Genomic DNA, 61,639 nt, shown 5'->3' with positions numbered 1-61,639 from the left:
CCAGAAGCTCAAAATAAGAGTCAAGAATAGACTAAGATGTTTGGCACTGGCAGAGAAGATCTGGCAAGTTTTTCATAGGTACAACTCGCACACTAAACTCTGCTGCTCAACCCACAAATGTATTTTCTTTATAAATCTGACACCATTTAAGGGGAAATAAAAAGGATTTCCAACTGTGTAAGATTTATTGCCAAGAAGCATTGCTGCAACAAAGGAATAATCGACCAAACACAAATGTCTTTACTGTACTGTAATCAAGGTAGGGATATATGCAACTTCGATCTGTTTGAACTGAACACAGCCTTGAGTGCATGCCAGACTGACATCGTTGAAGTGGCTGAGACTTTGCATGTTCAGCACACACTTATTTAGTGACACTTGGATGCCCATCTATTACATTCCTTCAAAGTCCTCACAATAAATAATTTTGATATAATACACATGGCTGTTTTGGGTATTTTAGGTTAACCAGATAATGGAAGCAAATATAAGCTTGGAGTTTAAAGCAACAACTTCGATCAAATAAGAATATTATATGTTTCTTATGAATCATTTTTAAATCCAATTGCCATTCTATTGTATATATTAATCGGCATCTGTGGGTGGACAGCAAAGAAAGAATTTTATTGCACAGAGAAATACCTTTTTCTCTTGTGACACATGACAAACACTTTGAATCTTGAATCTGTTCCTATATTATTCTTTAATCTAATCTATAATATAAAGTAATGAGGGTGTGAACAGTGTCTGGCTATACATCGAAAGTTTTTATAGGCAAGGTTCAACTCTTTACCCCTTGAAAGCTGACCAAGAGTCACCACTGCAGCTCTTTTCTCTGCAGATTGTGTCATATTTCAGGCCTGCTTATTAAATAAAATGACTGGATGTGCATCAGTTAGCGAGGGTGGTCTGTGCCTCTCTAAACTATTCTAATTGTCATCAAAAAAGAGGTTTATTGATATTGATATAGGTGTCAAAATTAATATTTAAATGTTAGTGGCCAGTTCATCAAATGCAGTCTTTATGTAGAAAGAGTTCAGGAATTTTAAAGATCCACATAGCAGAGTAGTCAAGCTGGGCTGAACTTCCTCTGACATGCTCGTGCTGGTATAGGAAAAACACAGAGTAGCCCAGCTTCCCAGTAGCTTCCACAAAAACAGTCATTAGCCTTACCTTGGAGCAAGCAGCTGGCCTTTGACCCTCAAACACAATTCTGAACATCTATTCACACAATACCGGTGGAAAATCAACCACGAACACATTCATATTCCTACTAATTCCACCCGTCCCCTAGAACAACCTCTTGTTATTTCATTCGGCTCTCCCTTTTCTTTGTCCTCGTACACCAAGGCAACGCGCCGTGCATGCAGACCGTACAAAAGCAGCCCAACAGCCAGGTGTGTGACTCTGTGGGGGTTAGCTCTACAAATCAGTAAACCAGTTGCATGACATCACATCTCCTGCGGTGCCCCAACCATTTCCTGTTTCTCCTGTCCTTCATCTGCCAGCAGGTGATCCCAATCTGCTTCATTTGTATTGTTTTTTTTTCCCTATGCAGTATGTAAAGAACACACAACAATAAAACCAACTCAATCTGAGCCAGTGTTTCCTTAGAAATGTACAGTGGCACCGAGGGGTATCTAATCCATCTTTATTTTTTTGACATGTTAGCATCCACTCATACAACATCCAAAGTCAAATTCTCTTTTTCTTCTCACAATTCACAAGTTTAAGCCTTGACTCATAAGGTGTCGTAGAAAGTAGAGTGCGGCTGGTTAACCTTATGACGCGATGCTCCTTTCCAGGCTGTCTCTCACTTGTTCTTTTATTTTTTAAATCTTGTGTTTCTCTCCACCAAAGTATTTAATATGTGCCTTGGGGGAGGGTGGTAGCCAATATGTTTACCTTGGCTCTCGCAGCCACTGACACACAACAGCGTACTCATGGGTTTGTCATCGTGTAGACACTCAAGAGGATTATACAAAGACAGAAACAAGCTAGGTTTATCAGCTTCAGCCCGACAAGAGAGCATGAGTACACACACACACACACTAAAAAAAACTAATCTTACAGCAAGAAAACACGCACACACAAATTTGAGCTCTTTTCCTCTATCTCCCACTCCCCTCCAAGCTGCTTCAATTCACTGCACTTATATCTGAAGGCATTAGCTCCCTGCGTGTTGTCTTTCATGCTGTGTAAGGTACACAAAATGCTTTTCTCTTCAAAGAGAAAGTTTCTTTACTTCCTAATTGATAATCCTGCTCTTGACATGTTGGTTTTCCAGGCTGGGTTTTGTTCCCAGGACAACAAAAGCATGCATGCGTTCTGTGATGCTCTTTTTCTGCTCTTGTTCCATATTGTATGGCTATGTCTATTTTAGTAGAAGCCCCTGCGGGTTGTTCCACAATCATGGAGGATAATTATTAAGGAGTCGTGCGCATACAAACTTGTTTGTATCAATATTGTTTCTCGGGGCCTTAACTTTACCTCTATCTGTCGCATTGCACCGAGACCCTTACCTAACAGAAAATTCCAACTTTTATATATTATAATCTAACCAAAATATCCAGGGGATTCTCTTTTCCCCGTCAAGAAATTTTGGTTCTCTTAACAGCAGAAATACTAGCACACACACACGCACAGAGTCACAGCGAGTTCTCCCCTTTGCGATAACTCCTACAAAACGCCTGTCATCCTTACTCAGTCATACACAAGCGGGGAGTCAGCGCAAGCCGATGGATCAATTTAGTAGAGAAAAGCTGTGGCATTCTTCAAATGTAATGGGCTTTGATGTCGACGCTGAGCTGCATTACAGAACCTCACTGAAGCCAGTGAAACCTCTTTTTATCTGTCTGTTTCCTATGCAGAGGACGTCGGCAGGAAATATACCTCACTTCTGCTGCACAGATGCTTTTTTTCCCCTTCTTATTATTGTTCAAAGACATCTACATTCATCTTCTTGTATTAACGCCTCTGTATTGGAGAATCTCACGCTGACCCTGTTTTCGTGGACGTGATCAGTTTGGGACTGAGATTATAATGAGAAAAATAAAATATAATAACAGTCTTGTGAAGCCTTCCTCGTTTCTGAAGTGTGACTCCATGCCTTAGTCTTTAGCAGGTATAGACTGCCCCCTGGTGGAACCTTGATTCATTACATATATGTAGGCTATTGCAGGTTTAGAGTTTATGTAAAACAACAACAACAAAAACATGTATTAACATATTTTTGATTGTGCTGCTGCAGTCACTTCCTCCAATTTAACACATAAGGTCTGGGTTGGATTAAAAATAACCAACTTTGAATTATGCACCATTAATAAAAGAAATGCCTGAAGGTTGTGAGTCATCATAACCCGTGCAATTTCTTTAGAGCTGGTGTAGTTAATCTAGAAATAGCTTCCAATTGGACATTCACAGGGAATACCCATTCAACCTCTTCTAATTTAAATTTCTATCCACAAGAGGAAATCATGGACTCCTTTCACACTGCCGCAGCTGCAGCACTTCACAGTTCTCTCAGTAATTATAACAGTTTCCCTGCCAAAGTGTGTTATTATCAGTATGTGAGGCATGTTTCGCTCCCATCAATTCTTCCTATGTGTCGGTTTCTGTCATGCTGTGAATTGTAATAGACCCTGGCGCTCCCATTTGGCGTGAAATGTAGCCAGAAAAACTGGCAGCGTGACATTCAAATCACTCAGACACAAAATTAAAGGAAGATAACGCAGAATGTGAGAATTTTTTTTATTTATAACAACATTTAAAAAGTTAAATCTGGGAGGGAGGGGGTGGGGGTGGGCAAGCAGGTAAGAAATATTCAGATCAAGATCATTCGCTGCTCTTGGCTTGAAGGGTGGGGGGATTTAAAAGCAAATCCGTCATCTGGCGCACATTGTTCTCGCTTTCGGCAGATTTGCATGCACCCATTGCTGACAGAGTGGTACTAAAACAGGCATGTCTTCAGTTCACACGCAGCCCACAGACCACTGACCGTCCAACCACAGCGGCCAACGTTTCCTGTAAGATCTGCAGCACATAGCAGGAACAAGTCGCCATGGTGCTTTTCACAGCCTTTTTATTTTTTCCTGAGCAGACAACTGTGCGGCTCATTCTCATGGGCAATCGCTGCCAAGAACAGGTCGCTGATTATGCCTCGTGTTCAGCATCGGAGACGGTTTGGATTCAGTGAAAACTGGTTTAACTGTGCTCGTGGGCATTTTCTGACAGTCCGGTAGCACCGATGTCAATGAACAGCTGCCAGGGTGTAAAGGGGGGGCATGCATTAGCAGACGTTTGAACCTACCCAATGAATGGACACCAGCTAAACACTAAGATGACAAAGAGTTAGACTGGGATGAGTTGTTCTGTAAAAAAAACATTGTGAATTGTAATCTCACAGCGGCGCAGGGTAAACTAACGTGACATAGCTGGCTATGATCGACACAGATCATTATTCGATTCATGGAAATCTCTTCAAACAATAACACTGACAAACAGAAACATGCAAGAGGTGTGAGGGACTGTAGGTGAGCATCAGAAAACAAAGCCCCACCAAGATGATTTTACTGTGCAAAAGTATTTGTCTTAGAAATTGAGTCAGAGAGGTGAAAAAAATCGCCTCTGTGGACATGGAATTAAATCCCTTTTCTGATTTGAGTTAGCTTTATTGTCTGGAAGCAGGAAACTGACTTTCATGTTTTATTTTTGTAGCACATTCATTGTCATCTCTGATTCTACCCTCATCTTCAGATTACCTCAAATCTCTCAACCGTGCATGTGAAATTGAAGAACAGCCTTTTTCTTTTGAGCCTAAGCTATATCTAAACGGTCTCAGTAGCGGGGTTTTGACTCCCTGTCATAAAAACTGTATCTGTTAATTGTGTTGCTGGTCTAATTCTTATTATTTAAAGTGATATGTTAGCCAAGAAATTAAAAAAAAAAAAAAAGTTTGCTGCCCAGCATACAAAAGGCATAAAAGGAATCAAGGCTAGCTTCAGCATCCATGATGTAGACAGACATAAACACAGTGACAAGTTGGCCAGCTATTTCTATAAAGCAATTAATATAGAAATATCAATGGCACATGTATCAATTTATTTTTTTAAAATCACCCAGTTAAGCCTGTAGTGTTTAGTAAATTAGCTCTATGTTACTTTACAGCTCCAACATTCCACGGAATGTAGCACTATATCCACAAAAGATCACCCAGTTCATCATCAACGCCATGTAAAAACTAAGACTTGCAGGTCTCCTGGTGGGTCAGCCCAGGCACTCAAAGGCACCACGACTTTGGTGGTAGATGGGCCAGAGTTAGGGGTCACCGCCTACACAGACTCCTGTTATAACCGAATGATTTTACAGCTGTCCCAGCACAGAACGTTTGCCGTGCACGTCAAACTTTACAGTAACTGTTATCAGTGCAGACAACACACCATATCTACTTTTGAAAAAAAAAAAAAAAAAAAGAAAGAAGTGGAAAAAATGGCATGTGTCAAGAGTGACTTGTTATTTTACACCTGACACACGTACATGCAGTGCTGTGCTGCTACTTGACCATCAGCATGCATAATCGCAGGTTCGTAGCATAATGCAAACCTGCTGCTATCTCAATGCCATCATTTCACTGAAAAAGAAAAAAACAGCAGCTTTTATTCTTTAAAAAGTGATACTCAAGTTGCTGCCATGTGATAGTATAAATTACTGGATTATTCGCCAGTGCTAAATAGGGATCTTAGAATATTCTTTAATAGTACAAACTTAGTCATAGTCAATAGCGTAGATGCAGTTAACATGCAGGCATTACAAATAGTGCTGTGTAGCACAAGACAATCACTGTGAATTTTCCCCAAAAAATATTTTGGCACATGAACTTTCACCCTCTGGAGGTTCATAGTCTTGCAAAAAATATCTCTACAAATTAAGTGCAGATTGCTGTTTATGCTTACTTTCAGCTCTCTTCCTTCTGAATGCAACAAGTGCAGCTGAAGTAGACCATATATGCATGTTTAACAGTTGGGCTGATGCTATTGCATGATTTTCCAAATGTAACAACTGGAGTAAAACAGTGACACCCAGTGTTAGTTTTCTGCAATGTTATCGATTTCCCCACAATTCATGATCAATCTTTGGTCAACCCTGTAGTTCTCACTGGTACAGCACGTACAGTGTGTGTGCAGAAGAATATTCTGGTGTAAGAAATATATGAAACACTCAAAACAGCAAAAACCTGACTCTGACCAACTGGATTGTGTGATAAAAATCACAAGCTTTTAGCTAGCAGCCAGGTGATCTGGCCTTCAGTTGTGACTCGAGCACAGTCCATAGAAACGATACAGGATAGTCCCAAACCCAACCCTGAAACTCAAAATGTGTTATGCGTGCATTGGTTTGATTTCACTCCTTTTTTAATGTGTTGTGCGTAATATTGGTGTCAGTTAGCCGTGGTTTCAGTACCACTGTGCCGGAGGGTCTAGCTCTGAGAGAAGTACTCAAGGACAAGGCGGAGGTGTCCCAGGCGGTCTTTGAGAGAGTTCAGGGACAGGACGGTGGTCTGATAGGCGGGGTCCAGCTGGAGGACAGACAGCAGCCACCAGCACCATCCTGGACCATTAGGCGAAGCCTAAAAGAGAAAGTTTCGCCTCTGTAATCATGAAAATACATTAAGTGCCAAACCAGTCCAATAACCCTGTGATGCTAATGAAAACTTAAATTCTCTCAACCGACAATCGTCAGTCCAATAATTGACGATGGGCGATACATTCGCGCCTGCGCAGACTTTTTGACAGGCGCGCTTTTTGACACACACAGACTGATTTGCGCGTTTACAACTCAGAAGTCCAAACATGGAGCGAACTCATTTCCCCCAAAAATTAGGGCTGTCGGCGTTAATGCGGTCATCACAATTAACGTGATTAAAATTTTAACGCACTCAACTCATTTGGAGCGCAGAATGAACAAACTTTGGACAAACTGCCCAAGATCCGTTGACAGAGACATTTCAGGGATTTTGACTCAGTCTGTGCTGCAGATGAGTTAATTGTTAATCATGTTAGTCGTGATGACGGCGCGTTAACGCTGACAGCCCATTTGGGATGAAAAAGGGTAAACCTAAGGATGTAACCAAAGCGGTGTGCCACTTGTGCAGACGTATAGTGCGAGCAAAGTACTCAAACACGACTAACTTGCATGAGCGTGTACGTGTCCACCATCCGGCTGAGTATGCTAGGCTATCACCAGCTTCTGCAGCTCCATCAACAAGCATTTGGGCGCACTCTGAGGAGGGTGCATTTGCTTTTTTCTGTTGACTTCTTCTATTAGCAAACGTACCCACTGGCAAATAAATGAATAAATCGCCCTTCTAAAAATGATCGCCGATGAGCTCATCCTATCGGCGATAGTCGATATATTCGTCCAATCGCCCAACCCTAAGTGTAACTGAATAATACTCTGGATAATTCTCTGTTCCACTACCATAAAATCATTTAAAGAGACTGAAAGATAAAAGAAAAGCCATTCTTTAAAGAAACACTACTCAAAACCAACATCTGAATATAAAATTTGGACGTAGCTGCAATTACATAATCTCACTGGTCAATGACGTGCTGAGGCAAAACCTCAGTGTTTTTGCTATTGCTATTATAACTTAAACATTACTATTACATACTAATACGGCTTATGAAAACATTTACAAAGACATAGATCAGAATACTAAACAAAAAAAATGAATCTTTTAGATTTTTTTTGCATTCATGATAACACTGGTCACTATTTGACATTTAAAAGGGTAAAAGCAGTGGTTTCTGAGCAGAGTGAGGGAAATGAGTTTTACAAAGGTTAACAGAGCAAACATCACACTTAAAGCACAAACCTGAATGTTGTCCTCCTTATCCGGCATGGCACCATACTGTCTGTTAATCTGTTCGCGGATGCGGCTGCCGAGTCGCTGGTACCAATCCTGGGCCTGCTGGTACACGCTGTCGTGCAGACGCTGCAGAAGCTCCAACTCACTGCCATCAACCTAAGAGAAAGAGGACGCAACGATATTAACAATCACAAAGAGAGAGACAGAGAGAGAAATGCTGCTGTTTGTAATCTCAGAAACCCTCACCTTGATGTCCTCTAGGTACTCTATATCAGCAGTGTGGTAACCATCCCTTTGGCCTCTTTTCAGTACCTTGAATCTGCTCCCACCAATTGTTTCCACATAAGAACGTCCATCAGGCAAGAGCTCCAGATCGAGAATCTCCAGCATACAGCCATAGTCTGCGAATCTGACGCACAAGAGAGAAAAAGCAGTCTTTAGGTTCGACATATTAAAATACATCTTAATGCAATAATTCGAAAATTATATATACACATATCGGATGGATGAGATTAGTTAGATTAGATTAGTTTCTGGACCACATTTTAAAGCCTCAACATTAGTGTCTATGGTCTCTGGATACTGACTTGCTTTTTGGGGCCAAGAGTCCAGTGGCCACTCAAGGAACTACAGATTTTTTTTCCCTTTTTTTCCCGTCTGTGCTGGCTTTATTTTTCAGCCCTGGAGGTTGTAGCGTGATCTTTAAAGGCACGCTATTCAGAAGCAGATGAAAATGCACAGCAGATCTCATGGCAAACCTGTGACCATGTTGTTATTTTCCCATCCCCTCAGGGTCACAGATCAGTGATTTAAACTTTGCCCCTGCGCTGTCTACTTGCGGTGCCCTGCTGACATTCCCATCAGGTTCCACCTAGCCTGTTGTGAGCTTCACAGTCGGGAAAATGTCAAACCCAAAATCTCTCTACACACACAGACAGCCTAGAGAAAATAACCTTAAATTTCTATACACATGCAATCATATAGGCCACTGTTCTCATCCCAACATCATCATCATAATTTGATGTACAGTATGCTACGTGTGGAAATAGGTAAAAGATTCTGTTGCATACCCTCTGCCATGCTCGTAGCTGCACATGCCAAACTTCTTGGTGCCGGTTTCCATGCAGCGGCGCATCATCAGCCGATAGCGAGGCTCAAACACATGCAGTGGACAGGGCACTCCGGGGTAGGCCACGGTGCAGACAAATATAGGGATGTCCTTAGTGAGACTAGAAGAAAGAGAAAAGACCACAACTGTAAGGACAACAGGCTATTTTGTGACAAAACAATCTATTAAAGTCACGACAATAATTAGGTGTAGACTGCGTCGGTGAAGCGCCTACTTTGACAGTTCAGCCATCTCAGCATCGTGGACCTGTTTCCTCTCAGCCAACTGGGGGGCAAAAAGTCGAGTCATGATGTCCTGGAGCAGAACTGTGGGGTTGTACTTCCTGTTTCTGAAGTACTGGAAATGAGAAGAAAGAAAAGATACTACAGTACTGCAAAAAGTAAACTAAAATAAATAAAATAAAAAATAATATGTAAATACGCAAATTAGCAGCACAAGTAATTTCTACTGAAGCCACTCTTAAAATATTGATTTTTTTTTTAAATATAGTACATTTTTAAAGTCTTGTCTCAGCTGTATATACAGCTACTGTCGAAAAATATAACTGTGCTGATATAACTGTGTGATTACTTCATTTTGGCTATTTTACTTCGCCTAGTTGGAAACATGCCCTATAGGTATCATCTCATCATACCATTTACTAAAATCGACTTGAATCCGTGCTGGTTGTCTTCAGTTTCAGTGTTATTTCTCAGTAGTCCCGCATATAGTGACTGATATGAGTGTTGTTCAAAAATTCCCTGAAGTTTTTCATCTTGGGCTAACAGACCAGCTGCGCCATATCCTCTAAGTATCTTTTTCTTATGGTCTGTTAGTATTTTTTATGCTAAAACTTTACTTTTTTTCCACAGTTAGCTTTATTAGGTTAAAATATATTCAGCAAAGCTGCTATTTATTTCAGCCCACTTTTAAAGCATGATCACCCCTGTGGAAAAACTTTGGAAAGTGTGCCTTTTCTTCCTTCCTCTTCAGATACTATTGTTTCAGTGTCTTCAGCCAGACCTTCTCTTTCCTTTGTTTGAATGGTACAGATTTAAATGTGTTTCTTTATAAACTGTAAAATGGGGATAAAAGAGTGTGATAGCATGTTGTAAGTTGCAGATTGCAGGTAGCAAGCCAGAGCCCACTGGTTTAGAATGATTCAGATTCACTGACACACACACAGTACTAAGAATTAAATTGGCCAAAAGTTTTCTTGCACAGAACAAGAACATTTCTATTAGAAAATGAGGCCCAGTATCTTTGCATACATAAAAATAATAAAAAGTACTTTTTTACTTAAAGTGGAGCTGTTTGGCCTTCTTCCCATTGGGTTTAAATGCACTCAGTCTAGTTACCTCTTGCAGCGGCTGTTTGCAGAGTGGACAGCGGAGGTTGTGGTCTAGGCTCCTCTCGATGCAGTTTTTGCAGAATGTGTGCCCACAAGGAGTTGTGACTGGCTCAAAAAATAACCTTTAGAGGACAGACATAACACATTAGCCTGTTTATGCTATGTATGATTTAGCTGTTAAATCTGGTGAGTGCTGGCATGTGTGCTAAACACTAACCAGACAAAGCAAGGAAAGCGAGACCAGCCAGATATATGACCCCGTTACAAACAGTGGTGCATTATTGATTGCAGCGAGCAGTCCAACACACTCACCTAATGCAGAGAGGGCACTCAAAGTCTGACACGGTGAGAATAACCATGCCGTTCTCTCTCTCGTGATAACTTTCACCTAAGACTGAAAGAGAAAAGACACAAAAACAGATTCCCTTGAAACGTTTGCAGTGAGTTTGACCTTTCGTGTAGTTTCAAACCATCTGCTGGGTGGCGGGGGTTGAAAAAGCTGTTTGCAGTTGCAAAAGACAAAAATGACTCCTACTGGGCACGCCGATGTTAAAGAGGAGAGTCAAATCATAATAAATGCGAGCACCGATATATTGACTTACACTTGCCGTGCCAGTCTTCTTTCCTCGTCATCATCTCTTCATCCTCGTCAGCAGCGGGGAGGAAGGAAACCGCTTGGCAGAGGCTGAGGCAGCATTCAGTACCCGTGTCATGCTTCACCTTGGAGAAAGCAGATATTAGGTTTTATCTGTTAGGATTTATTTTTAGGTGCATAAGGTTCCCCACACTCACCTCATGGGAGGACCTTAAAACAGAGGAAATTCCAGGACTACGGCCATCTATTTGCAAATTCTGACACACCTCATGTTTTTATGTTTTGTTTTTCTTAATCTTTAAAATGCATTTTCTAACTATATATGAAATGTTTACCTGATGTGTATCTCTCCTCCCTTTTCCTTCTCCCTTATCTCCATGAGGATGTTTGAAGCCTTCAGCATGAACCGGCCCCTGCGAGCCGCCGAGGGTTGTGATAGGACAGGGCTCTTTTAGGTACTCGGACACCGCCTGCAAAATGCAGGGCATCTCCTCCGGCACTTCCACTCCCTCTGCCTCCAGGATCTGCCATTGTAAGAATAAAATCAATATAAAAAGAAAATGTGCCATGATACCTCACTGTCATCACAGTGAAGTTAGTTCAGTCTTCTTGCAGTGAAACCTAAGTGAAGAAATGCAAATAAAGCTAAAATGAGGGTGTGAACATTAATTTTAAGTATTTTAACAAATGTTTTATGGTAGGTACACTAGAATAAAGGGGTAAAAAGTTGTTTTTTTTTCAAAGAAATAATTACTCTTTAAGTAAATTTCAGTACGGCGCACATAATTTCATTAACCTGCACCATAATACAGCCTGTACAAGTGCCATATTCCTTACATTTCACAAAGTTTCTATGAAATTATGCCCAGCTTAACATGTATTTACAATATAATTATTTCTTTGTTTCCTATAAAAAAATGACTTATTACAAATTTATTCTATCGAGCATAACTTTAAGTATTTGTAGGTAAATACAACCATATTGTAATTTCAAATAAAAAACATTAAAGTTCCATTTAATTACAGGAGAATTATGCCTGTAATCATGGGTTATATTATACAGTGCTATCCTGTATATTTATTTATTTATTTATTTATTCATTCATTCAGTTGTTTGATTTAAACACACACACACACACACACACACACACACACACACACACACACACACACACACACACACACAGAAACAAACTAAATCTAAACTGATTTGGAAGTTCCAACTTTAAAATGAGCTCTCTAATAACAGATTGCATCTGTTATTAGGTATGTTTGCCTTCTGAACATACGACCCATGGTGTGACCTATAACTAAAAAAAAATCATACATTCACACATATCAAAAATTTAGGTCAGATCCTAAAAGATCTCTTAAGATCACCTGTTCTTTAAATGATTTGCACAACTCTGCGCAGAATGCTATTGCAGGTGCTGCTTTAACCTTCTATGACTCCAGCCTTTCATTTAGCAGTGTCTATGTCTGTGCTACATCCTGTTATACATAAGGAATCACACGTGCTCTTTAACTTGAATTACATTACATTTCTCACTGATGAGTTCTCTGGAGGTTTAACAGACCTTCTTAATCTGGCTCTTTGCGGGAACAAAATCAGCTTGAAGTTTTAGGCAACGGTGGAAGTGGATGAGGGCTTCTTTCTGCTGACCCATTTCCAACAGTACATTCCCTTTATGAAAGGAGCCCTGCACAAACAGAATGATGCAATCAGCACATTGGTGTCTGTTTAAGCAAAGACCTCCAGAGCATTTCAACAACCATCAAAAACTCTACATGATGTATGTTGCAGAATTACAGATTTTTTTCTGCACTAGAGGCGGAGTCATTCAAATTGTAAAATGATGGTGTTACGGAACATTTCATGTAAAATAACATCTCTGGATATTCAGTTCAATTCAGTTTTAACTATATAAATATAACTACACTACATCACAATGACAAGGTGCTTTCTATTGTAAGGTAACGACCCTAATATTAGAAAGAAACACCAACAATCAGACAAGCACCAGCTTAGGCCTATTACAGTTTAACTAAGGGAGGGTACAGGGTCAGCTGATCCAGGTCTAACTATATGCTTTATCAAAAAGGAAAGTTCTATGCCTAATGTGAAAAGCAGAGACTGTGTCTGTCTCCCAAATCCAAACTGGGAGCTGGTTCTACAGAAGATGGGTCTGAAAGCTGAAGGCTCTGCCTCCCAGTAATCCTAGGAAGTACAAGAAAGCCAGCAGTCTGAGAGCAAAGAGCTCTAATGGGTTGATATGGTACTATGAGGTCCTTAAGATAAGATGGGGCTTAATTATTCAACGTTTTGTAAGTGAGGAGAAGGATTTAATTATTTAATTAATTATATTTAATTATGAATTAACATTGATGCAATGAAAAGAACCTAATATGGGAGAAATATGCTCTCTTTCTAGTCCCTGTCAGTACTCAGAATTTTGGATCAACTGAAAACTTTTCAGGGAATTTTTAGAACAACCTGATACTAATAATGAATTATAATAGTGCAGCCTAGAAGTAATAAATACATGAACTAGTTTTTCAGCAGAGGTGAGATAGGATGTTTCTAATTTTAGAGATATTGTGCAAATGAATGAAGACAGTCCTTGTTTAATATGTGTGCTGAAGGACATATCCTGGTCATAAACGATTCCAAGGTTCCTCACGGTGCTACTAAAGGCCAAAGGTAATGCCACCCAGAGTAAGCATCTTGTTAGAAACCATGTTTCTAGGATTTCTAGGGCCGAGTACAATAACCTCAGCTTTGTCTAAATTTAGATATAAAAACAGAAACAATGCAATAATGGACTCTGTACAGTATGTTTTTCTGCATTAGCAGTGAGTCACCCACTGGCATGGAGTGATTAAATGACATTATGACATAAGTAGCTGTTTGCATAACATTGCGAATGACATAACATCAATAAAAGCAGGGGAAATTGCTTCAAATGTATCAGGTCGACGTGGTAAGGCAAATTATGAAATGAGGTAACACCTTCTTCCTGCAGTTACAGTTGTGCCATAACATGCATGTTACAAAACCAAGCCAACGGTGGGAGGGTGTGCGGGTTCAAATTCGGCAAACTTTCCCACACCAGAGTGCAGTGAAATGCTTTAAATGTGGCACTGTTAATGTTCCCTACAACAGATCAGCTTTTGTTGTCTGGACAAAAGAACCACACAGACAGCAAAGGCACAGTGCGTCTGGCTGGCACCGCTCCGTTCTCACCTCTGTCCAGCTGGGGCGAAGGCAGCAGAGGTAGTCGAGGTCCACCAGAGCGTCGGAGAAACGCCTCAGGCCCAAGTTCGCTTCGGCCCTGAACACCTTCAAACTCTGGTCGTCTGGGACTAGAGGAAGTGAGAAAAGGCGAGATAGGTGAGGGATGATGGTGTGTGGAGCTTTTGAGGAGAAGTGGCCAAAATTAAAACAATCCAAACATTCAAATGAGGAAACACGCATCAGGTAGTAACAGGCCCACATAACAAGTAATTCTGCTTTCTGGAGCATGGAGGAAATCGATCCAAGAACTTATGATGCGCCGCCTTAAGGAAATAATTGCTTTTGGCACCACTGACCATATAAAACAAAAAAATCCAATTAAATGCCACTCCTCAATCACTGACATAACACACACATTATCTATATAAAGATAATTAATATTTGATCGAGCCCCTCCACCCCCCTGGTGCTGACAGATTCTGCACCTTCTGCTTCACATATGTGCACAGTCACCTCCTATTCCAGTTCATTCAAGACTTTCTAGCTTCAGCTGACACACTAGTGTGCATTCTAGGTTCCTGGTGACATTGTTACCTAAAGCTGTTTGACTAGTCATTACAAAAGAACCTGCAAGGTCACGCACATACGCATTTGCAAACACAAAGTCAGTTCTTGGTAATGCTCCTCTGAAACAACAAGTGAAAGTGAACAGGTGCCATGAGAAATCATCAAAAGAAAAGACAAAGAAGAAGAAGGGGAAAAAAAACTAGTTCACAAATCTGCAGGGAGCTTGTTACACAAGAGCCCGCAATGCTGGAGCAAGGTAGGTAGAAGTATTTAACTGGATTGGCAGAGGAGGCAAACATGAAGGTTAATTCAACTGATTCCCCATAGCACAAACACTCTCATGATCCCCTGGGCGCCTGCTGACTTGATCGACACATCTAAGGCAGGAGCAGGCCCTTTTACTTCCTTGTGGCTGCATGAACCAAAAAAGAAAATAAAAAAAGATCAACCGCACATGCAAAAGGCGCCGAAGGTAAGCAGTTGCACAGATAACAGCTTGCAAGGCTGCAGTTGTTTAGTTTTTAAAATATTACAAAACATCTTTAAATTTCCCTCCTCCTGCAGAGGTGCATAAAAGAAGCAACACACACCGACTGAGTCTGTGCCAGATACGTTTATCCAATCAACATCTTACCTTATGTCATAATGCTTAACTGCGTAATACAGCTGAATGAGACAGATGTTTCTTCCACTGCATCTTGCTCATTCAGCACAAATCACAAATTACTTTGTTGTTTCAATCAAACGGTTTAATATGTTTGATCTTTTTTCATTCTCTATTAACCTAATGAGGAACAATGTGACTTCTTACTAACCCGGGTACTTGGCTTTTAGGGGGGCTGCACCATTACTGGACACCAGCAAAGAGTATGTGCAGTGCGTAAAAGTGGAAGAAAATGAGGAAAAGACAAATTTGATTCCACGGAACCTAATTATACTATTTATAAATCAAACAGACAATTAAAAAGAAAGAAAGAAAACACACGCACACTTCTGTATAACTGCACTTGTCAAGACGTCTCACGTGTGTCCCTTACCTAAGTTCAGCCCCTCGTTCGCGATGCGTAACGCTTCCGCGAACTCGGTGGCTTTGAGTTTCTCCTGAATTTGGCACTTCATCCTCTTCTCTTCGGGCCAGCACTTTTCCACGACGCCGATGAGCAGGACGTTGTTCTTCGTGTTTTTCACCTCCTTTTGTTTTAGCCTCTCTTTGCACAGCGGACATTTGGAAGGCAGGTAGCCCCCGACGCACCTCCGGCAGAACGTGTGGCCGCACGACACGGTCACCGGCTCGCACATCAGACAGAAGCAAAGGGGGCACTCCAGCATTTCCATTGTAATTTTTTTAAAAAAAAAACTGGTTATGTCACTAGTACAGTGTCCCACGGGAAGAACTGTCGCTTTGTTCGTAAAAGCACTGCAGATAGACGGTTTAGGGGTACTGTTACTGCAAGGACCCTTTAAATTACATGCTGGGAGCTGGCGATGCACTAATAATAGTGTCACACATCTGCCTAAAGCACACCGCTTTCCGTCCGGCTGCAAAACTGAGTCCTCATACGCTCACCTGGCAAATTTTCTTTTCGTGTTCAAAACATTCAGTGACATTGTTCGTTTCCAGCCCTAACTTAGTCTTTGTATTGGGACAAATGCCATGTTCCCTTTTCAATAAAGACTCTCGGCTCCCAGTCCAATGCGCCGGTTTCCTCGACGCTCCAAAAGTCCAAACACGCAGCACGACCGAGGTCGGTAAATCCGCACATTAATGTTATTTCTCTTTAGTAATCCGAGTCCGCTATTAACCCCTGTAGCCTACTTCTCCGCGGCCACGAAGCTAGGTTACTGTGTAACACCATTGCATTACATAAATAAAGATCACGTGACGCAGCAGCGAGCGATTCGATTGGGTGAAGTGAATGGCTTTCCACCCTGTTGTGAAACCCAACGATGCCGAGTTTCATAACATAATTCCTTCGACTACGCTTCCTATTATTTTCATCTGTACATTTAAACTACCCCAGGGCACGAGTTGATGGTATAGTATGAGTAGGGGAAAAAATGGTGGATATGATAAATCCAAGGGTGGAGAAAATTATGGAAACTACCTTGCCTCAAAGCAGGGAATCCCAGCTAAGGGTAATAACTTCCGAGGGGGTGCAGTGAAAGGATCAGTGCATATTACCTGGTTCTGTCCATCCTGTTTGACATTTAAAAACAAAAAGTCAACACAAACACAGCTTAAAGTCTATGCACAGCTAAAAATGTGCATAAAGTTTGTGCCATTACATCATTATATAAAATGCAGTGTGCTGCAGAGCATTTACTCTAGGTCAATGAAATAAAGCTGGAATTTGCAACTGGCCAAATACACAAACTCTTTATGTCTCAGAGCGACACAAATCATGACTCCTGCCTGCTTCAAAAACAGCAATTTTTTGCACAGACATTAGAACAGAAATCCTTGATGAATTCTCAGAGAAACAACCTTGGGTTGTCTTTTCAAATAAAAAAAAAAACCTGGGCCAAAACACATCTTGTGTATCACGCACTGATTTATTGAACTTATGCAAGTTACATAGACACCTCAGCTAACATCACAGAAACGCAAGTAGTGAAATCTGCGCTGCAATCACCAGCCTGAGGTGTATTTTCAGTTTCAACAACCAAACATGTGCATTTGCAATTTCTTTACAAGGAACCAGTTGAGAGGCTCACATTTCTGTCCCCGAACAGTTGTGTAAGAGCAATCTGCTGCAAGGCAACACAAAACTGGTTATACTGTTAGGTATGCTTATGAAAACCTATAAAAGAGGGAAGGGGGTCAGAATTATTCGACATTTTACATAATATACATGATGACTTTTGTGTGACGACTCTCCATGGATTACACAATCTGCAAATTAGTGACAAGAATCATACATTGCAAACATAAAGGCAGTCCAGCATTTACATGAGTTTTCATGCGACTCTGCTCTGACGGGTCTAATAAAGCCCTCTATGTTTCTGTGAGATGACTGCAAATTTGTTTATTGGGTTTATTACAATTATGCAAACTTAGCACCCCCATCTGATCTGTGTTAATATTTCTATTCTGGGAATATGTTTTCAGGAATTAGTCAGAATTTCTACATTCTAAATAAAAACAACATTCAATGGGGCCGGTGAAAACACAGCTAGCCCTCAAATGTCCATTTCTGACATTCACACCTTTCCGTTAACGTGACAGCATTTATTGTCATAGTTTCAAGTTTCGTGGGTGAACGAGTGCACTGGTCACTTCTAAATAAAGGTTTAGGCATCAGCCTTACTGTGTGGTACCTAGTAAAACGACACAAACGTGAATGAATAAAGTCACATTAACTGACACGCATGGACAAGAGCATGACTCTGCATTTCTCTTGCTCAAGTGCTCATCTTATTAGAGCAGTAGTTCTCACACTACCTGCATGGCGGGAAACACTAGTGTGGTATAATCAACAAGGTGAAGTGAAACTTGAGTGGATTTTTTTTTCTTAATGTGACCTTTAAGTAAAACTTTTTTTCTTAGTGGCTGGATTAAAAACTGTGGAGTTTGGGGATTAAAATTAAACATACTAGAAAAACTTTGAGAACCGATGCAGTTGAGAAAGCCATAAACAGCAAAGATATTGCACCCAACATTTTATCTCACCAGCTCTGTTTCAAGCTAGCAGTAAGAAACATTCGTCGATGATGTGTTTTGAAAGTTCCCAAGTCAGAAGAGAGGTCACCGAGCATCACTGTTGTACAGTGTGGTTATACTTGATTTAATGCTGATAATTCTTGAGGCCTGAATGTTCACTCTCTAAATCACTCTTGTGCATGAAACCATGAGAACAGAGATGTATTACAAGCATATACGGTATAACTCAACAGCAGAATGCAGTCATGTTAAAGACTTATGGAGCAAAGACCAGTGACATAACCAGTTATAAAAAAAAAAAAGAACAAAAATATTCTGTATACCATGTACGAAAGGGCCATATTTACACAGAGTTCAGCAAAGAAACGACAAAAAAGAAAGAACATAATATTAAACTATGCTAGTTCATCAATAATGCTGCACATGGCAGCGTCCTTGTCCCATTTGTCACTTCTTGAAGTAGGGATGCTCTTCTCCTGCTGACTCGTTGCCATGCAGCTGGCAGCTGCTTCCTCTATATCCATAGGTTCTGTTTTCAGCCTGGTGGCCTGCCCAGACGAACAGCCAACACTAGCTGCAGGAGGCGCACTCTTTGTCCCATCACAAGCACCATCCTGACCTTCCACTTGAGGCAAGTCATCAGGCAGGGAGGCAAGGCACCCCTGGATCATCTCCACCACCCTCTCCAGATGTTTCTGGAACCTCTCTGCTGTCTCTAGCCTCTGTCTCTTCTGGACCTCCATCATCACCCTTAGTGTCTCCCTGGCTTGATGCGGCCTGTACTCATTTATCAGATGGTGCATATGGACAAACAGAAGCTTTATGTCCTCCAGCTTCTCTTCACGCTTTATACTACCTGGGCTCTTGATAAGAATGTCCAGAAGGTCCAAAAAGTTCACAAGAATGGACATGTTCAGTTTCTTGAGCTCCCGTTTGTGGTCAAACTGCATAGGGTGAAGCCTCTCAATGCCTTGGCTTTCCAGAGGCCGGATAATGAGGTCATCACACTGGAAATGGTTGCCAAACATCATGTAATTATCTCTGATGGGTGGAGGTGGCTTAGGGGCCAGACCCTTGCGGATGTTTTCATCTGTGTACTCTTTGATGTACTGCATCGGTGGAGGAGGCAGGGCGCTGACCTGCTGTGGTTCACCCATGATGCCGACCTGAAAGCACAAGAATCCGTTTCAATATATATAAAAAGGAAAGCAACATGCTAAATTGCAAAACCTAATGTATCTTCATTTTTTTTTTTAAACAAAAAAAACAAAACAGTGTTTACAGTTCACAGTAGTTGAACACAAACACATTAATTTAGGCTATGTGGCTAAATATAACAGAACGTTCATCAGTGTCATTAGTAAGTCTCCGGTTTACATACTGTTACACAAAAAAAATGGTGTAGTGAAAAGGTGTCTCTCTCACTTCACTATTGGGGGCTCAGGTAGACAAGGAGCAGGATGTTTGCCGCAAAAAGACGGCATAGCTTTTTAATTGCAGAGACGTTAGCCGTGTCTAAATAGCTTGCTTGCACTAACTCCAAACAAATTCAGTGTTTGTTTGAGACCATCGCTTCGAAAGATGTGCTAAGAGGCCTATGCTAACACAAACTGCCCAGCCAGTTGTCTGTACGGTAAATATCTGCATATAAGACTTATGTTAAACACTGTCTGCATGGGAATAGAGTTGAGTGAAGACTAATATTTACTGTCGCAAACCTTTGTTTGTTTTATCAACATGTTAGCCCTTTACTCTCCAACTAAATGCAGTCGTTAGCTTACCTGCTAACTGACTAACTAACTGCTAACCTCCGCTAACGAGTTAAATCGCTACACCAAATATAATGCTAACCCACAATACCGTTAAAAGGAGGAAGACTTATGATATTTATACACACCTTTCAAATAACTCTTTAGTCGCTGAAGATATAAGACGCTAGATATAGACGTCTGTTAAGTCCGACCATTAGCTTGTAGCTAGTTTAGCTCCTTCCATTCCACACTAACAAGATTTTCGTTTCAGTCCCAAAGCTATTGGCTCGACGTCATTGGTTTTTGTCCCACGGATTGGACGATAGCAGTGGAACAAACTAAACACCGATTGGCTGTGAGGATACCACGCTTGATCTTGTAGTTTTTGATACGAAATTGCTTAATTTGAAGCTTGTTTTGTACAGGACTGATGTCTTTTTACAATAGTGACCATCTCCAGCACCTGTTATCATTTGGTAATGTCAAATATTTTTCTAGTCAAAGCAAACTAGCAGTTTACAACGCCACCAATACTTTTAAGAGGTAAATAAAATGTGGAAGAAAATTACAATAGATATAAACTATTACGAATACAAGAGACAAAAGCTTAAAAACGCAACGATTTATTCTTAACGTTGTGTCAGTATAAGACAATTTTCTAAACTTTCCTTTGTTTTTTGTTTTTCCCCCAATTTATCACTTATATATGGCTTAAAACAACAAGAAGAATAAAATACAGTTGAATGCTTTTAAACACTATAGTTTATTAAGCATCTGAAGTTCACCCTTCTGATTCTGTCACATCTTTAAAACAAATGAAAACTTTCCACATTTTTAGTTTGGAGCTTTAGATTTAGAAAATAAATTTTTTTAGTGTCACACGGTCCTTCACATCTACTTTTACACTTATTTTACACTTATTTGCACTTATTTACATACAGCATGACAAATATTCTCTTTTATTAAATACTCATATGGAACAAAATTGCTGAACATTTCCCATTCAACAGCACAGATGTTATCTCCTAAAAATGTTAAATTCAGGTATTTTCTGGAAATGTTTTTAATTGACAAAAGAAGAAAGAGCCTTGAATTTTGACATTTATACAGTTCAAACTGTATAAAAATATACAGTCAAAGCCGATTTTGTAATTTTGGCTTTTTGGATCTGTTTTGTTGTTGTTGTTGTTTTTTGACAATAAATAAATAAATTAATTAATTAAATTAAATTAAAATGAAATGGCAATCCCAACTCATTCAATCCACACCAATCTGTTGGAACACTTTCCTGGTGGTGGTGCTGTAGTATCCTTTAAATCTTTCATTCGGTGTGACTGTAAAAATATTTTCAGATTTTAACTTTAACTACATTTTTTTCCATTCTAAGTTGACAGCACTACCTCAGCAGTTTGAAATTTTTCAGTCACTTTAAAATCATTAATGGAGCCCAACCATATTCTTATTACCATATCATTACTGTTACAATATTATTGTTACTATATTATTAACCTGTAATATTATTAACCTTCTTTTCCTGCACAAACCCCCAAAAAACCAAGTAAAATATAAGGGAGAAAAAAGCAGTGATGGAGAAAAAACAGGGCAAATCCTAAAAGACATCATGAACATGAACCCCAAACTCTAAATGTATTTATTATGGCAGGAAAAAAAAAAGATTCTTTTGTGTGTGTTTCTTGCAATCTCACAATCTCAGTAAAAAGTTTTGTTTTTTCCCCTATTACTTTCTTGTTTCAAGTTAAAATCATTTATGCCATTTTTTGCCCTCTTAGATTGAACCCCCCTTTGCCCAATGCTGACATTATAACCCTAACCTTACTGTAGTAGTGGGACACATCCGTGACCTTTGAAGTAAATGTTGATGGAAAGCGTTGAAAAATGTAAAGGTTAACGAGTCATCCTTTTTCTGGGGATCGCACTACTCATAGTGGCTGACTACAACGTGCACTAAGTGAGTGAAAGTGCCTGCGAGCACCCTGAACTGTGTGTATGTGCGCGCACGCGTGTATTTCGCTTGCACAACGCATTTGTTGCCGTAGGATGTGGTTTACTGTGCAACAACCCTATGCCGGAAACTCTACGACATCTATCAACTTATCATCCTCATTTTTTTTTTCTTGTACACTCACTGCTACTCTGTCTCTACATGCTGTAGGCAATGCCGCCTCTCTTGGTATGACAAAACAAGGCAGTATTTCTCATTGCGCTTCTCATAGCTGGTAAAATGTTCCCCAGGGTGATTTTGAAGGGAACTCTGATCAAAAAATCTCAACAGAAGAAGCGAGTGTCACCCTGTAACTATAAAGAGAGATTTTTTGTGTTGGATACCCAAGACCTGAAGTATTCTGAACGTCGTCCCGGGGTAAGTACAGTATGTGCGGTTAATCTGTAGAGCTGTTTCAGAAATGCAGACTCTTGACTGTTTGCTGTAATCTAAGCTGTTTTGTTCCAGAAAAAGCCTTTGCTGAAAGGTTGTATCGAGCTGTCCAGAATTAAGTGCGTGGAGATTGTGTGTACTGATGTGCCCATACCATGCAGCTTTAAGTACCCTTTTCAGGTAAGATTCATCATTTCCTAGAGACCAACTCAATTGTCACCGCATTAAAATCTACTAAACACTGCGTCATACACACTATATACCGTGTATGGTGAAGTATGACTGAAAACGACAACGCATATAACCTTTTTTTAAAATCTCAATTCTTCTGCAGGTTTTTCATGACAGTTATTACCTCTACATATTTGCACCAGACAATGATTGCCGTCAGAAATGGGTCAGAGCTCTTAAAGAGGGTAAGCCATTACCATATATCACCAGTCAAATAATAATAATAGTACTATGACAAGTCGATGATAAACCGCTGATTGTATGAACTGCAAACACATACGGATGGATATTTCAAACAATATTTCCCTTGTTCTGTCTACTTTAGAGACAAAGAATAACAACTTAGTTCCAAAATACCACCCAAACTTCTGGATGGATGGAAAATGGAGATGCTGCCAGCAAACAGAGAAACTGGCGACTGGGTGCAACGTGTACGACCCAGTGGGCTATGGTTTGTAGCATTTCTTTTTTCCTTCTCTTCTACTTTGTGAATCCAATGATTTGTGGAAGCGATTCCATTTGAATTAAGATATTTGTATGGCTTTCGCACATATGGTTAGAGTAAACTTGAACTAAATGCTTTCATTTTGCCTAATCCAGTTCATACCGTTGTTGCTTTGTGAGTTTAGATGGGCCGAATAGCTCTCCAATTTAACATTTCTGTTTCCCCTACAGCCTCTAAAAAGCCGCTTCCCAGCCTCCCGGAGCCAGAGGTACCACCATCTAAAACACAAAGGACACAAGCTTTTGAAATGTTATTGTGGTTATTACTGATATTCCAATGAAGCGAGGTAGACCAAATCACTTTTTCAGTTTTAATGCCTAACATGTTTGGCTGCAATACTTTTAAACACAGTTTCTCTCTACATATTTAATAATTAGGTCATGCATTGGTTTTTAACCACTGTGTCTGTGGTTTGATTTTGTGTGTTCAGGCAGCAGCTCTGTAGTTGTTTCAGCGCACATGTGTTTGAGGGTTTACTTAAATAGATAGCTAGATAGTAGAAGTAATAGAAGTACATTAAAGTTTGTCAAATGAAAATCCTTGTTGATACTTTTTCTTTGGCACCATGAAAATGTAATTTAATTTGAAAGCGCCGGATTTCGTATTTGTGTATGAACTTTTTGGGAAGAGTTCGCTCAGACCTCTCAATAATTTGTACCAGGTTATTTCCACCACTTAAAAAAACATTTTCCTGATTGGCAGAGCTAAATTCAAAATTTGGGGTTATTATTGCAAAACTTCAGCTTCATGATTCTAAATCTCAAGTTATTTTCTCATCTCATCTCAGAAGCTTATGATAGTATGTCGAAATTTAGAGGTAATAACCCAAAATTTTGACTTATGTTTGCCAAAAAAATGTTTTTGCAGCTTCCATACCTGTACAAATGGTTTTTAGATCAGATTTTTTCCTCCCTTTCCAGATGGAGCTGGAAGATTCGGGGCAACAGAAGGTCATCGCTTTGCAAAACTACACGCCACAGGGAGACAATGACTTACCTCTTCAGAAAGATCAGGAGTATCTCCTGGTTAAGAATTCCCATTCCACCTGGTGGCTTGTACAGGATGAGAGAGGGTAAAGCGCATTACAGCCAATGCCTAATTCATTTGAACTGTTTACATTCAAAAATAGCAGTACATTTCAAAAGAAGAACCATGAGCTAAATCCCTTTTCCTGTCACCCATTAGAAACTCGGGTTTTGTGCCCAGTACGTACGTAGCTGAAAAATCCATCAACAACTTTGAAAGATTTGAGTGAGTTTGAATTCATTTCTTTTACTCGAGCTTTTAATTTGCAGTGTTCATTGCTGCTAATGAATTACCATGTTTTCCCTCCAAAACTGATTTAATTGTTGTTAATGTGTTCTCAACAGATGGTACAACAAAAACATTAGCAGAGCGCAAGCAGAAGAATTGCTAATGAAAGAGGTAAAAACAAAAACTCAGTTCTGTTTGGCCATAAAATTTCAAATAATGATTTTGATATGATGATGACAGGCAAGATTTAGCCCCTGTATGACACAGTGCATTCTGATGCGACTGTGCCGCCAACAGCAATGTTGCATTTGCAAAATCGCTGCATATGCACCTGCACAACGACAATTCGACTTGACATAGAACATGAAAAAAAAATTTCTCACAACCACAAAGTTTCCTCCAATGTTGAATTTCCTGCTTTGCTAAGTTTTGCAAGCAGGAAGGGAGAACGGTTATCCATCGTCGTCTCTGAATTAAAAAGGCCACCAGACGTGTTACAGAATGCACCGCCGAACGTGGGAAATCTTATGTGATCTCGTTACTCTGTCTTTAGGGTAAGGAAGGTGCATTCATGGTGCGGGACTCAAGACAGGCGGGAGTGTACACAGTGTCTGTTTTCACCAAAGCACCAGGGTAACTGTTATTTATAGTGTTCTTATGAATTTACTTAAAAAATATCTATCAAACAACTCTATAATTAAAACAGTCATATATGGTTACTTATATCATGAAAAAAAAATTGATGGCTCATAGGATTTCAATCATTTTAAGTGATCGTTAAAGATGTAACCAATGAGAATTAAGTATAAGATTAGTGTAAACTTGTGATATTTTTCTGATCTTCCAGTGTTTATGTGTAATCATCTGCTTAGGCAAACATTTGCTTTAGTAATGCATATGACCTGTTCCAGTTAAACATATATTCTATGATCATCAGGTCTAACGGGGAGAAGAATCCGAGAGTGAAGCATTACCAAATCAGACAGACCGAAACGAGCCCAGCTTCTTTTTACCTGGCAGAGAAGTACCTGTTTAGCACCATTCCTGAGCTCATATATTACCACCAGCACAATGCTGCGGGTAAGTGTGCCAGCTTTTCTCATGCAACAGCGTTATTTCAAAAAGTTCAAAGGATAAATGAATTTCATCTTATGAAACAGCTAAATTCTTGGTCCTGCTTTTTAAATTTCCCGTTGTCTCTTTCTCTTTGTGGCAGGGCTAATAACACGGCTGAGACACGCTGTCTCTCAAGGTGGACGCTGCTCCCAGGATGCTACTGATATCGCAAAAGGTTTTAGTCTTGTTGTGATGGCTGAAGTTTGTTGAACTAAAGCTCCAAGCAGTCCTAATTTATTGCTGTGAATCTTGTTTTTGCTGACCTCTGGTGGGTTGCACAGAATTACACTTCAGGGCTGTTAAGTAACTCCACCCTTGTGTCTTTTAATGTAAACCAATGTAATACAAATTAATCTTTGCTGAAAAAAAGCAAGTGAAAATGAGAAAAAAAGTCCTTTTTTATTTGTGAAACTTGCATGAAGCAGTCTAACTCTATGGTTATTTAACTGAGCTATAGTGTGGATGCTTTGGTTCACTGCTGGTTTGCTGCTTAACAGATCAGTGGGAAGTGGACCCTGAGGAGCTGATACTGGGTCAGGAGATAGGCAGCGGCCAGTTTGGACTGGTGCTGGAAGGCAGCTGGAGGGATCTCAAGGTAGCGGTGAAGATGGTAAGAGAAGAGTGCATGTCAGACGAGGAATTTAAAGAAGAGGCACGGATTATGATGTAAGTACAGTTCATGGTGGAGATCTGTATTGTTCTAAGTAAAACGAGTTTGAAACCATCAGTTTATCTGTGCGTGTGTGTTTTAACAGGAGACTCTCTCACTCTAAGCTGGTACAGCTGTATGGCGTGTGCACACAGCATTCTCCCATCTGCCTCGTGTTTGAGTACATGGACAACGGCTGCCTGACGGACTACCTGCGAGAAAGGAAAGGCTCCTTGTCTCAGGATATATTGTTGGGGATGTGTCTGGATGTCAGTGAAGGGATGGCTTATCTAGAGATGTCCAACTTCATCCACAGAGATCTGGTAAATAAATAAAGTGCTCTTTCGCGATTCACTTTCATATCCCTGCTTTGTTAGAGGACTTTATCCTTCCTTTCTTCCTTCCAAAGGCTGCCAGGAACTGTCTCGTCTCAAAGAACAACGAGGTGAAGGTATCTGACTTTGGAATGACCAGGTATGTTCGTGAAGATCAGTTTTTTAAATTATTATATAACATTAATGTCACAGTGAGTCACAGCTTGTGGTCTGTGTCCACTCTCCGTACCCTAGATTTGTTCTTGATGATCAGTACACGAGCTCACAGTGCTCCAAGTTCCCTGTCAAGTGGTCAGCCCCAGAGGTCATCAGATACTGCAAATTCAGCACCAAGTCTGACGTCTGGTCGTTCGGTGAGTTTGGACGCTCGTCTGCCATTCAGCTGTTTGGTTTGCATTTCTGATTCACTCGTCAGAGCTCTTACGGAACATTTGCGATGTCTGACAAGTTTTGCAGGTTGGGTGAGAGCAGATTAAATCATATTTGTTTTCCTGATGGCACATGTGCTCAACTGTAGTTAAATAACACTGCAGTGGTTTAGACGTTATATATTAAACAATTCTTTTTATCTTGTAAAAAAAAAAATCTGTGCTCGAACTGGAGCACAGTTTTCTTGGGCAGACTATTACTGCAATTATCCGGGACATTTTTTTTGGTAAATTTTTATATAAAATAGCTTAAAAGCTAGCCATTTTCATGATTCAGTGACAATTAGTGGATGCACAATAAGCTCAGACAACTGCCGAGGTTTGAAAGGAGATTAAACAGACAGAAAGCTTTTAGCTTGACGTGATCTTTGGGAAAAAAAAGATTCTGTATTTTGAAGTTATGACTTGCTTGTGTAAAACGGATGTGCTAAAACTAAGTAAAAATAAAACGTATTATAACTTCTATAATAGGGGTTACTATTTCTATTTCTAAATAGAGTTGAATTATGACCTATTCTAAAAGGGTCTGGATCCAATTACTGACGTCCCTTAGAAATCGTGAAAAACAAATGAACTACAGTGACAGTTTAAGCAGGCTATTGCTTTTCATTGGTAACACAAGTGTTTTCAATCATGATTCTATGCATTGAAATGGGAAAAGAGTAATAATTCAGCTGTATAGTATCATTGTTACACTGATGATGGGCAGGAAAAAGAGGGGAAAAGTTTGTCTGAGCCGTCTTTCAAAAGATTCTTTATGTCAAGATTTTTGCTTCCTGGTTAAATAATGGTTTAAAACTAAAAGAGACAGTCGGACCATCTACAGGCTGTGTGAAGTTCTTGAGACTGCAGCTGCTAAGAATATTAGGAAACTCTTTCATTGGATTCTTTCATGCTGGCTTCAGTGGATGAGGCTACCAGAGGAACATTAACTCCAGACTAAACAGAGCTGATTTAAAGGATCAAAGTGCAAAAGCGTCTGTCGACACCATACGTCGCTTTCTGATTGAAGGTTGAAAAAAGAGACCCCGCTTTTGAAAGAGGATTATAAAAAAAAACCTCAAACTTGTGTTTGATAAAATACAAATAGACAGGTCAAAGCGGTTCTTGGTGGATGAAGTTTGGGATATAAAACTAGTTTCCAAGTTTGCCCAAAAAAAGAAGCTTTTGAAGAAAAGAACGCCAGGGACAACGGATTTTATCAAGACAATCTGGAGTGAAATACATTTATGTACCTGTGCCAGAGCTCTGTGCCAGTCGCAGGCCATGCTGCCTCTTCCAACAGTATAAAGTTCTGAAACATACTTCCAACAAGATGGACTGAAACAAAATCATTTGAGCCGAGTGTGGAAAAAGCTGAAACTCACAGTGGGGGGAAAACGTGTTCATCAAACCTGAATTAACCGCAGCCGTTTGAACATGAAGAGTCAAACAACCTACAGAGATGTGTGAGTGTGTGTGTAGGTGTGTGTGGGGGGGTAGGTAAGTGGGTGAAAGGGAGGTGGGCGTCCTCTTGTGAAGAATCACAAAAACTGCTCAGCTGCACAATATTACAATTAAGGATCAAATACTTTAGCTAGATGACTTTATTTGTTGTATTGAATGAAAGCAAGATGAATTACTTTTAAAGTAAGAACTTACAGCAGAGCAAATTTTAGGTGTGTGTGTGTCTCATGTGTAGGTGTGTGTGTGTTTTTTTTTTAATGGGTAGCAACAATTTTGGCCATTTCTGATCTGTACTAAATTACCCTCAAATGAGGCTAAAAATAAATATGTTTCAGTTATATAAAAAAATAAATAAATAAAAACACACTGCACTGGACTAGAGGAGCTCACTGTTAAATGAACAATACAAGGCTCCTACCCTCTTGACTAAAATGCTTCCATATTGTTTAACAAGTGCTGTCTCCGTGTCCGCCACTCTTCAGGTGTGCTCATGTGGGAGGTGTACAACGAAGGCCGACTCCCCTATGAGAACCGCACTAATGCAGAAGTGGTGGACTCCCTGAACGCAGGCCTGAGGCTCCTGAAGCCGCGCTTGGCCCCGGACTCTGTCCACCTACTCATGGAGTGGTGTTGGAAGGAGGTGAGGACATTACCCTTTTTTTCAAGCAGAACTTCTGCTGATCATAAAATGAGCAAAGGATGAGCTGTTGTTTGTTTTCTGTTCTGTTCCTAGAAACCAGACGATCGCCCAACATTTGGGCTCCTCTTTCACGAGCTGGCCTCCCTTTCAGACACCTGAACCAACATGTGATTTTGTGATTTTTTTTTATATATAATATTTATTTTATTTATTGACTGTAACCAGTTGCTTGTCAGTTGTAAAGTTAGATAATTCCCAAATAATTTTATATCCTGGATTTTGCACTTTATCTCTTTCGTAGCTTTGTAAGTATCCCCTGAGAGCTCACACAGTCCATTCACACAGCTACTGGTGCTTCCTGCAGAATCATGTAAAGGTTTGAGTAATTCTATAAGCCATATAAAAGTGAGATGTTTGCTTTTCAGTCAGCTGACTGTCATTAAACAGAATGTTTTACATCTTGTCACTTCTCACTGTCTTAGTTTCCTCCACTACAATAATGAAATCTTGGCATAAGAAATATGTTTGTTTCTATATGAAGAAGTTATTGAAGTTGCCAGATGTTATATATCTTTAGAAATACATGCAAAAGGCTTTCCTGTGTTATGGAGATCACTGACATTAGTCACAATAGTTATATTTTTGATGATCATCCATATACTGTATATAAAAGATGGACATAGCTACAACAAAGTCATGAGTCATGTTTTTTTTATGAATTAATTTTGGAGTCATAGGTGACCACATTTGGTCAAGATTTATGTATTACTCATTGCTCGGATACATCGTAATATGTGGTAAGTAATATGACTCTTTGAAACTGTGCTAAAGGTGGAGCACAGTCTTCTTGAATAGACTATTAGTACAATTATCCAGAGATGAAGTCATGTTTTTCTGAAATTATATTTAACAAAAAAATGCTCCATATCGCACCCACACCATGAACAAGGTTGGTCGATTTCAACTGTGTGACTCTAACGTCTACAGCTGTCCAGCAGCCCCCAACCCCCAGGCCACGGACCGGTCATTTGGTACCGGGCCACGAGAGTTGAGCCTCGGGTGTGAAATTTATGGTTTTCAGGGTTTGTATCGTTAACTTTGTTTCCCTGGGTCTTTTCCCGTGTTGTAGTTGTGTATCTTATTTTGAAAGAAATATTTACACGTTACCATAGTGACCAGAGAGCATTAAGAGGCAGAGAGGAGGATGTTACTCTCAATGTTGTTGGTGCATTTCAGGAGGATGCTGCTAATAAAGTTACACAATTACACAGTGAATTCACGTTTATTATTTACAAAATACCACAGTTTTTGTCTTGGTCGTATCATTTATTTTGTTGTATTTATCCGCAAAACCTCAAAGGCCGGTCCATTAAAATATTGTTTGACATTAAAGCGGACCGTGGCGTAAAAAAGGTTGGGGACCGCTGGTCTATACCCACATCAATTTTTCAGTCAAATAAGCCATACATTATTGGAATGACTCACTTTTGGAGCCAGACTCAAGTGGCCAGGCAAAGAACTGCAGTTTCTGGCACAGACACAGTAACTTCTTTTTTTCCGTATCAAACGATCAATAATTCTCTTGTATCATGTCAGCCAACGCATTCTGTTCTGAGGATAGTGGCAAGACCTGGAATTGCAGTTTCCTGCTGGGACATAGAGCAATGTGCAAAGGTCTTGAGCCACCGCTCATTTCTTAATATCCAGTATAGGAAAATGGAAAAAAGGTGTAGAGATCTTTTTAAACATGAATGGAAATCCAGTGTAATTTGGCATACCTCAGCCTTTTCTTTCCATTTCCCTTCCCTAAGGATGTCTTCTTGACACCCTCCCACTGACACCATTTCGGATGCGGCTTTGGCAAACAGTAGATGGATCAGCTGAAGGGTCAGGCACATCTCTCAGGTTCTAAAGATACAATTTAAAACTGATTTGTTGCTAAATTGTGTGTTATTTGCAGATAGAATGAATGTTGGTTCATTGTTTGAGTGCCTTGGTGGCTTTTCAATGCTTGAAGTGTTAAAGCAGCCAATGTATAAAGAAAAACTTTGAAAGACCTTCAGAAAGCCTGGAGAACTATCACTCAAGACCACATTAAGAGATTACAAGAAAGTCAAGAAATCAAGAGTGACTAAAGACCTCTGCACAGCATTTTTTTCAGAGAAGGCCTTGCATATTTCATCAAGCCGATACTGAACACAACACAACGCAACTCAATTACAACATATGGCTTGATGGTAGAGGAGTCCGGGTGCAGAGCTGGCCAGTACAGACGTTTCTCCATATGAAAACATCTGACATCTCATGAAATGGAAAATACTACAAATCAAACCCAGGAATGTCGAGCAACTAGAATCTATATCATTCATTTTTTGTGATTTCTTTGCTTAAAATTGTGCATTTTCTCAAATTAAGCATGTTATATGTTTTCTATGTTGTTGTGTGAATAACAAATAGGTTTATAAGATCTGCAAATGAAAATGGGCTTTCTGTGGTCTTTAAACAGTTCACACAACATCCCAAGTTTTCTGGAATCGAGGTTATAGCATGTTGTCATTATTAAGTACTGTATTCAACACATACGTTTGAAATAATAAACAATAATATTTAACATGTACAGGCCTACTACATGCAACTTGAATTCATAATTATAAATAGTAGTACAAGTTGGGTGAAGTAGGGGCACTTTACTTTTTTTCTATATCATATTTATGATATAGTTAGAATTCATACAGAAAACTGAGAATTTACCACCACCTCCTTTAAATGAGGTTACCCTCAGTTTCCCTATACATACAACATATACCCACAGCTTTTGATGCTATCAATTTAAAAGCCTGAAACGCATTATTATCTGTACCCAAAGTATTTTTTTAAGCAGAAAAATAGAAGCTCAAATGAACCGAATCAACATGTCGGGGCTCCTCTCATCATCGCCTGTGCTCCACTGTGACTGTCTCTTTAAGAAAATGCACTTGCAGCCATTTTCTGCTCTTTGTGTGGGGTGGATTAGCACCGGGTTGGTACTGGGCGAAACTGGAGCATCAGTCGACATAGAAGACGTGGAAAAAAATAAAATAAAAACCTAGGAAACATTGGCTCGCCGTCGCAGACCGCGACACGGTCCGCCCGCTTTAGTTTGTCGCCGGACGGACATGCAATTTTCAGGTATGTGGCAAAAAGTAGCGATGGATGCAGACGCAGCGAAGAAGATGAACGGGGCTGGTGATGTGCTTTGGGTAGTGATGATGGCTGGAGACTGGAGTCCTGTTTTTCCCCCCTTCTTTTTATTTTGCCTCCTTTTCGCATTTCACATCCTTTCCCTTTACTTATCTGCCCGTGCGCAAATGTAACAATAGGGGGATCCTTGTAAATAGGAGGGACTTGATTGGGATCGAGCGCCCCGCTTTATCGCGGATAATTGTGGCACATGAATGGGATCCCCGTTAGCTTACATCGGCATCGTAGCTCACGCTGAGATGGGTGGGGTGAGGAGAGGGTGCCTGTGTGACAAGTGCACTGATGAATGATGGAGCACGTAAGGCTCCACGGTTTTCCGAGCTGATAACAGCCGTTTCGCTGCACAGACACAGAAAGATGTCGAAAAAAGAACGTTTTGGTGTTTCAGATTGCTCGATTTCACGACGATGCTCTGGCTTTTTAATTTTTTTCCCTTAAAAGTCCTCTCCCCTCTTTCCAATAGACTAACAGGCCACAGCATGGCGAGATGCACAGGATTGTTTCACAGCTATCACACCAGCAGGCAGGCAGGGCCGTTACTTGTGCTCAAATGACAGGTTCACCCACTTCCGTCTCAGACAGGCTTAGTCTAAACCCAGATGTTTTTCCTTTCCATTCTTCTCCTACAGACGAACCTGCCAGTTTGGGTAGAAATATAAGTCTGCCATTGCTGCAGACTCTCTGAGCTGTAAATCTGTATGCCAGACCCTCACCCACAAGCAGTGATGTAATGCTTGAATCTTGATGCTTTGCTTCTGCTAACAGTAAGGATTGCAAAATTAAAACCACAATGAAAATGAAACCCGGTGCCATTAATAGTCAGGTAAAATTAGGATTATTTAAAAAAAAGTCTTCTTTAGGTTTATGATAGTTTTATGGGAAAATTTCACATTTTTGACTGACAAAAATGAGTGTTTCTTTAACTGAAAGTGTAATTTGCTAAGAACGATAATAATAATAATTATTATTATTGTCAGTAGTAGTAGAAGTAGTAGTATTAATAAGAATAATTTGTTGCAATTCAGGTATTATTGTTAATATTAGCACTTGCGGTGCTTCGTAACCTCGCTCATGTGTTAAAACACACACACACACACACACATATGTTAATTTATGATGGGTTTTATTTTCATGGTTGCACTGTATATAGTCAAATGGCAAAAAGTATTGTTCATATACACTAAAATATAAATAAATAAATACATAGGTTTTTGGTTCTTCTTCTTTGCAAAATACATATTCATTGCATAAGATAAAGTAATCAGTTACTGGCATTAGTAGCATCACTGCTTGATTGACACTTATTTACAGATGTACATTCCAATGAACCCAGAGTACCACGTCACTAAAATCTGTTAAGCAAAATGTATTTACAAAAACTACAACATGCATGTAACATACACATATGTCAACAACGTACATGTAGCGTACATCTAATGTCAACAACTAACAAGTACACGTAATGTCAGCCACATACACGTAACATACACGAAATATCAACAACATACATGCAGCATACATATAATGTTCATTAGGGCTGTGCGATATGACCAAAATCTCATATTCCGATATAAGAATTCTATCGTCCCGATAACGATGTAAATCACAGAAATGTGACATTTTCTGTAAATTCTGTGAATCTCGGGCAGCTCGTCTTGCGTGAAGTGTTTCCAGCTGCGCGTCATGTAGCAGGAGTCGAGTGTTTTAACCGATGCATGAAACTATACATTTTTAGACATAAGTTGTAACAGCCGCCGTTTTCTTTGTGAGTATTTATTACACGGCGTGCTGCGGGGAAAAGCCTGTTCTAACGTTTTAGTCTAAGGTTTATTTTTTAGCACCTGGCGGCTCTTTTTTTACTTCTCATCCGTAAATAATCTGCTCTTTCACGTGATTCAGTTTATTTTGAAAAGTCTCAACAGGATCTTGAGCTTTATTGTGAAAGGTTCATGTGGAACATAAACAAGCGGACACGCGATGCTGTTACCATCGTTGTTGCTAACCACAACGCATAAAAACAGGCGCTTGTCCGTCCGTAGTGTGGTTATATAAAATATAAGAGAAAGAGAGAACTTTAAGAAATTAATATAGCCACTACAGTGACCATCAAAACGATGAAAAAATATTGCCGTAAACAGTTTATTTTGCGACACCACGAAACAAACGATAGCGTAAAATGAAACGATAGACGTTTTTATATCGTCATCCGATATATATCGTTATATCGAACAGCCCTAATGTTCATTTTTCAGGTCAGGTACTTCACCTACATTTATAATTTGTAAAGATTTGACTGTTATTTAAAAAAAAGTTCCCAAAAGCTCAATAGATGTTAATAATCGTGGTAACATAGACAGTTTACATAGTAAGTTACATATTAAATTGTGTCTAAGAGGGTTAATACGTACATATGCTACGATCATTATATAAGATAATAATTAGTTGCAACTCAAGTACTATTAACATTACTGAAGTGAATTCAAGGTTGGTTTCTACGAAAGTTGGCTTACTGCCATCTGAAGTGAAAAACCATCAAATCATTTACTGTGAGGAAGCGTGAAGTCGGTCATGGTCATGTTTGTCATGTTTTAAAATTAGAAGAAAAAAAAGACAATTAGCTAACACATCTAAACACCACCACAGCATCCCGGTATTATTGTCACAGAGAGATGTCTGGACTGCTAAGGCTAGTTACCAGCTGTATGTCAGGCTAATGTGGTCTAAACCAGTATAAAGCTAGAAATGAAGCTGTTTAAACCATCTGCTGAGAATAAATCATGAGTGGTTAAAATTGACTCATGAACTCATCTCATCCCCATTTCTCCTTTTAAGAGCTATGCTGTGAGTGCAACCAGGCAGTTCCCTTTAACGTAAAAGGGAAGATTGAATTATATCCTTTAGCTTATTATCTATTTTGCTTTTGGGTAGTGAGGGGGGCTAGAGCCTATCCCAGCTGTCATAGGGCAAGAAACAGGTTAAGGCTGATTCTTGACATGAGACACCTACAGTCATTTTAGAATCACCAATTAACCTAAACCCAAGCATGCCTTTGGGTTAGGGTTAGGTAGCTGGAGTAACTGGAGAGAACCCATGGGAGAACACGCAAACTCCAAACAGAAAAGCCCCAGACTGGAGTTCAAACCAGACATTCTGTCAGTGAGGCAATAGTGGAAACCACAATACCAATGTGCTGCTTTCATACCAGTTCCATTCTATTAAATTGGTTAAAATTAACATTTAAACATCCTTATATCTCCAGAGTTCTTCAGCACACAGTATATTAAGGAGCAACTGAGTAGTCCGTTGTGAAAGATGTGTTGGAAGCAGGAAACTGGTCAACAGTAAGAACTTGCAAATGCCAAATTGTGATAGCTAGAATAATTAAGTGCACCTCCTAAACATAGGGCTTTGTGGGGTATTACTGGTATGCATTAGTTAGTGCCTACCAAAAAGTGATGCAACGTAATCCACTTGGTGAAACGGCAGTTTCTTTGTCAGGTACCAAGGCTCGTTAATGCTTTTTTTGGAGGAAAGGCTTACTTGTGTGAAGAGCTGAAGCACAAATCGCTGGAAACTTAATTCTGGCCATGATGCTGACCCCTGTTTGTGCTCACAGCAAGCATGTGAGCATTAGAAGTGGCCAATGGTGGGCTGCTCTGATTAATCATCATGTGGGCGGCTATATGTGTGCAGTGTTTACCTGGAAAAGCTATATAGGTACATAAACTAGAATATTGGAATAAGTCAGTGTGATCATCAGGAAAGCATTTTGCTAGGAAACCTCGGGGTCATTATCATTCATGTGAGTTTCATTTTTCCACTTATCACCTACCTAAACATTGTGGCAGACAACAGCATTCAGCACATTTTCTTCTTTAGCAGAACAATTTGCTCTGCAAGAGTGCGATTTGTTGATTAGGCCTTCAGATTTCCGAGATCTAAATCCTGTGGGACGTATCCAAAGAGGAAAAAACAATCTGTGCAGATCCCACCTCACAACTGTTACTTGCCCAAAACAGCTCAGTGATTCAGGGTACAAGTACAACTATTTTGCAGTTGACTGATTTGAGAAACACAGCGAGACAATGAGTCTAGATATAAATAACGAACTAGACTAAGAAAAAGGAAGCAGCGCAAGCTGTTGTGGAACTGTAGCAGTCAGATGAAGTTATTATTGTCACCACTTACAAATGTATTTTCATAAAGTTGCCAACATAAATACAACTAAATACACCTAGTTTACTTTTCGTTTGCTGTCTGTACTTGCCAAACTTGGTGATGGTTATGCGAGGCATGCTCTTGTTCTTCCCCTAGTCTGTATTCATCTCTGTAAGCATGACATCACAGAAATCATAAGATGAAAGCAGGTTTTTTTTTCTTCTTCTTCTTGTGCTGCTTTCAGAAATGACAACCAGCCTGTGAAATACCTCAGCCACACACCGTCCCCTGCACAGGATGCTCTGCACAGACGCTGCTGGAACGCACATTTAGCCGCAGAGTTAGTTGGTGTCGCTGAACGTTTTCTAAATGATCGCATGCGTGACTAAATGCTCGAGATCGGTATTGTCCCTGTCTTCGATGCTGATCACATATGGTCTTATTGCGTGTGGATGAATATGCTGTGTATTACAAAGCTAGCCTTGGGTGGGAGATCCCATGGAGTGGTGCGAGGCTGGAGCTGACACACTTTCTCTCACTTTGTCTTCCTCTCGGGCAAGATGTATTACACAAAGGCCTAGCAGCGCAGAGTGGTCATTTTTTTTTTTTTTCTGCCTGTTACATCATGCTCCATGTTCTCACTGCATCTCATTCCTTTCCTCTGCTTTATTCATGATATTCTGGGATCTTCTCACCACCTCATGGTTAAGTGCTGTCACGAGGACGTCAGACCAGAGCTCTTCATGTATAGAGGCTGCAGTTATAACGTGAACTCGGTGGGGGGAGGGAATATTACTGTGTGAGTTTTGTGAAGCGAGTTGTTGTCTCGTTGCCTCATTTGTCCCTCTTTGGTTGTTCAACTAGGTTTCCAAGTGCCCAGAAGGGAATGAAGGGGCCCTTTTTGCTGGGCGAAGATGCACATACACACAGAGACAGACAGATAAACCAACTGTTTAACAGAGCCCGGTATAGGGTGGGAAAGTTTGTTCAGCCAACCCAGGCTTTAGAGCGCGTCTGTATTTGCATGCACAGATGGGAGTTTAGCAGCACTGAGCGCGTTTGTCTGCCCGACAAAGCCCCTGTAGCGAGCTGCGTGTTTCATTTTCTGTATGCCGAACGGTTATAAATAACCAGCCGGGTCTTAAAAGAATCAGACAGTGTGCGCATCCAGGTTGTAAAGCAGCACAGCAGTGTAAAGAATACAGGAAACACTCTGTTCAAGATGACAAAATCCTCAGACATTTAAAAAAAAAAGGGGTTTCTCACACACACACACACACACACACACACACACACACACACACACGTGTAGAGTATAAGTTGGTACACACCTTATAATACACAACATCCTTGATAAACTGCCGGCTTTTATCTGTTTCACAACCACCGTGTCCAAATTGAACATCATACTTAAAACTATGGAACAGAAACAAAAAGAGCAGTTAAAGGGCGAGAGCGCTCAGCAAATGAGTGGTACTCTATACCATAATGGAAAATGATGTGACTGATAATCAACTAAAGAAGCTGTTATTCACACAATAGCAGAAACGGGAAGTGGAACAACCTACATTTAGTATGCAGTAATCATTATACTTATCTGTGTACATGTGTGTTTACATGTGTTGATCATGGTAAAATCTGATATTGGTGACACCCGCTATAGCTGGAAGTACTGCAATAGTGACAGAAGGTTGGTAGTTGTTTTTTTTTTTGTTTTGTTTTTTCTTTTGCGGTGTTGTAACACCACAACATACACTCACGAAACTTTATTGGTCTTTAGTTCAGATCAAAATAAAGGTTGAGTTTTGAAAGCCCGTGTGGTCTGATCCACAAGCGCTAACTAAAGAGGCCAAGTGGCCGTTTACCCACTTGTGCCACATTCTTTTTTGTTCTTCTTCTTCATTTTGTATTGCAGTATAAACTGTATAGCTGCAGAGCTGCAGCACCCATATAAAGTATCTTTACTGTGTGTGCATATATTTTGGAAGCTGGGTGAGGTCTGAGAACTCGGTGCTGTTTGACTGGTGGCTTACCATGTGAAAAAAAATTTCACAGTCTGATACAACAGGAAACCCCACCCACTTTCTTTTCAGATCATTTGTGATCATTAGTTAAGCCTGCATATGCGACCATTACCGATGACCAAGAGCCGGCGTACTCATTATGTAGGCTTCTCGTCACAAAATGACGGTTTTGCAGATTCTGTATTTACTTTAAAGTTGCCCCGTCTTCCCATTGGCAACTGTTGGAGGAGTTTGTTTTTTTTTAATTTCCCCTCTCTTGTATTTTGGTGATCACACTTTCCTCTCTGCTTGTGCTGGCTGTGAATATTAAGCTGATTATCTGTGCTGTCAGCCGGGTCAGACGTAAAGCACACATTTCTGAGAGGCACATGATTTATGGATGGGCGCACGCTGCTTTGGCTAAGCTAGGGTTTATAATGAGGAGAGGGCCATACTGAGACTGTGCAGTTTTTAACATTAGCCTGCTGTGTGAAATCGTAATCATGCATTCATATATACCACCTGATATTTATTTGAATTGATAAAAAAAAATACAAAGCCACCAGCGATTTGAGAGTTTAACAGGAAAGCAGATTTTGCCAATGCCGCATTTACAAGATAACGCGTTTTTGTGTTTGCTGTCGAAATGTCACTGTTTTTCGAAGCGTTTTCTGCTTTTTGCCAGATCAATGGCATTTTCCAGGTCTTGGCATTTCATGAATTATGCTCTTCAGATATGCTTCTAGTCAAGCAAAAAGCCAAAAAGGAAACTGCAAGGGGCCTCTTCCCCTTTCTTCCCCCCAAGTGATACAGGTGCAGGGTGAATGCACACACTTTCTGCACCAAAACAGGGCTTCATGGGAGGAAATGAAGTTGTCTAGACATGCTAAGACAGTGTCTGGTGTATGTCTCCTTTAACCCTGCAGTATCTGACTATAGAATGCATTTGTATTGCTAGAGTGTAACCTGCTCATTCATTTTTATCTGTTTATTCAGTAATTTCTTGATCAGTTGTCCCCTGACTTTTCTGTCCGATTGAGACAAGCACCCCAGGTTCATTTTGCTGCACAGTATCACGTATCGGTTTGGGGTTTTTGTATCGAGGACACCAAATACTGATATTTTATTATTATTTGAAAAGAAACACATACATGAAAATACTCTGAGGACTACTCTACTAACAAGAGGGCTCACCTCCTGATATAATGTTACCTGAGCAAACTTACAATAAATCAGGCCAACCAGAAAAGACACATTTAGCTTGACAGAGTGTATATTTGACCCCATGTAATCGCAGACTGATAGCAGACTTGATTCTGTGTTATGGCAGCATTTATGGCAGGTTTTACTCACAGTTTAAAAAAACAGATATTGACAAAATATAACTTTAAGGACGTAATTTACATTTGAAAAAAGGTGACAAATGGACTGAGAGCTTAAAGCGTTTTATACAACATGCCTCATTCACCCATTTATACAAGCACTTTTTTCTAAGCTCTTTCTGTGTAAGTGCTTTGATGTGTCAGAGAGCAACTTGGGGTTAGTATCGTGCCCAAGGATATTTGGCATGCAGACTGGTGGAGCAAGGATCAGAGATCGAACCACCAACCTCCCCATCAGTAGATGAGAGCTACAGCCACCCCAAATCACAGTATATGTCAGTGCAATACACAGCCTATTGCAAAAAGTATTGTGTCGTGATTGACCAAGTAATTTTCACCTCTAGCTTTTTGACCTGTTTGCCGACATATATGTGTAAAACTGCAGTAGGAAGTCCTCGTGTGCGACCTTCTGTTTCAGGAATCACATAGCACGTTTCCTCCTTTTTGCGGTGCCTCTTTAACTCATATCTTTCTTTCTGTTTTCTCTTTCTGTCTATGTCAGCCTGGGGCGTTGTTTGAGTGACACCTTGTTACCATGACGACCCACGTGACCCTGGAGGATGCTCTGTCCAACGTGGACCTGCTGGAGGAGCTGCCGCTCCCGGACCAGCAGCCGTGCATTGAACCCCCTCCCTCCTCTATTATGTACCAGGTACGCACTGGTTCACAGCGCCGCCGCCACCCGCCATCGTCCCCAGCTGATTGGCCCTATTCAGTGTACAGCCTTTTGACCCCTTTTTGTCTCTCCTTCGGCAGGCGAATTTTGACACCAACTTTGAAGACAGGAATGCTTTTGTGACTGGCATCGCCCGTTACATCGAACAAGCCACAGTCCACTCCAGCATGGTGAGACCTGCAGTGCTGGTTACAAAAATAAACACCACTCTCCATTCCGCTGTTTTTGGGTTTTTTTTTTTTCCTTTAATAGCTAACTAGTGAAATTCAGTCTTTTGTGGTCTCACCTCAGTAGTTTTTGTTCCTCTTTCAGTAAAAACAAAGCAGACTGTGGGAAGCAGCCTCGTGCCCTTAAAGAGAGCCTTGTTTCATGTGAATTGATTATCATTTGGCTCTTTTGTTAGGATTTGGCTCGGCCTGTGGCGGGACACACATACAAATAACGCATGCACACTCTTGCAGACACAAATTCCACTCACACGCTGGTGAATCAGAGAGGCAGCCGAGCACTAAACATCCCTCCCCTGATTGTGAATGAACAGAGAATGTGATGTGACTGTCGAAGAGGGGAAGTAGAGCTTTATTTAACCGGTTCAACGAGGAAGTCCCATTGAGGTTGAGGCCAGGCTATTTGGGGGCACTCGTCCTTTAGCCGCAGGGATGGAGGAATCTGTCTTTCCTATTTCTGAGAGGATGAAATGTTTCCCTGCTAAAATATTTATCAAGTCCTGCAATGTGGGTTTAATCTGAGATGTGTGATGTGTTTAGTAGCTTTGCAGAATGTCTATTACTAAGATATAGTAATGTGAAAAAGTATTTACCCCCTTCCAGATATCTTTTTTTTTTTTTTTTTGCTTATTTGTCACACTTCAAACAGATGTAAATGTTAGACAAAGATAACCTGAGTCAGTACCAACTGCAGCTTTTTAGGGAAGAAGAAGCTATCTAAACCTACCTGGCGCTGTGTTAGAAGCAGTTCTCCTAAACTTCCCCTAACTGTGCCACAGCAAGAACTGCAATCAAGTGTATGCAATAACTGGCAATGAGTCTTTCACCTCAATGTGGAGGAATTTTAGAGAGCTGTTTTAAATCAGGCACATTGGAGGGTTTTCAAGCATGAACGGCCTGTTTAAGGTCATGCCAGAGCATTTCAGTTGGGTTCAAGTGATTAGGCCACTCCAAAACCTTTATTTTGTTTTGTTTTTTGAGCCACCCAGAGGTGCTCTCGTGGCGTGTTTTGGATCATTGTCCTGCTGCATATCCCAAATGTGCTTAAGCTTTAGAGCACAAACTGATGGCTGGACATTCTCCTTCAGGATTTAATGGTAGAGAGAAGAATTCATGGGTTGAAGTCATCCAGATCCTGAAGAAGAAAGCAGCCTCAGTCCATCACACTGCCTCCACCACTGCGTTTGACTGGTGGTGTGATGTTCTTTCTATGAAATTCTCTCTTTGATTTTACACCAGATGTAACGGCACTCAAAGATTCCACAAAGTTCAGCTCTCGTCTTGCCAGCCCACAAAAGATTTTCCCAAAAGTCTCGGAGATCATCAATCAGAATCAGAATACTTTATTGATCACTAGGGGAAATAATTTTGGTTACAGTTAGGGATGGGTATCGTTTAGGTTTTATGCGATACCAGTACCAAACCGGTACTTTTGAAACGGTGCCGGTGCTTAAACGGTGCTTGAACCGGTGCTTAAAGAATGGAGAACACAAACTTTGTCCAAAAACCTCTGATGCTTAGCTGTTTTTTTGAAAAAAGATAACAATGTTAGCCTTTTCTGCAGCTATAGGGCATATATGGTATCACTCTTGGCTGGAAGCAGTGCTTAAACAATGGAACAAACACAAACTTTGTCCAAAAACCTCTCATGTTTAGCTGTTTTCCACTTTTCTTTGGTCATTTTAGCCTTTTTTGCCAGGGTGAAGGGAGTACCTGCCATCAAACAAGAAGACAGCCGCATGTAACTACGACGGTGTTTGCTAGTTCGCCTTACGTGTATTAATTTAATAACGTGGTTAGCGTACTCAACGTAAATTACACACGAACAACATTAAGCTACTCACGCAGAGAAGAACGGCTGCTGCTGCCATCATCATCCATCATCATTTCTGCTACACTGGCAGGACTAGGGGCCAGGACTCTCCTCTTCAGGTTCTTGGGGGTTGTTGCTAACCCACCCGCAGTAGATGTGCACGGTGTGAGGTCTTGCAGCAAGCTATTAAATGCGGTGCATTTCTCGGCTTTTAGAAAAACGCTATGCGTCGCTAGGTGTTTCATCAGATTCGAGGTGTTACCTCCCTTTGCACAGTATCACCTTAAAGCACTTGTTGCAGGCTGCTGAGTTTGTATCTTTTGCTGTGAAGTACAGCCAGCCTTTTGACCGCTTCGCCTTGGGCATTTTTAATCTGTAGCTCTGCTCTAAAAGAACGTACGTACCTGGGCCCGCCTACTACGCTTGCAAAGGTAAAATGATTGGCTAGAATCCAAAGTGTATGACATCTCAGGAAAAAAAGCACCGAAGTAAAGCGAATTGTGCGCTGCTTTTCGGTCTGGTTACTACCGTTTATGTCAGAACCGGTGCCATAATGGCTCCGGATACCGGTACCCATCCCTAGTTACAGTGCTCCAGTACAAACAGTAACAAAGACTTTTTTTTTTTTTTTTGGCAAACGTAAGACGAGCCTTTGTGTTCTTTGTGGTCAGCAGTGGTTTTCACCTTGGAGCTCTCTCACAGGTGACATTCTTGCCCAGTCTCCTCTTGTTGAATTTTAAATCATGATCACCGACCTTAACCAAGACAAGTGAAGCCTGCAGTTCTTCAGGTGTTGTTCTGGGTTCTTTGGTGACCTCCTGGATGAGTGATCGATGCACTTTTGGAGTAATTTTGGTTGCCTGGTTTAAAGTTTTGTCTCCACTTGTGGATAATGGCTCTCACTGTGATTCACTGGAGTCCCAAACCTTTACAGATGACGTAGTAACCCTGTCCAGACTTCAGTGTTTTACATTTGTTCTTCATTTTTTAGAGATCAAAGCTTGATAAGTTGCTAGATGAGATTTTTGTAGCCTGCTTCAGTTTGTTATACAGGTTCTAGTTAAGTGTTTTGTTGATTCGAAAGAGCTGGCAGTAATCAGGCCTGGGTGTGGCATGTGAAATTGAATTCACAGTTAATTAATGAGTTAACAGTTAATGGGGGAGGGTAGGTTTGCACAGAGGGCCAGGTACGGTTGGGTCATTTTTTATTTTTACCGTTTTAATGAATAAAATCATCATTTAAAAAATATATTTTGCATTTACTCTGGTTATTTTTGTCTAATAAAATAATTAGTTTGATGATCTGAAACAAAAAAAATGTTGCAAATGTGCAAAAAAGAAGATGGGAAATACTTTTTCACAGCAGTGTAGATATAATCTTGAGCTTGTTGAGGTATCTAGTCCTGGCGTGACTTCAGCTGTGCACGAAGAATTAAATAACTCTTTGTTCTATTTATTTCTACAGAATGAGATGCTGGAGGAAGGACATGAATATGCTGTGATGCTTTACACATGGAGAAGCTGTTCCAGAGCCATTCCCCAGGTTAATGATCGCTTCCTTCCTGTCCTCACATCTTAACCTTTAGATCTAATGCTAAACCATCGTAACAGAGTTTTATTCAAGCTGTCACACTGTCTTTTCACTGTAAGGAACAATTACCCAAAAAGGCCGTATGAAAGGCAGACGTTGCCAGGCTTGAGTTGTGGGTTGGTAGTTGGGTTGCCTAACTTTGCACCTTTTAGCCACTGAACCAGAAGCTCAGCTGCAGGCGGTGGTGATTCTACAGAGCAGAAACAACACCGCCTGCAGCTGAGCTTCTGGTTCACTGACAGCTGTATTTTTAGCTATAAATGAGAAGGGGAAAAAAAAATCAGAAACCACCCTGTTACGTAAAAAATTCAAACCGAATTGGACTCAAAGCATTTGCCTTAACAAAGGGGTGTAGTCACAAGTTCAACACAGCCAGGCTTTCTTTACATTAGCTGGCTCGACGAAACCTTAAACCCCAGTCAGAGGCGTCGCAGCGGGTGGTTATCAGCTTTTTCTGTTTGTTCAGACTTTCTCTGTGCACGCTCACATAAACTGACCCTCAAGTGCTAACCACTTGACTCCCAGAGGAACATATAAAGACTATAAAAAAGTCAAACCTCAAACACTGCAAATAAATCAAGGGGGGATGATGCTGTAGAAAATCATTAAAATGTAGTGAACTTGTATGTTCATATTGTCCTACTCAGTGTGCCCTCATTGATGCTGTTTATGGCTAAGTCGCTCTCGCTACAGTCGGGACTTACTCTGTCCCGTATTCTGGAGATGTGGAAACTGTGGCCAGATGAGACTGAAATCAATTTCACACATTGGATATTCTTAAGCATTAAAAGTCTACAAATTGGCTGATCGATTCACTCATCTGTGTCCTGTCAGCTGCTGGACTGAGCAGCAAATTAGGGCCATGCAAGCTGGACCTGGTCAGCGTTCAGTGTTAGTTGCCATGGTGATGTAGACTGGTAAAAAAAAAAAAAGAGAGAGAGAAAGAACTCTTACTTTAAACTGAGCATACCTCACTGATCTTGTTTCCTAGTACACCCCTCAGGTCTGCAGTGTGACCTTAATGATTTTATCGTTACATGTAACAAAGTTCCCCAAAACTGACGTTTACAGTTTTAAACGAAAATGTTTAGTAATCTCGATTTTTGGGAAAATGGAGCAAAAAGATTGGGAGTGGGGTGGGGTCGTGGGGGATCGGAGCAACTAATATGTTACCTGGACTGGGTGAAAGTACATGTGGTGCACTGTTGCTGCGAGATCAGGCTGTGTGATGGCACCATCTTGTGTCCGCTAGGTGAAATGCAACGAGCAGCCCAACAGAGTGGAGATCTACGAGAAAACGGTGGAAGTGCTAGAGCCCGAAGTGACCAAGCTCATGAAGTTCATGTACTTCCAGGTAAGATCCTACTTTAAGATTACATAAACTAGATCAATGAAACTCTATGATAAAGCACTAAACAGACCAATGTCTATAGAGACAAAGGAGGGTTTTTAAACATTTTTTATGCATATGTATTCGTTATTAATAGAGCTGTTGATCATCAGCTGGTTTTGTTTGTTTTTTATCAGAGGAAAGCCATAGAACGCTTCTGTAGCGAAGTGAAGCGTCTGTGCCACGCCGAGAGGAGGAAAGACTTTGTGTCTGAGGCCTATCTGCTCACTCTGGGCAAATTCATCAACATGTTCGCAGTGCTGGACGAACTGAAGAATATGAAGTGTAGCGTCAAGAACGATCACTCTGCCTACAAACGGTAGTGAACCCTAAGTAAAGAGATCCAAATGTATGTTTTTTGTTTTGTTTTTTTCTCACGCTACAGAGCCAAACTAACTTTCCTCTCCTCTTCTACCTCTAGGGCAGCGCAGTTCTTGAGGAAGATGGCTGATCCCCAGTCCATCCAGGAGTCTCAGAATCTCTCCATGTTTTTAGCGAACCACAACAGGATCACTCAGGTCAGTGCGGGGATTATGCGTGGATAATAAAAGACTGACTATGACTTAGATTCCATCTTTCTTTTGTTTTTTTTAGTGCATCTTTGTGAGAATAGACATTTTAATTGGGGGTTTATTGCAAATACAATTAAATATCCTGATGTAAGTACAGCAGGTGAGCTGGATTGCTCCAGGATAATGACTTGAGCAAATGAATGACTCACAGCTGTGCTCAAGGTGTCACAGAGCTGCTGCCTGAATGTTAGTCAGAGCAGAGGAGCTGTTATGTAATTAGTGTGGCTGTTCTCACCTAAATCAGCCTTTAACCTGCTGAACGCTGACCCGACAGGAAGTTTCTCATTGAAAGTCTGCTTATTAAGATTTAACAGCTGCCGGTGTTACGGCTCAGTGTATTGCTGGTTTTTGGGCCTTTTGAATCATGTCCAATCTTATTTTATTTGTGTTATTGTTGATGCTTAATCCCAGGTACGCACAGGGTACAGTGAGTCCTCCTTTCTTGTGTTGTCAGTGCATTACTGTTTATCTAAAGGTGACCTGTTGTGTTGCGCCTTTCTCCGTGCAGTGCCTGCATCAACAGTTGGAGGTGATTCCCGGCTACGAGGAGCTGTTGGCAGACATTGTCAACATCTGTGTAGACTATTATGAGAACAAAATGTATTTGACGCCTAGCGAGAAACACATGCTGCTTAAGGTAAGCGCGCGTTTGACATCGTTATCCGCCGCCAGCTCGCAACATTTCGAAACGATCTCTTTCTGGTGTCTTTTTGCCAATTTGTCTTTTCCCCTTCTGTTTCTTTTTGACAGGTTATGGGCTTTGGTCTGTACCTGATGGATGGGAATGTGAGTAATATCTATAAACTAGATGCCAAAAAGAGGATCAACCTGAGCAAGATCGACAAGTTCTTCAAAGTAAGGGCTTTTAAGCATTTTCTTTTTCCCATTACACGCTTTGCTGTGTTTATCCCCAAAGTGAGGCGTTCACTCTTGTTTCTCAGCTGCAAGTGGTGCCGCTGTTTGGAGACATGCAGATCGAGTTGTCACGCTACATTGAGACGAGTGCACACTATGAAGAAAACAAGTCCAAGTAAGCAAACCCATCCACTGGTGTAATTTACAGAAATCTGGATGTTACTCTTCATTTTTTTCCACCACTGCAACTACAGACCGAAGAAAAATTCCTTGATGACCAAACTCCCACACACTCCCTCCCAACCCTCTTTTCCCATCTGTGCCCAGGTGGACGTGCACTCAGAGCAGCATCTCTCCGCAGTACAACCTGTGCGAGCAGATGGTGCAGATCAGGGATGACCACATCCGTTTCATCTCCGAGCTGGCGCGCTACAGCAACAGCGAAGTGGTGACCGGCTCGGGCCTGGACAGCCAGAAGTCAGACGAGGAGTACAGGGAGCTGTTCGACCTGGCTCTGAGGGGTCTGCAGCTGCTGTCTAAGTGGAGCACGCACGTCATGGAAGTTGTGAGTAAAGCGTGGGATTGATTGCATCCCTGTGTGGGTAGGGAAAATGCTTTGTGGAGCCGTCAGTGTGAATATGTGTGGGTTTTGGACGCATGATGTGGCTTTTTTTTTCTCTTTTTGGTGGGGTTGTTTTTTTGCTATTGATTGTTCTGGCTTTGATCTAATTATAGCTCTCCTTTGTTTCAGTACTCATGGAAACTGGTACATCCCACGGATAAATTCTGTAATAAGGACTGTCCAGGCACAGCGGAGGAGTATGAGCGAGCCACACGTTACAACTACACCAGTGAAGAGAAGTTTGCGCTGGTGGAGGTCATTGCCATGATCAAAGGGCTGCAGGTAAAAGATTATTGAAATATGAGTAGAACTCTCACTAACACTGGACACTCTCGGGGCGATCGTGGCTCAAGAGTTGGGAGTTCGTCTTGTAATCGGAAGGTTGCCGGTTCGAGCCCCCGCTTGGACAGTCTCGGTCGTTGTGTCCTTGGGCAAGACACTTCACCCGTTGCCTACTGGTGGTGGTCAGAGGGCCCGGTGGGGCCAGTGTCTGGCAGCCTCGCCTCTGTCAGTGCGCCCCAGGGTGGCTGTGGCTACAATGTAACTTGCCTTCACCAGTGTGTGAATGTGTGTGTGAATGGGTGGATGACTGGATGTGTAAAGCACTTTGGGGTCCTTAGGGACTAGTAAGGCGCTATACAAATACAGGCCATGTTCACTCTCTGTATATTTTTTTGCACTTCAGCTGAGTGCATGGTTTGACACAAGCATAGTTTTCACTAGTTTATTTCCAAAAATGCAACTTGCACAAGTGACATTAAAGCAGTGAAATGGAGAAAAAAAAAGCATATTCATATATAGTTGATTTGTAGTTGCATTTATAGAGAATAACTAAGACATAAAAAATTAGGTGATGCAATAAACGATGTTATGTGTCCCAAAGGTTCTGATGGGCCGAATGGAGTCGGTGTTTAACCAGGCCATTAGGAATACCATATATGCAGCTCTGCAGGACTTTGCCCAAATGACTCTTAGAGAACCTCTGCGCCAGGCTGTACGCAAGAAGAAGAACGTTCTCATCAGGTACAAAAATGATGCAATCACAAATGCATCTGTTTCTTTTGTTTCAGACTAAACAACAGACTAAGTATTTTTACATTTTTCTGCAGTGTTCTCCAGGCCATTCGAAAAACTGTCTGTGACTGGGAAGGAGCCAGGGAACCTCCAAATGACCCCTGTCTGAGGGGTGAGAAAGACCCGAAAGGCGGTTTTGATATCAAGGTGCCTCGTAGAGCCGTCGGACCCTCCAGCACACAGGTGAGACGTGAAACGGACCAGGGTGCTTAAGGAATGGTGTTCAGTCTGTAGTGAAAGCATTTACATCTGCATGTATTATCTTTGAAACTAGTGAGATTTTTACAGTTTTAAAGTAGCTTAACTTCTTATTAGCAGTTGCAAAACCTGAAAATACACATGTGGTGTGAGAGTTGCGTGAGTTGTGCTGCACGGTGTTCCCAGGGGGAAACCGTGTAATTACCGGGACATTTAAATGAAACTGACACTGTTTGGGGTCTGATACATTTTCATGAAGGTTATGACTTTTAAAAATACATAGATTGTGTGAAGCCTTCTCTCAAATTACCCTCGCTAAACGCGGTTCACCTTTCGCGGCCTCGCTGTTTCGCAGATTTGGGGTTTTTTTTGTTTTTTTTTACAGCGCATTGTGTTCTGCGTCCTGATTGGCTGTAGACCACTGTCAATCAGTCTCCTCTGTGCTGTGTCTCCTGTACAGTACAGAATGCGTTCAGCTTGTCAAATTTCTATAAATCTTCAATCGCTAGCAGTGTGACTCTGAAGTGCTGCACTGTATGTTTGTAAGTTTCTCCCCAACAAACACAACAATGTCGATGAAACGTTTTGCACCGTCAAAGGCAGCCGCGGTAGCACCCAGAAGGCAGAGGACGATGCTAACCATCGCACAAAAAGTTGGACTTCTGGACATGCTAAAGGGAGGTAGAAGTTACTGTATTTTTCGGATTTTAAGGCGCATTAAGCGAAACAAAACAGTGAGATAAGTCAAACTTTCCTCAACTCATTCTTCTTGCTTCCTCTACTTCCATACCATTGATTGATTAATGTTGAATTCTCTGGCTGCTGCTCTATTCCCATGTTCTCGATCTGAAAACAGGGTCTGATCTTTGGTTTCATTCTATAATACTGGACTTATTTTTCTACGAAGGTTTGAACTTTGAGAGTGTTTAAACAAGAGAGAAAAGTGTGAAAATGTTCATGCCTTTCCCGAGAAAAGTGTATAAAGTGTGTAGTGAGGGGATTTACAGCCTTAACACATCTATAATAATAGTAAAAACATTAAGCTGACTACTTCACAGATTTCACCTATCGTGGGTTATTTTTAGAACGCAACTCCCGCGATAAACGAGGGACCACTGTACTGCAAATTTGTCATGAGTTTTGTGCATTGAACACATGCTGCAAAACAAAATTAGACGGCGACAGTCGTGTTTCATAAAGGTTTCAAATGAGTAATAATGGTTTGTCACATGAGCTTTTGTGCAATCATATTCATCTGATGCAATGAATGTAAATTTTATATACACTACTGTTTAAACATATCAGTTGTTTAAATGGAAACATTTTATTATTTCATAAAAAAATATTAGCATATTTTGAGTGTGATGCCATCACCAGTCTCAAAAAAGGCAGACCATCTGCTCTTGGGTGCCCATGATCTTTGGGCCCTTGAGTGGCACTGCATTAAAAACAGGAATGATTCTGTCATGGAAATCACCATATGGGCCCAGGAACACTTCCAGAAATGACTGTCTGTGAACACAGTTACTATCTGCAACCTGCTACCCGCAGGTTAGAGTGCGATCATGCAAAAAAAGAGCACGATCCAGAAGCATGTTCTCTAGGCCAAAGTTCATTCATAATCACTGAATAAAGGTTCTGTGGTCAGATTCATCAAAGTTTTTAATTCTTTTTGGAAAACATGCACACCGCGTCCTCCAGACTAAAGAGGAGAGACACCATCTGGCTTGTTATCAGCGCTCGGCTCTAAAGCCTGCATCTCTGTTTCATCTGTTTATATGGTGGTACATTAGTGCCTGTGGAAGTGGCTCCTTTTTACACTTCTACACTGGCTTCATTTTTCACCCAAGTTGCTGCTTGGTTATAAGGAGGTTTTCACGTTGTTATATTTTAACCTTTGTCTCTCTCCTCCGCAGCTGTACATGGTACGCACTATGCTGGAATCCCTAATAGCAGACAAGAGTGGATCCAAGAAGACTCTGCGGAGCAGCCTTGATGGACCCATAGTCACAGCCATAGAAGACTTCCACAAGCAGTCCTTCTTCTTCACACATTTGCTCAACTTTAGTGGTGAGCTGAAAATCTGAAAGTTCAAACAGAAGTTTTCAAAGGAAAAACCAGAAGAGAAGTGAATGAATACTCCACAGCATCAGCTAACATTAATAACAGCTTTTAGTCTTGCTTCCTTTGTGAGGCAACGGAAGAGCAGTGAGAGCAAGCATTTCTAATGCTCGCCAATCTTTTCTGCCGTTTCTTTCCTTCTTCCTGCCACTGTCCTGTCACCCAGAGGCCCTGCAGCAGTGCTGTGATCTGTCCCAGCTCTGGTTCAGAGAATTCTTCCTGGAGCTCACCATGGGCCGCAGAATCCAGTTCCCCATTGAGATGTCCATGCCATGGATCCTCACTGACCACATCCTGGAGACCAAGGAGCCTTCCATGATGGAGTAAGAAGTAGATCAGTTAAAAACTCTGTGTTTATGACTTTAAAAAAGAGCAGTATTTTAACTCCCACTATCTCTTCTCAGGTATGTGCTGTACCCTCTAGATTTGTATAATGACAGTGGCTACTACGCTCTCACCAAGTTCAAGAAACAGTTCCTTTATGATGAAATCGAGGCTGAGGTAAGGTCTAATAGCCACCATTAGGAGTATTCCCATTTAAATTTAAAGGGATAAATCTAATCTAATAATCCTCAAAGACCCCACACACCCCCAACACGGACTGTTCACACTTCTGCCCTCGGGGCGGAGGTTCAGAAGTGTGAAATCCAGAACATCCAGACTCAACAACTCCTTCTTCCACACTGCCATCAGACTCTTGAACAGCTGACCCATTTTTGAACAGTAATAATAATTTTCTTTTTGCACATCAGGTCATCTTACATATTAAGCCAGCATATTAAGCTATAGCTCTTTTGCACACATCTCTGTTTCAAATCTCCATATTCTGTCTCCTTTTCTGTCTTCATTTATTTGTACTATTTGTATTTATATATTCTGTTTCTATTGTATATATTTATCGGCATCTGTGGGTGGACAGCAAAGAAAGAATTTCATTGCACAAAGAAATGCCTTTCTCTTGTGACACATGACAATAAATACTTTTAATTGAATCTAATAACCATTTTCTTTGCTTTGTTCTTAGGTAAACCTCTGCTTTGATCAGTTTGTCTACAAGCTAGCAGATCAGATATTTGCCTACTACAAAGCAATGGCTGGAAGGTAAAAAAAGAAAATGTGACTTTTAAAAAAAGTATTTCAGAGTTATTGGCAGATATTGAAGCACTCTTTGCAGACTTTTACAAACTCATATGTCATGTGTTCTTCAGTGTCCTCCTAGACAAGCGCTTCAGAGCTGAGTGTAAAAATTACGGCGTAATCATCCCGTACCCTCCATCAAACCGCTACGAGACGCTGCTCAAACAGAGACACGTGCAGGTAGCCGAAACATGAAAACACATGCTCGAGGTCATCTACTGTATCGGTATTTATTTAACCACCAATCTGACTGTCATACTGTATTTTTCATCAATCCCTGTTCTCTCACGCAGCTGTTGGGTCGCTCGATTGACCTGAACCGTCTGATTACCCAGAGGATCTCTGCAGCAATGTACAAGTCCCTGGACCACGCCATCAGCCGCTTTGAGAGCGAGGATCTTACCTCTATAGTGGTGAGCTCAAACATCAGGCAAACTAGTGAAAATCGGCAATCTGTTTTTGTGACCTGTGCGCGTCATCCTTCTCACACTGCATGTCTGGACAGGAGTTGGAATGGCTGCTGGAGGTTAACAGGCTAACTCACCGCCTCCTGTCCAAGCACATGACGCTGGACAGCTTTGACGCCATGTTCCGCGAGGCTAACCACAATGTCTCCGCCCCCTATGGACGAATCACTCTCCACGTCTTCTGGGAACTCAACTTTGATTTCCTCCCCAACTACTGCTACAACGGGTCCACGAACCGGTCAGTTTCACACTGTTGGTTTGCAGGAATATATTTGATTTGTCGCTTTTACTTTTTCTGCTTTTTCTTTACCTTTTTTTGTCTCCCTCTGTTCAGCTTTGTACGGACAGCTATTCCCTTCACCCAGGAGCCTCAAAGAGACAAGCCAGCCAACGTACAGCCTTACTACCTGTATGGGTCTAAGGTGCGGTACCATCTGCGATATTATCGTAAAGACTTTTTGTGTAAAGCAAACTTCCTCTTTCTCCAGAATAACATTGTGTCTGTTTCTTCTTTCCCTCTCAGCCTCTCAACATTGCATACTCCCACATATACAGCTCCTACAGAAACTTTGTTGGCCCGCCTCACTTCAAGACCATCTGCCACCTCCTTGGTTACCAAGGCATCGCTGTGGTGATGGAGGAGCTGCTTAAGATTGTCAAGAGCCTGGTATTTATCTTCATTTTCCATCCTGAAAAGCATGCTGTCCTCCCCCTCAGTGTGCTGGCTCCTCACAGTTATTATTCTCCTTCCTTTTTGTGCCCTCTCTTCCCCTCGCCTGCTGTGAACTATCCATCTTCTCTGTCACTTTACAGTTACAGGGCACCATACTGCAGTATGTAAAAACCCTGATAGAAGTCATGCCCAAGATCTGCCGCCTACCGCGCCACGAGTATGGCTCCCCAGGTGAGTTTATAATCCCCAAAATTACAATGAATGGAGCGACACATGGAGTTGCGTTAACACTTACACATGAGCTGTCTTTGTCCGCTTTGCTTAAATATAATTCTTTATTTGACTTCAGGTAAGTCAAATTAAGCCGTTTTTGAATAAGGGGGCAATCAGAGAAAAAGAAAAGGTAACTAAATGGTCTGCATATTGGTTGGTGCTTTGACCGACATAAACTCGAAATTTGAATAATACCTGATTGATTGCTGTGAAATTTGGTACCACCAGCATACCACAATTTTAGTTGAAATATATCTGCAAAATTAATGCCATTCTCATCAAGCTGTGTACCAAGCATGAGTTTATATGTCAAGTATGATAAACGGGCTGCGGATTAGCACATTCAGTATGAGATTTTTATCATCGCAGATCATTTAGCCTGAAAACCACAGCGTCAGAATAACTTCACACTACTTTAATGCACTTACAGTACTGTGCAAAACCCCCTCATTTTAAAAAAATATTTGATTCACTTTCTTGAGCAATTGTTCTGCATGCTTTTTGAGGATGCATCAGAGTTTTGCTTTGAAAATTGGACATGTTTTGTTTGTTTTTTGAGCCACTTTCAAGAATATAAAAGGTGCAAAACAGAGAACTTAGCAGAGAACCAATTTTAAACTGTATCTTTAGGTGCTTTGTTACCAGCTGCCTGTCACAAAAAGGCAAAAAGACACTTTCATAGCTGAATCTGTGAAAGTTGCTAAAGACAACACAGTTTGACAGGCATAAAATAGTGTTTTTTGCACGAACTAATTGATTTCCAAAGAGCTCTTATCCAAAAACCTGTTATATCTTGACATGGTGTGTGGTTAAAAAAAATGAGGAAACCAGAAAAGTGGAGAAAAAATCCAGCAAAGACCTGACACTGCAGCTGAGAGATGCGCCTGGCCTTTCAGTTGAGCCATCTACTGTTGAGGAATAAAGGTGTTCAAACCAAAAATTGGCTTTCAAGCTTGTTAGAGTTCTACACCCTGTGTTTTTGCCTCACATAGTAAATTTTCATTTATGTTTTTACATGTTTCAATTAATCACTGCACTTATTTTCCTATTTTTCGAGCAAAATATAAATAAACAATGCATGGCTCAAGGCTTTTGCACAGTATTCTTTACATAATGAACAAATATGAAACAAAAGTGCTGTAACAAATGTGCACTAACTATTTATAGCTGGTTATAGGTAATGCAGATATTTTATTTATTTGATGCATAGCACAGCAGTTTTATTCACATTTTCCTTCAGGTTCAGATATCGCCGCTCACTATTGGAGCAAGTCCTGCACAGGCTGCTTCTCTGGCTTCTGTCAGATCTTGGAAACATTCAACAGTACTGGAATAAGATTCAGCCATAACTTGGAGAAAGCAGTACAATACTAGATAACAACATATGAACCACTACAAAATACAGTTAGGATACCAGGAGGAAAGTGGCACTACTATGAGCTGGATGACTGAGAGCCTACACAGACATATACGGTGGTGTGAAAATTTTCCCCTTTTCTGATTTCCTTTTTTTTTTAATATTGTTAGAAAAAAAAAAAGGAAGTCAGAAAGTGGCAAACAACTTTTTCACACAACTGCAGCTCTACAATGTCCAATTAAACCACAAACAATCCTCTAACTGCCTAATTCTTTTACATCTTTGTGCACTCCGTGACCTGCCTTAATGCATTTTGACCAGAGCTGTGGTTGCAGATTAGGGGCAGTCAGATGGAATATCCCTAAGAGGAGGGCTTAGTAATCTGTAGATTACTGATGTTCTGTACCCTGAGTTCTGTACCTGGCTTATTGCCTGTGATCTCACTGACAGCAGTTAATGATCCTCTTGTCCTCTGCTGCGAGGCCCCGATGCTCAGGCCAAATGTGGGTCAGAGAGGCCGCGCGGACCCGCTGACATCACCGCATTTCATCCCGCTAGCAATAGATTATCAATGACATAACAAGATATTAGCAGGCGCTTGCTTCCTAGACTGTAGGAGAGTATAGATTTTATCAGCGTATCTTTAAAATGCAGTTGGAGCGCCGTATCACACCTGTCTTTTCCTCCATCTGCCATTCCAGGCATCCTGGAGTTCTTCCACCACCAGCTTAAGGATATCATTGAGTATGCTGAGCTAAAGACGGATGTCTTCCAGAGCTTAAGGGAGGTGGGAAACGCCATCCTCTTCTGCCTGCTCATCGAGCAAGCTCTGGTAGGACTTTTCTCATTACAAGTGTCAAAATCCCATAATGCTTTAATGTGATTATTGCACACCCCTGCCCCCCTCTTTTTTTTTTCTTTTTTTTTTGTTACTACTGCTTTCTCAAAGATTCCTCTGATAGCTCTGTCTGTGGTCTCCGAGCACGCTCAGTAAACAGGACCACTGAAATGAAGTTCTCTTGACTGCCTTGTTTTAATGTGGGTGACCAACAAACCTGGGTGCCTGAAGGTTTCCACCCAATCTGTGGTGTTGATTCACTCGCTAAATCAAACACCGCGGTCAGAAGCCATCAGGCTCCCAGTCCACACGCCCCAAAGTGTTTAATCTTTGATTGTGTGTGATGGTTTTTTTCGTTTCTGAAATACAATTCTATTTTTCATTACACGCTGGCAACTACCACAGGTGGTAAGGATTTAGGTCTTCCTATTGGCTACCAGAAAATGACAGCATGACCAAATATGTTTGCTCTTTTATCTCTTGTTGGTTTGGGCTGCTGTTTTTCTGTTGTTTCTCTTTTTTTCCGTGTTAGTTTGACACACACGCAGTTTACCTTCAATTAGCCATGGAAGCAAAAGCACTGAGACATCTTTCATTTTTTTAAAAAGAATGAGGTGAAACTAAAAGAGTGTTTGAAGAGTGCACCTGAGACAAATGCAACAATTTGTTGCTTTTGTTGCTTCTGCTTCACCTCTCCGACACGTTTCACGATATTCAAGTTGCAAGCTTTCAGTAATCTTGCAGGAAATCAGTGAGACAGACAATCAAGCTGCACTGATCACAGGAAATGTTTTTTTTACATTGAATCATAACTATTTTAGAAGGTGATCGCACATTCCTGTGCTAAACTCTGCACTTTTGCCTCCATGACTGTCTTTTACTTCTGGGCACTTGTAATGCCTGTACGCTGCCCAGATCTCACTCTTTTTTTGTTTGTTTTACCATTTCTGTCTGGCTGCACTTGCTTGTGCGTCTACTAAAAGCCTAGTTGTGTGTTGTTTGTCTCTTAAGTGTGCGTGCATTCGAGTGCGTGTTGCATGGCTTTTTCTTCTAGCCCGTCCCTTTTCTTTCTTTTGTTTTTTAGCCGAGGTCTCGAGGTGCTGCTTCTCTGCTCTTTGTTTGATTTGTACCTTGTCGTCTTGACAAACAGTCACCACCACGATCGCTCTGACCGCTTGAAATTGCCCCTTAGTCTCTAATGGCAAAAAAACAAAAAACTGCACACTGAGCCACGTGACATTTTCGATTCATTAAGATGTTTGTAAACTTGACCTCGAGCCGCTAAACCCGACTAGATGGGATTTTGTGCTTAAAGTGTTACAAATTATAATCCTTTTAAAATTGGCCTGTCGTCATTGCTTGATAATCATAGCATCATTATCCACACAGCCAAACTCTAATTCAGTTATCTTATCTCCCCACTCTCCCTAAGCCTGACATTGTGTTGACTAATCTGTCAGCATAGACCTGTGGTTCGGAGCTCGTGTTAGGCATTCAAAAATATGTCTTTAAAACACTTAAATTAAGAAGTTCAGCAAAACCCCGCCTCATGGCTGTCTGCATGCTTTGTAAGGGCGTCCGTAGAGAATAATAGCGGGCGACTTCCTGGATTAAAATGAGCTGTTTGTCTGTGTTGTGCTTAAATCTCAGTCCCAGGAGGAAGTGTGTGACCTGCTTCACGCCGCTCCCTTCCAGAACATTCTTCCCAGAGTCTACATCAAAGGTATACAACAAGTTTGGAAGCGGTGAATTAAAAAGCAGACGGGTGCAAATTACATTACTCGCAGTTTGAAGTTTGGGACGATCTGAGAAGCACTTTTCTTTTGAAATACGTCCGCAACTGTTGGTGTTTGTGTGCTGCACAGAGGGAGAGCGTCTGGAGGTGAGGATGAAGCGGCTGGAGGCGAAGTACGCCCCTCTCCACCTCGTGCCTCTAATTGAGAGGCTGGGAACCCCGCAAGTGAGTTCAACATCCCCTCTGATGGGCATGAAAGCAGACCTGAAAGGACATATTTATAGTCATACTTTTTTTTTTTTTTTAAGATATAAAATTTGGAAAAAGAGGTGGTGGTGCACTACATATGACAGTCACTATATGTCAGTAGCCTTTTTTTTGTACACACAGTCTTGCAGTTTAATCATGCGACCCCTTCCTCCCACTTTTCTCAGGCATGTTTCATTGTTAACTATTTATTGATTATAAATAAATTAAGGGAATTTGCACAATTTTCATAGCTGGTCTTCAAATCCTCCCCACAATTTTCTAAATTCTCTAAAGACTTTTTAGACTTTTGGAGGGAAAGTTTTTCTTCTCTCTCCTAACGTTATCCTTTAAGCCGACTGACTTACAGTAGAAGCCTGCGGATTTTCAGAGGAGGAAAAAAAAGCAGAGTAATCAGCTTTAAGTTTCTAGCAGCAAGCGACAGAGAAGGATAGCAGTGGCAAAAATCCCCCGGCAAATTCTCTAGGAAGTGAAGTGTCTGATTTCTCTCTTGAGATTTTCACCCTTGAACATTCTGCCTGGTTTCTTTTTTACCAGCAAATTGCCATTGCGCGGGAGGGAGACCTGCTGACCAAAGAGCGCCTGTGCTGTGGCCTTTCCATGTTCGAGGTCATCCTAACGCGAATCCGCAGCTTCCTGCAGGATCCGGTGTGGCGCGGTCCTCCGCCCACCAACGGTGTGATGCATGTCGACGAGTGTATGGAGTTCCACCGCCTGTGGAGCGCCATGCAGTTCGTCTACTGCATCCCTGTCGGCACGCACGAGTTCACGGCAGAGTAAGTGACGCCTGGCAAAGAAAGTCGTTGGTGTTTTGTGGCAAAAACTTGCAGCAAATGCACAGAAGTGAGCAACATTAGAAAGGGGAGTCTGCAGTTATCAGCAAACTAATGGTAGATTCCAAGAGTGTCTGTTGTCCTCGGCTGCTTTATGGTGAAAATTAAATTCCCCACAGCCATGTGTTGATGGCTTCTGATGGCTGCTGTTGTCTTTTCCTTGTTTTTTAAGCTAAATTTGGCCTGCTTTGATTTATTCTTGGGGTCCATTTTGGTGCAAATATTGATATGACAGGTCCAGCAGTATTTTTTGATTCTAATGAAAAGGTTAAAGTTGGTGAATCTGAAGAAAAGTTAAAGGGGTGGAAAAGTTTTGGGGAAACTTTTTCAATACACACTATGTGACTATTTATTTTTTTTATATCACTCTGCTACACACCCTTTACATCACCCTCCTTGAATAAGAGAGCTGAAAATAAATAAGTTGAAAGGGGCGGGCTGTGTATATGTGACAGCAGTTTGGACCCAGACAGAGGGAGGATTTTTCCATGGCGCGTTGCTCCCTTGTGTCGCCAGAGCAGCTGGAAACATTATAGCGTTGTTGCATCAGAGTTGCATCATTGTTTTGCAGACTTGTCACATCTCGAGAGTTGTGCATCACATAATGAAAGCGCACCCCTCCGCCCCATCCCCGTGTTGTTTGTGCTCGTCCTTACAGGCAGTGCTTTGGGGATGGGCTGAACTGGGCCGGCTGTGCCATCATCGTGCTCCTGGGACAGCAGCGTCGCTTTGACCTCTTCGACTTCTGCTACCACCTGCTCAAAGTCCAAAGGCAGGATGGCAAGGACGAGATCATCAAAAATGTGGTGGGTACACGTTATCTGCTGCGTATCCTCAATTTTGCCTTGTTGCTGAAGACTTGCAATTATAAGTCCAAAAAATACATCCCTTCTTTTCTTCCGTAGCCCCTGAAGAAGATGGCAGATCGCATCAGGAAGTACCAGATCCTCAACAATGAGATATTTGCCATCCTGAACAAGTACATGAAGGCAGTGGAGACAGACAGTTCCACTGTGGAGCATGTTCGCTGTTTCCAGCCTCCTATACACCAATCCCTGGCTACCACTTGCTGAAAAAGACCTTTGAAAATTGTACACACACACAAGTGAAGACACATTCCCCTTAGCTGTGATGCTAATTTCTGCCTCTTACTGCTCTTTGTGAGGTGTAAGGTACCACAATAGCTCCCCATTGGCTGTAAGAATCCAAAGACACGTCTCCTCAAACTGTTCCTCTATTTAAAACGAATGAGTGTCTTTGGGTTCTTACGAGAAGCGGAGCAGCCCAGAGGTGGAAGTGTATAGTCACGTCTCTTCTTTTTATTTTCTCGTTTGTGTGGCTCCCACTCAAGACTCGTGCATGCCTTCTCTTACTCCTTCAGTTGCTTACCTGTTCGCTGGACCACTGATACAAATGCCAAAAGAGACAAAAATTAGACTGATTTTAAAAAATTTGATATGAAATGGCGCAACAAATTTTCCAAATTATATAGATATAGATATATATAAATATATTTAAGTCCAACATGGTGCTCTTACGTGATCCTACGTCTCCTAACAGTACTCGCACAGGCACCAGTACACCTGTGCGATCTCTACGCGTGTCCTCTATTAAGACCCAAACTTGTTTATCGTGATGCATCTGTATAATAATCTACCCACTGTCCATGATACAAGGCGTCTGTCATGACGTGTTTATATACTTTTCATTACTCTCACACACGGCCTGCTTTTCAGAGGAGCGGAGGTACACTGCATCTTTGATTTGCCTTCAGTTTACCTGGTTTTTTGTCGGCCTCCTGACACGCTTTTACTCGGTACCAGTTCCACTGTAAATTTCACCGTTGAACAAAGTGAAGTATTGAGTGTCGTAATTGTTCTTTGTTTTTAATTATTAATATTTTAATTTAATCATCCTTTGCATACTTGCCTCTCTTCTATTGACTGGAAAACCTCATCGGTAGTTTTTTTAAAATTTTGTTTTGTCCCCTCCCCTCCTCCTCTTTTGTCTGTTGGAAAGATTTTTATATTCTGTATATGAATACAGTGATATTATTTACAGTTTGCAAAAAGACACACAGTCATCTGAGTAAATGTGTTTGCTTTTTCAAGAGTTAAAAAGGAACAAAAAGATTAGAAAATACCTCTAGGTTGTACAAAGACAGTGCTGTACTAGATTAACCTGTTTTGAGTATGAATGGGTGAAGATGAAATATTCTCCTCATACAGCGAAGGAACAAATAATTAAAAAAAGAAGTAATAAACTAAAATGTCAGTTATGATTAAAGGGCAGTTTCCTAAATATAGTCAGTATTTACTGTTGTGGGACTCTTTGCTTAGATTTAGCAGTGTTATCAAAATATGCAAAAACTTTGTCCCTATTTTTTTCTTATGAAGAAAGACAAATGATTATGAAGTAACCCTCCTCAAAGCAGCCTTCTTTTTTCTGCTCCGTTTTGAATGAAGAAAGTTTCTTTTGTAACTCCGGTGTCTTTTTAGCGTATTTATTCAAGTCTGACTTGCGGTTCATTTAAAGGTTGATCTCGTCAAAATGAAGGGTACCGGCGTGTCATCTCGAAACCTTAGCATGGCAAATGTAATTTATTGTCATCAATGGCTCCATTTGTGACATGAGGCTTTGTTTATGATATTGTTGTACAAGTGACCATGTTTTGAAGTACAAAAAAAAAAGTGGAGAAAAAGAATATAAAATGTACAACAATGTTCCTGCAAAGGATTTGAAATTATGTTGTATTTCCATGAAATAAAAAATGTTTAACTGAAAAAATAGAAGTTGTATTTAGCATGTTTGCTTTTCAATGGGTTCTACCATTTACTTGCAGCATCCCGTATTACACCTGCACATCCAGGATGCTTTCAGGTTTTAGTTTTCCAAATTTGTTTGTTTTGAGAATCTTGTAGAATGAAGCTTGTGTACATACTACATCTGTTACATATGCCAGGTGGCCTATAGGTAGGGTCTCTCATATCCTCGTGTTGCTGT

General features: G+C 40.9%; 4 protein-coding genes across 5 annotated transcripts; 2 read left to right on the top strand and 2 right to left on the bottom strand.

The window, feature by feature from the left end:
- Window positions 1-3,736: 3,736 nt before the first annotated feature.
- Window positions 3,737-16,568, bottom strand: lonrf4 (LON peptidase N-terminal domain and ring finger 4). The gene is made up of 12 exons (XM_063490348.1): window positions 15,761-16,568; window positions 14,166-14,284; window positions 12,499-12,621; window positions 11,257-11,445; window positions 10,929-11,046; window positions 10,639-10,720; window positions 10,334-10,448; window positions 9,211-9,332; window positions 8,938-9,096; window positions 8,114-8,276; window positions 7,874-8,023; window positions 3,737-6,625 (listed from the first exon to the last, which is right to left on the bottom strand). The coding sequence occupies exons 1-12, from the start codon at window positions 16,056-16,058 to the stop codon at window positions 6,476-6,478; spliced, it is 1,788 nt and encodes a 595-aa protein (XP_063346418.1). The 5' UTR covers window positions 16,059-16,568; the 3' UTR covers window positions 3,737-6,475.
- Window positions 16,569-17,262: 694 nt separating this feature from the next.
- On the bottom strand, window positions 17,263-20,408 carry med7 (mediator complex subunit 7). Its single transcript, XM_063490338.1, has 2 exons — window positions 20,282-20,408; window positions 17,263-19,550 (listed from the first exon to the last, which is right to left on the bottom strand). Exon 2 carries the CDS (start codon window positions 19,539-19,541, stop codon window positions 18,780-18,782), a length of 762 nt encoding a protein of 253 aa, XP_063346408.1. The 5' UTR covers window positions 19,542-19,550; window positions 20,282-20,408; the 3' UTR covers window positions 17,263-18,779.
- Window positions 20,409-22,346: 1,938 nt separating this feature from the next.
- Window positions 22,347-29,597, top strand: itk (IL2 inducible T cell kinase). The gene is made up of 17 exons (XM_063490325.1): window positions 22,347-22,515; window positions 22,606-22,710; window positions 22,865-22,946; window positions 23,087-23,212; window positions 23,437-23,474; window positions 24,187-24,338; window positions 24,452-24,517; window positions 24,637-24,691; window positions 25,074-25,153; window positions 25,458-25,600; window positions 25,737-25,811; window positions 26,134-26,302; window positions 26,392-26,608; window positions 26,695-26,759; window positions 26,855-26,973; window positions 28,977-29,134; window positions 29,228-29,597. The coding sequence occupies exons 1-17, from the start codon at window positions 22,378-22,380 to the stop codon at window positions 29,291-29,293; spliced, it is 1,854 nt and encodes a 617-aa protein (XP_063346395.1). The 5' UTR covers window positions 22,347-22,377; the 3' UTR covers window positions 29,294-29,597.
- A 2,544-nt stretch (window positions 29,598-32,141) lies between these two features.
- cyfip2 (cytoplasmic FMR1 interacting protein 2) lies at window positions 32,142-61,418 on the top strand. Of its 2 annotated transcripts, XM_063490310.1 has the most exons (30): window positions 32,142-32,302; window positions 40,420-40,569; window positions 40,674-40,763; window positions 44,099-44,176; window positions 45,477-45,578; window positions 45,752-45,933; window positions 46,036-46,132; window positions 46,695-46,823; window positions 46,937-47,041; window positions 47,128-47,216; window positions 47,369-47,606; window positions 47,793-47,945; window positions 48,547-48,686; window positions 48,773-48,920; window positions 50,852-51,005; window positions 51,223-51,379; window positions 51,461-51,557; window positions 52,081-52,157; window positions 52,265-52,373; window positions 52,487-52,606; window positions 52,699-52,898; window positions 52,995-53,082; window positions 53,184-53,327; window positions 53,474-53,564; window positions 55,665-55,795; window positions 57,452-57,524; window positions 57,667-57,761; window positions 58,341-58,579; window positions 59,295-59,442; window positions 59,542-61,418. In XM_063490310.1, exons 2-30 carry the CDS (start codon window positions 40,453-40,455, stop codon window positions 59,707-59,709), a joined length of 3,759 nt encoding a protein of 1,252 aa, XP_063346380.1. In that variant the 5' UTR covers window positions 32,142-32,302; window positions 40,420-40,452; the 3' UTR covers window positions 59,710-61,418. The 2 variants fall into 2 exon arrangements, with proteins under 2 accessions (XP_063346380.1, XP_063346386.1); XM_063490316.1 differs by lacking the exons at window positions 57,667-57,761; window positions 58,341-58,579; window positions 59,295-59,442; window positions 59,542-61,418 and having other exon boundaries at window positions 56,207-57,519.
- The last annotated feature ends 221 nt before the right edge of the window (window positions 61,419-61,639 follow it).

This window comes from Pelmatolapia mariae, linkage group LG2, assembly GCF_036321145.2.
Source record: "Pelmatolapia mariae isolate MD_Pm_ZW linkage group LG2, Pm_UMD_F_2, whole genome shotgun sequence".
NCBI classification, from domain to species: Eukaryota; Metazoa; Chordata; class Actinopteri; order Cichliformes; family Cichlidae; genus Pelmatolapia; species Pelmatolapia mariae.
This window is presented reverse-complemented; position numbering and strand designations above follow the sequence as displayed.

Coding starts and splice junctions, on each gene's coding strand:
- med7 (XM_063490338.1), bottom strand. CDS start 19,541: ATGGGTGAACCACAGCAGGTCAGCGCCCTGCCTCCTCCACCGATGCAG.
- cyfip2 (XM_063490310.1), top strand. CDS start 40,453: ATGACGACCCACGTGACCCTGGAGGATGCTCTGTCCAACGTGGACCTG. Junction 47,217..47,368: donor TATGAAGAAAACAAGTCCAA/GTAAGCAAACCC, acceptor ATCTGTGCCCAG/GTGGACGTGCACTCAGAGCA. Junction 48,687..48,772: donor AAGAAGAACGTTCTCATCAG/GTACAAAAATGA, acceptor ATTTTTCTGCAG/TGTTCTCCAGGCCATTCGAA.
- itk (XM_063490325.1), top strand. CDS start 22,378: ATGTTCCCCAGGGTGATTTTGAAGGGAACTCTGATCAAAAAATCTCAA. Junction 25,812..26,133: donor TGCTACTGATATCGCAAAAG/GTTTTAGTCTTG, acceptor GCTGCTTAACAG/ATCAGTGGGAAGTGGACCCT. Junction 29,135..29,227: donor TGGAGTGGTGTTGGAAGGAG/GTGAGGACATTA, acceptor TTCTGTTCCTAG/AAACCAGACGATCGCCCAAC.
- lonrf4 (XM_063490348.1), bottom strand. CDS start 16,058: ATGGAAATGCTGGAGTGCCCCCTTTGCTTCTGTCTGATGTGCGAGCCG. Junction 10,449..10,638: donor GAGTGCCCTCTCTGCATTAG/GTGAGTGTGTTG, acceptor TGTCCTCTAAAG/GTTATTTTTTGAGCCAGTCA. Junction 8,024..8,113: donor AGTACCTAGAGGACATCAAG/GTGAGGGTTTCT, acceptor TCTTTCTCTTAG/GTTGATGGCAGTGAGTTGGA.